This window comes from Panthera pardus, unplaced genomic scaffold, assembly GCF_024362965.1.
Source record: "Panthera pardus isolate Hobbes unplaced genomic scaffold, ASM2436296v1 HiC_scaffold_2, whole genome shotgun sequence".
In the NCBI taxonomy this organism is placed as follows: Eukaryota; Metazoa; Chordata; class Mammalia; order Carnivora; family Felidae; genus Panthera; species Panthera pardus.
The window spans coordinates 30,242,968-30,314,399 of record NW_026526765.1 but is presented as its reverse complement, the minus strand read 5'-3'; the positions used below and the strand labels follow the sequence as shown (position 1 = coordinate 30,314,399).

The 71,432-nt window shown below is 46.3% G+C and overlaps 1 protein-coding gene and 2 long non-coding RNA genes across 5 annotated transcripts; 1 reads left to right on the top strand and 2 right to left on the bottom strand.

The window, feature by feature from the left end:
• Nucleotides 1–1,009: 1,009 nt before the first annotated feature.
• Nucleotides 1,010–4,252, bottom strand: LOC128778249 (uncharacterized). 2 transcript variants are annotated; one of them, XR_008423686.1, is made up of 5 exons: nucleotides 4,107–4,252; nucleotides 3,125–3,332; nucleotides 2,686–2,758; nucleotides 1,632–1,840; nucleotides 1,010–1,272 (listed from the first exon to the last, which is right to left on the bottom strand). It is a non-coding gene; the product is annotated as an uncharacterized LOC128778249 (long non-coding RNA). The 2 variants fall into 2 exon arrangements; XR_008423685.1 differs by having other exon boundaries at nucleotides 3,125–4,252.
• Nucleotides 4,253–24,645: 20,393 nt separating this feature from the next.
• GDNF (glial cell derived neurotrophic factor) lies at nucleotides 24,646–49,686 on the top strand. Of its 2 annotated transcripts, none has more exons than XM_053906943.1 (3): nucleotides 24,646–25,112; nucleotides 29,736–29,834; nucleotides 49,076–49,686. In XM_053906943.1, the coding sequence occupies exons 2-3, from the start codon at nucleotides 29,762–29,764 to the stop codon at nucleotides 49,558–49,560; spliced, it is 558 nt and encodes a 185-aa protein (XP_053762918.1). In that variant the 5' UTR covers nucleotides 24,646–25,112; nucleotides 29,736–29,761; the 3' UTR covers nucleotides 49,561–49,686. The 2 variants fall into 2 exon arrangements, with proteins under 2 accessions (XP_053762918.1, XP_053762917.1); XM_053906942.1 differs by having other exon boundaries at nucleotides 29,736–29,912.
• A 3,480-nt stretch (nucleotides 49,687–53,166) lies between these two features.
• On the bottom strand, nucleotides 53,167–56,495 carry LOC109275821 (uncharacterized). Its single transcript, XR_002084384.2, has 3 exons — nucleotides 54,997–56,495; nucleotides 53,975–54,857; nucleotides 53,167–53,410 (listed from the first exon to the last, which is right to left on the bottom strand). It is a non-coding gene; the product is annotated as an uncharacterized LOC109275821 (long non-coding RNA).
• Between the last annotated feature and the right edge of the window lie 14,937 nt (nucleotides 56,496–71,432).

Here is a 71,432-nt window from a genome sequence, read left to right as displayed (position 1 = left end):
AAGGCCTAGAGTGGTTCAGTAAGTTGCCCAAGGTCACTTGGCTAGGGAACGGCGGAGCTAGTGAGCAACAGTCTGCAGCCTGGCTCCAGAATCTGTGCTTTGAACCCTCTATGCAACTGCCCCGGTGCGTAAGCCTCTGGTCACAGTTAAGGAAGGACAACAAAGCAGGAAGCTACAAGGATTTCACCAAATATAAGAAACCCTACTATTTTATGTATTGCCATGACAATGTGCCGATTATACTATGACATACCATCACAGTAAGGCAGATTCTGACTCAGAGATAGCAAATGTTCGAATGTGAAAAAGGTGCATCTTAGATATAAAATACAGTATTGAAGGGGGATTATACACATGTTTGCTGCAGAGTATGCAGTGACATCTCCTCCATCTCTCCTTGAAATCCCCAGTGAAGCCCACCTTTCTCATTAATGCTCTTGGGGATACAGATTCTTGGGGGGAGGCAGCGGCAGGCAAAACCCGTAAAGATCCCATGTGTGTAGGTGTGTGTGCATTCACGGGCATGACGCGCAGGTGCGCCCACGCCTGCCGACGTCAGGGAACACATGCAGGGCAAAGGCGAGTTCAAAAGTATCCTGCATTTAGCGACACAAAGAAAATATAGCTTCATTATTTTCTATAATTGATCTAATCTTTTTCCCCGAGCCCTTCACCTTACTATGTAGGGAGGGAAATTAAAACAGCAGCCAGTCCAATCATTTAAACAGTCTCCTAGATATTTCAATCTTGCAGTTTTCCTCCCCCACTTTCCCTTTTCTCTCCAAGGTGGCCCCTGGGGGAAGAGTTTACTTTACCTGGTGCTGGCATGAAAGGGGACGGAGGTCCTCGACCCACATGATTCATACACGCAGGTCCCTGTGCCATCCTCCGGGTCCTCCCTGGAAGGCCTGCATGCTGAAGTCGGTGGCTGGTGGGGTCTGCTATGGGCCGTCCTTGCAGGGCCCTGCTGCCTGAGCTCCACTCCAGTCCTCACAGAAGCCATACACCTCCTGAGGTCCAGCTACGTTTCCCATGTGATCTCCAGCCTGGGAGTCCCCACGGTGGCAACGCCTTGGTAAGTCCGTCAGTTGGGGCTCCTCACGGCACTCACATCACTCTTGTTCAATGAGCCTCGGTGTGACTGCGGAATCCTTCCCATCGCTGCCCAATATGTCAGCATATTAAATAAGCTCTCACCATCCTGGATCTACTGGTGATTCCCTAAGAGGCACACCTGTTGGCCATTACCTGCACCCAGGAGAGAGTAATCGCCTGAAGGGGGAACACAAACGTTAGACAGACATGTAATCAGTACTGGCTGAATTAATAAAGATCTTTATCACCTACTGAACATGTGAGCATGGGTCCTAGTCCTAATTCTAGTAAACATTAAACCATCTATATTCCCTGAGGGAGAGAGGGGAATGCATGCCGCATGCACATGTGCTGGTCGGGTCAGGTCTGCTTCTGACCTCACCACCCCCCCACCCCCCAAGGATAACCTGACCCAGTGGAAGCAAGCGTGGCATATGTGGGTATGTCCGGAGTTTTCCCAGAACTTTGGGCTGCCATGGCTGAGAGGCTGAAGATCTGATACTGAAATCTCATCCATTTCATCTGGGTGAACCCACCGAGATGTCAAGACGGAGCTCCAGGCAGCACGTGGTCCCCTCTGTAGACTAGAGCTGCCGGATGTGGAGAAGCCTGTCCGGGCCAGACAGCAGCCCCCGGCTCTTTCTCCACAGTCCGGCTCTTCCTCTTCCCAGAATATCTATCATCCGTCACCTCAACTGACCCTTTCCTCTGTCCAATGAGTGGAGTGTTTGAATTCCACATTTTCCTTTGAAAAAAAAAACCCTCAGAAGGCCAAATCAAAAAAAAGAGTGTGAAAGTGAGCTCTAAAAAAGAGGACACAGAGGAGTAGTATTGCCCCCGTCTCTCAGGAAACAGGGCTCCCTGGACCCTACACCTCCAGCCCTCCACGGGTCCCAAGCCCACTTCCAGAGCCTTCCTACACCCGTTCTCTCAAGAGCAGGCCACATCTCCGTTGCACACACCACTAAGCCCAAGAACCAAGAAGTGGCCAAAGGGTGGCTCTTTGCCACCATCCATCAAGGATGGAGCTTGGACGTGCAGGCTGGGATGTCTACACGTGTGTGCATGCCGCACCTCTCGTGAGGGGCTGCCAGGGAAGGGAGGGAGGCCACAGGCAGTGGGTACAGAGTCCACAAGCCCTGAGCCACCGCACTCCTGCATGGCACTCCCGGAGCCTCCAAATTCTTGATTCAAATCTGCCCTCTGTGCAGGTATATTTGTCAACGCAAAAGGATGGAACATAATTTTATTTGTTTGTCAGCTTGATTTATAACTTTTAAATATTTAGACATGGTATGTGAGCCTCCGTTTTTACACCTGCCAAAGCCCCACAAAAGTTAGGAGAGGACCCGGAGAAGGAAGGGATGGGCAAGTCTCTACATCAAAAAAGACCAAAATTGTTTCTCTGCTGTGTGGTGCTTAGAATAGCACATGGCATATACTCAAATATTTGCTGAAAGAGAAAAGAAGGAAGGAAAGAAGGAGGAGGCAGGGAGAGGGAAAGGAAGGGCTCGGGTTAAAACTTTCACACGTTTGGAGTTTGTTTTACGGAGTCAGGCTGGAAATCAACTCCTGTCTCTACCATCCCACCTGCATGTCCTTGGGTAGGTTATTCGACATCTCCAGTCCTCATTTCCTCTTCTGGAAAAAGGGGAAGCCATGCCTATCACAAAGTGCAAACAAATAAATATTAACTACTTACATTATTCTCACCATCGATGTTTATTATATACTCCATCCCCTTAATCCCATTTAATTTATAAGTCCTGTTCTAAGGAACAATTTGTTTCAAAGAATCTCAGGAAAGCTACTCCTACTGATTGATGTGCCCCAGATGGATAGAGAGCTATTTCATGATCCCCATTTCAGCCCCACCAACATCCTCAAATGCCCCTCAACCACCAGAGCAGACGTTGCTGGTGCCCCATCCATATCCCTGGGCACATATGCTCTCACTACTCGGCAGCCTGACTTCCAGCTGCCAGCCCCAGCATTGCTTTGTGTAAAGGCATCCTCTTCCAGACCCTACTTGGCCACTTGAATGGCAGGACAGAAGTGCCATAGAATTAATGTCCAAGATGCAGCCTTCAACCAACATCGGATGGGAACTTAAATGTCCCAGCTCTGTCACTCCTGCGGAAGATAACTCCAGGGTGCACAGTCTATACTGAATCCCAGCAGGGTCACAATATAGTTGCTCTTGGTGGTAACTTGCTAGATACTAATTCCTTTGGTTGCTACACAAAAACATGAGTACGCCCACGCCAGTTACTATGCCCAGTGAATGTGCCTTCTAATTGCCCAGTGCTCATGCCTTCGCACTTGTTAAACATTTTGAAAACCACACTTCACATTTAACCAATAAGCTGCCCCCACACGTGCTTCTTGAAAAACATCAACATTCTGTAAAACGAGATCCAGCAGCAATTTCACCTAAGAAACTAATAAATATTTACTCTTTCCTCCTTCCTACAATGTGGCATTAAAATGCAACAGTTAAGTGGAAGAGAACAGAAAATAAAAGATCATTCAATGCTTCCACCCACATACAAAAGCCAGCAAACACCACGGATTTTGTTGTTAGTTTTGGAAATTTCCCCATATGTCTAAGTGAGGACCATGACCCCACACAGTCTATCAAATAGGGCATCTGCTCAAATGTACTTTTGTACTTGGCAGTGACCTCAGGTCTTGACAAATATGTTGTCTCTGTGTTTTTATTTATTATCCACAATCCTTTGGATGGCAACACATTCTGAGGTTAAAACAAATGTATTAAGATCCCAATTTGAATGGCACATAACAAAAAAAATGACCTAGATCTAGATGGGTGAATGCCAATCCAAACAGTGGCTAAACTAGGCAGCTGTTTGCAGTTAGGTCCAATTAACACGTTTTAAACACGGCAGTGTTGGGAACCTCTTTGAAGTGTGTGGCTGGTAAAGGTTTTTCTTGAAAGGGGTTTCCTGGTGGGAACCAGTCAAAACCCACAGATGAACAACTCAACTTACCCTTTTGACTTCCGTGCCTTGTAGAGTTCACAGTTTTAGAGTTCATTTTCCCCAGGTATGTGTATAAATACTTCAAACATGTAATGAAACGTCTGGGAAGGTGTCTTTCCTGAAAGAACATTTTCAAGCCAGGAAGAGGAAAGCAAGGGCAGGGCTCCTGAATTCTAATTTGCAGTCTGTCGAACTGCCAATCTCTACTGGAAACATAAATTGCAAAATGTTTATGTAATAAGCATATGAGGGCATTGTCTGCCTTGAAATAAAAACTCCATGAGGGCAAGAACTTTGTCTCGTTCATCACCGTATCCGTAGCGCCTAGACTGACGCACAGCAGGCTTACGACAGACACTAGTTGAGTGAATGGACGGGTGGATGCATACTAAGCGAACAAACAAATGCATGAATGAAGTACTAAAGTGAATTAATTCTACACACATGTTTGGAAAACCATAAGCTAAAGTCCCTAACCCACATGTGTGTGACACAAAGGCACCACACACACACTCAGAGAAAGATAGAGGACTGTCTTAATTCTCCTAATTATTTTGCTGGTGCTGCCTATTTGGGAATAATTTGGGACTTAAACCTCAGCTTCATTTTTCATATCTGACAAAAAATTGAAGAATGGCGCCTGGTTTATTTATTAAGGAAGCACTCAGTAAGTTTTCGAGGACTAGTGAGTGACAAAACTAAATGGTGTTTGGTTCCGTAGTCCCGGACCAGAAGAGGCCCCGACATCGCAGTGCTCCATTCCTTGTGTGGTTCCTGAGCCTTGTTCACTGACCTTCCTGCATGACCTTCTCATCTGCAGACACAAGGCCCAGCCACACAAGAGAGCTTTGGAAGAAGAGGTAGGGAGACATCTTCTCTCCCTCCAGTCCTGTATCTGAGACAGAAGGGTCTGTGGCTTTGTTACAAGTGAGGCAGACAGGAGATGCTCTGTAATCAGTGGGAGATCTGCTAGGAGAATGGGTTCTAAAGCTGGTCTGCCCATTAAAAATGCAGATTCCTGGGGCACCTGGGAGGCTCAGCTGAGGCCACCGACTTCAGCTCAGTTCATGATCTCGTGTTTGGTGAGTTCGAGCCCCACATCTGTGCTGATGGCTCAGAGCCTGGAGCCTGCTTTGGATTCTGTCTCCCCCTCTCTCTGCCCCTCCCCTGCTCACACTCTGTCTCCCTCTCTCTCTCAAAAATAAATAAACATTTAAAAAAAAATTTTTTTAATGCAGGTACCCAGCTCACAGCCCGCAAGGCTCGGACTCAGTGGGTCTGGGATATAACTCAGGAATCTGCATAGAAACTACAACTCTGGTCATTGTCATGCAGATGATAAATTATTAAGGACACGGGTTAGAAGGAAAGTATTCTGGAAGGAGAAAAAGTTTCATCCCTGAGCGCCTCCAGAAAAGCAATTGGTCTGGTTGGGTGATGCCATCCTGGGACATCTCTTCAAGGACATTCTGAAACATCCTCTAAAAAGATCACAACTTGCTTTAATTTAAAAGAGAAAGGTGTAACACATATCCTTTCTTTCCTGTGGTGGTAGATCTCTCACACACGCACACATACACATATCATCAACCAAAGTGTTTTCGCTCCTGAAAAATCTACAAACTAAAGAAAACACCCTTGAGCGCAATCTGAGAAACCATCCACTTCTTCTAAAACTCCTTTTCCCTTCAAGGAAATTCAGAGGTTCTCTATATCATAGAAACAAACAAACAAACAAAATAAAACTAGAAAATAGAAGTTGGAAATACTGATGCTCAAGAAGAGCAAGGAGGAGGAGTGCAGGTGCCAGCATCTAGAAGCAGAAAAGAGCCGAATTCACCCCCGGGACAACCTCACAGGACAGAAGGGAGGGCCGGAACAGAGCTGGACTCCAGGACAGCACTGGAGTGACAAGTTCCTGCAGCTTGATAATTTAGAGACTTAGAATGTATCTTTCCACATAACAACTAATTTCAAAGTCAATGGTGTACTCCTTGAAGACAGCCTGGAAACCTGGAAACTTCGAGACAAACGGCCTGTTAGCTTAGAGGAGCTCAGTGGTTTAAATCCTCCATTTATCATGCCTGCATGAAAGGATTCCTCTGTAAACAGAGGAGCAAGACCACACTGCCTTGTATCAAGATCTGCTCAGCATTATTTTCCACTGGGCATGTGGTTTCTTCCCGATTTCACACACACACTGTGCACACAGCGGAAACCTTTTTTTTGACAGGCTCCTGGGTTTAGCCTTTTTGTCCTACCTTGGGAAGCTTAAAGCCACAGACTCTGCATCTACGGGACCAACGGGTCAGACCTCCATCTCTCCCCTTCCCACCCTGCCACCATCAGCGTCTTTGTTCTTGGACCCCTCTGCATAAACAAAGGTACTTGCTTTTTGCTTCCTTAACATAAATATGGTTTTAAAAAATTAAGTGGTAACTGTATTAAGCATCTTATGACAATTATATAACACGAGACTCAAATCATTTCTGGTGACTCCCAACCATTAGGCTCATGGCAAAGGCCTTGTGACTGTATGTTGGATACGGGTGACCTGTCACAAATGTCGGGAGGGAAGAGAAGATACCACATTCAGAACAGGCTAGTTTATGCTGTGGCAGCAAACACTACTCAAATCTCAAAGGCCAAGAAAAGGCCTCTTTCTCATTCCAGCACATCATCGTCACATGTAGCCACACACGTGGGAGAGGAGAGCACAATCTCGCACCAGCAATTACATGCTTGGTCTGGTGGGGACACACATCACGTCCGTTCACATCTTCCTGCCCAGAATAGGTCATGTGGCCCAACCCTAGTCACCCAAATAACAAGGGGGCCAGGAAGTAAAATCCTCCCCCATGCATGGAAGTCAAAGAGTCAGAAAGATCTGGATAATAGCACTGATGACCACCAAGAGAGGAGGAAGAAAGGGAGAAGAATCCAGCAACTGACTGCTAATGAGGAAGACACACTGAAAAATCTCACCTATCGTCACTGACTGCACCCTGGTCCTGATTCAGCAGCAGCTCCTGCTGCCTATAAAATCCTGCCAGTTTTGTAATTTCAAAACAATAACAAAGATTTTTATCTAATTATGTAAGTTTTTTTATGTTTTCATTGGCCGTGCATGAAATAGGCATTCTCAAACATTACTTTTGGTAGCAAAATTAATCAGGTCTTTCTGGAATATTGCTGGTTATGTGTAGAAAGAATAAAAGTTTCATTACCTTTGGCCCTGTAATTCTACATCTAGAAATGAATCCTAAGGAAAGAAGCAGAAATGCAGAGAAAGATACATGTAAGAGAATACTTTCTTAATAGCATTACTATTAATGTTCCAAACTGGAAGTAGCATAAATGTCCAATAAAAGAAGATTAGTCAAATAAATTCTGCTGCATCTATATGCTAGAATAGTCTATAGCTATTAGATGAAATGGCTCAGCAGACTGGTGTGTCAATACAATGGACTATCACATTGACATTAAGAATAACAATTATAGGGGGCACCCGGGTGGTTCAGTTGTTTAAGCGTCTGACTTCAGCTCAGGTCATGATCTCACGGTTCCTGGGTTCGAGCCTGCATCAGGCTCTGTGCTGACAGGTCAGAGCCTGGAGCCTGCTTCAGATGTGTCTCCCTCTCTCTCTGTCCCTCTCCTGCCTGTGCTCGCGCTCTCTCTCAAAAGTAAATAAACGTTAAAAAAAAAAAAGAACAATTATAGGGGCACCTGAATGGCTCAGTCAGTTCAGCATCTGACTCTTGGTTTCAGCTCAGGTCATGATCTCGTAGTTCATGAGTTTGAGCCCTGCATCAGGCCCTGCACACTGACAGCATGGAGCCTGCCTGGGATTCTCTCTCTCCCTTTCTCTCTGCCCCTCCCTACTTGTGCTCACCCTCCCTCTCTCTCTCTCTGTCTCTCAAAATAAATAAACTTAAAAAAAAGAATCACAATTATGAGCATGATCTATACATATGAAAATAACTACATGAAGTAATGATAACAGGACAAAATAGAACTCAATAATATACACGTTAAAATTATATATGAAATAAAGTCTATATTAAATTTAGAAGGGACTGGCGCATATAACATGATGTTTCAGGAGTTTGAGTTTTTCTGGTGATTTCAAATTTGTTCAATGCTTGTTTAGTTGATGAAGGAGAAAAACAAGCAGGGCAAGGAGAAAAGGGAGAGTGAGAAGGAAATAAAAAAAGGAGAAAGAAGGACGAAAGGGAGACGGAAGAAACAGTGGAAGTAGAAGGGGCACAGGGGGAGAGAGGATTGAGAAGGCTGGCTGCACTCAGCATCCTGTGCTCCATCCTTGGCAAAGTCCTGAGGCGGTTCCTTCTCTGCGAGCTACACAAGTACAGTGTGACGTTAGTCCATCTAAAGTATGCTTGCTATTCACTAAATACACGGAAAGTGTAAAAAAAAGACCCTCGATGCCTCTACATCACACTCACAGACAGTTGTCACATAGGAGAAGGAGCTTTGGCATCGAAGCAGTGTGGCCACCTCGAAGGTCCACCAACTACCCAGTGAGCTGGCTGGGTGTTTCTGGGGGTAAATGGTGCTTGATCTGGCCAATTCCCAGTTGGTGGTGTTGATGAGCAAGGCTGAGTGGCAAGTCTGGGTATGGGCTTGGTCTAATTCCTTGTGCCCCATCCTTAAAGACAAAACAGAGGACCCAGAAGTTAGTATTAGAAGTTCTCAAACAAGCAAGCAATGTTTTGCAACTCAGTAGGCTACAAACCATGAGATACCATCACACATCCAGCAGAATGGGTACGATTTAAGACTGACATTATCGGGGCACCTGGGTGGCTCAGTTGTTGAGCGTCTGACTCTTGATTTTGGCTCAGGTCATGATCCCAGGGGCTTGGGATCAAGCCCCACGTGGGCTCCGCACTGAGCGTGGAATCTGCTGGAGATTCTCTGTATCCCTCCACCCCTCACCCCTGCTTGCACTCTCTCTCTCTCTCTCTCTCTCTCTCTCTCTCTAAAATGTAGAAAAAAAAAAACAAAAAAACAAAAAAACTGACAGTATCAAGTATTGGTAATGGGATGATGAACGGGAACGCTCAAACACTGCTGGTAGAAAATGGTACAGCTACTCTTGAAGATGGTTTGGCTGCTTTTAGTGTAATTCCACTCCTACATTTGTACTTGAAAGAAATACTTGTGGGGGCACCTGGGTGGCTCTGTTGGTTGAGCGTCGGACTTCTGCTCAGGTCATGATCTCACGGTTCGTGAGCTCAAGCCCTGCATTGGGCTCTGTGCTGACAGCTCAGAGCCTGGAGCCTGCTTCAGATTCTGTGCCAACCTCTCTCTGCCCCTCCCCCACTCGTGTGCTGTCTCTCTCTCTCTCAAAAACTAAACAAACATTAAAAAAACTTTAAAAAGGGGCACCTGGGTGGCTCAGTTGGTTAAGCGGCCGACTTCGGCTCAGGTCATGATCTCACAGTCCGTGAGTTCGAGCCCCACGTCGAGCTCTGTGCTGACAGCTCAGAGCCTGGAGCCTGTTTCAGATTCTGTGTCTCCCTCTCTCTCTGACCCTCCCCCGTTCATGCTCTCTCTCTCTCTGTCTCAAAAATAAATAAATGTTTAAAAAAATTTAAAAAAAAAAGAAATAAATGCGTATATCCACAGAAAGACCTGCACAAGAATGTTCACGGTGACATCATTCATAATAACTCATATTTGTTCCATCCATCTCCTTTCTCTGGGATGATGGACTGCCCAAGGCAACGGTTTTCTCATGGTAGAGCCTCTCAGCACAAAAAAGCAGAGGACACTTGTCATGCCTGTTGAAGTCTCACCTAGATCTAACATAGGGCCACTTCTGTCCTTTTTCTTTGGCCACAGCAAGACCTGTGGCAAAGCATTCACGGAGCATTTACCGCAGGTCTGACTCTTCTCGTGCATTTTCATCTTTCCAACAATGCAATGAGGTGTGCACAAGTATTATCCCCCTTTATAGCTGAAGAAACCAAGACTTGGGAAATTAAACAATTTTTCCAAGTTACAAGACTAGTAAATGGCAAGGATTTGAGTGCAGAGAACCAGACCTAGAAGCTCCTCACCCTGAACCATTAGCAGATCCCAGATGCGGCTTGTTCTTGACTCGCCCAACCATCACCAAAGCCTGCGGAGTGAGCTGGGGCATACATTTTTAAGTGGCTTGAAAAAAAATCACTTAACCTGTCTGGCTTTCAATTCCTCCTCATGTAAAATGAGAATTATATTGGATCTCTAAGCTCATTCCAGGTATAAATTTAACGCCAAGATTCTGTGAGCCCGGTGGAACATTTACAACAGCTGTGAACGGATAATTTGCTAATCACTAAAAGCGGGCCTGCAAACTACCAGATTTCAGCATGAGCAACTGTATTGTGGGAGGACACAGTGAGATGGTGAAATCTCCTTATGTAGAATGGATACCAATTTAATTCCCATTTTTTTAAATATTGAATTTTGGGTTGTGGGTGATCCTAAAAGCACTAGAAAAAAGTAATTCGTTGTAAAATTAGATCAATTCCTCTGTTAATGCAGGATTTTGTCTCAGTTTCCATGGAAGTATATAGTTAGGCTTCTGGCAGTGGGTCTTATCCTCTACACCTTCTCCATGAGAGAAAAAAGCAGAGTGGGGTCGATACCCAGGAGGGGGGCCTTTGGGTGTTCATTCAGACAAATCCCATTCCAATAAGAGCAAGAATAAGTGCTAAAATTGCCTCACATCTATTGTTTCTTAAAATAACCTAACGTTTTCTGAGGATTTTTTTAAACATACTTCTCCGGTCTCCCTAAATGGACTTACAGACTCAGAAAACAGAGAGAGCTTCTTCTTGTTTGCATCTCCATGATCACTTGGTACTGTACTGTCATAAAACAGGATGGATGGATGGATGGATGGATGGACAGACAGATGGACAGATGGGTGGATGGACAGGTGAACACATACAGTATCTCTGTTAGGAATGCTCTTTCCATCCCACTCTACACCTTTCTCCTAATTAATTCCTAGTCACATGCTGGTTATCAGATCAAACATTGCTTCCTCAAAGAAACCTTCCCTGATCCCCCAGTCAAGGGGGGCAGGTTCCTTCATTTTCCTTTCACAGTGTGGTGTTCCCTTCTTCAGAGCACTGATGATCTGTGTGTAGTTATTCATTCATCATAGAATCAGATGTTTCATGTTGATCTCCTCATCAAGGCTTTAAGTTCCATGAGGGCAGGAACAATGTGTATATATACCCAAATACATACATACACACATATATGAACAAACAGATGAATGGAGAGGTGAATGTGTGGATAGTGGGCTATGATCTTGGAACTGGATTATGAAGACATTTCGCTTGACTCCGGAGACTCCCTTCTGCTAATCCTCTGGCGGTTTTCTGGGTTCTTTAGGCAGGTGTAGGTGGAATCTAAGTGATCGGCAGGACGCGCTGTGTGCCCCGCGTCCTCCTACGCCGCCATCTTCCGGAACCTCCAATAACTCTATGAAGACATTTCTACTGTAATCCTAGAATTGCAGTATTTAGGAAAAGGAAAAATCAAGGTTAAACGCTACTCAGTTTTGAGGGACCTTTTGTTCAACCTCCCACATAATGTAGGAATCTGCATTGTAATGAGATTTGACCTCTATGAACAGAGTGCATTACTTGGGTAAGGCTTTCTTTTTGGAGGAGCTATTTTTAATTCCTTGGAAAATGTCATTTGCTCTGGTACCCCAAAACCCTGAGATGTTTAATTTAGTTTACATTAGTGTACATTTTATTCTAAAGGGTTATTTTAGTCATGCTTTTTCAATTAACCAATTAATCAATTTATAGGTCTACCTAGCTTAATCAATGCAACAGGTATATGTGTGCATGTGTGTGTGTATAGAAATACACATATATAAATTATGTGGAAGTCATACTTTCTTCAGTGAAATCATTTGAAGTACACCAAAATATTTTCTTCCGGAGGATGAAAAATATTTTAAACTTGAAAATATTTAACCCCTAATTGTGTTTTGTGACCCCAGATTTTTTTTAACATTTGTTTGTTTGTTTGTTTGTTTGTTTTGAGGGGAGAGGGGCAGAGAGAGAGGGAGACAGAGAATCCCAGGCAGGGCTTGAACCCATGAACCGTGAGATCGTGACCTGAGCTGAAATCAGGAGTCAGACGATTAACCAACTGAGCCACCCGGGTGCCCCGTGGCCCAGATTTTTAATCTGAGCTTCCTGAAAATGAGATACACCTACAAAGGGGCCTCCAGTACCAGATTTTACATTAAAAAGATTCCTCAGAAACATGACTATGGAGCATTTTATCATAATATAGAATAATATACGGGCACTGAACAGGTCCTCCCTAGTATGTTCCAGAAGCCATATAGAGATGACCATCAGGTTCCTCCCCTTTCTGCAGGTTGATGTGGAGATTCTGCCCTCATGCAGTCTCAACTCATAGCCTGACCCTGCCAGCTAACTACAGTGGTCTTGGTGCCATTGTACCGGACAGCTGGCATGGCACCTGGGGGATTCATCTCAGATTGTTCTTAGGGAATTAGCTCATCAGCTATTCCCCAACCTGATGTCAGCCACACACTTGTAAGAGGAAAGGGAAATAATGTGGCAGGCTCCAGTAGTTGCTCTCTCATCTTCTTTGCTAGCAGAATCCTCACTGTTCAGGCGGCATCGTATCCAATAGCCAAAGCTGACTCGTGGTTTATACAACAGGAACATCAATCCTCTTCCCCTTTGCCAGTGATGTGGCTAGGATGGCCACGTGAACCAGTTCTGCTCAATGAGATGTGAAGAGAAGGCTGCTGAGGGAAGTGCTAGGAGAAACTTTCCCCCTCGATAAAATGAGAGAGGGCTATGAGGAAAATCCCTTGTCTCCCCATTCCTCCCTCTTGATTTTTATTTGGGACACTGCCATGTGAGGACAAGACTTTTGGGGTTGTGACATCCGTCTTGCACTGTGAAAGGAGGTATCACCAATACATGGATACCAGCAGAATGTAGACAGCAAACATCAGGTCTTGAATGATATCATGGAACCACAGCACAAATCCTGGGACCTTGTACATTCAGGTAAAGGAACATTAAATTTCTTTATGGTTTAAGCCATTGTTACTTCAGTTCTCAGCTACTTGCAACCAAATGCATTCTTGATACAGATAATAATGGAGTGAATGTCTTACATCAGCATGTCACTTCACATTCTTCAAAAGCTGTCACATCCATTACCTCATTTATTCCTGCCAACTGTCCTGAGATTGAGTTTAGGAAGTCAGACTCCAAAGCCCCTCACACTGAATGGGGGAGTCAGAAGATCCTAGATCCTTGTTCTCAATTTGAATGGCCATCACAAAAACCTGTGGAGTGAGTTGGGGAAGAGATAGGGGAACTACTATTACCTCTCATTTTAGAAATATAGAAATGAAGATTTAGAAAGAATTAGTCTTCTGCAAAGAAAGAAAGATGGAAAATAGTATGGAGGTTCCTTGAAAAATTAAAAATAGAATACCCTACGACCCAGCAATTGCACTACGAGGTATTTATCCAAGGGATACAGGTGTGCTGTTTCAAAGGGGCACACGCACCCCAATGTTTATAGCAGCACTATCTGCAATAGCCAAAGTATGGAAAGAGCCCAAATGTCCATCGATGGAGGAATGGATAAAGAAGATGTGGTATATATACAATGGAGTATTACTCGGCAATCAACAAGAGTGAAATCTTGCCATTTGCAACTACGTGGATAGAACTAGAGTGGATTCTAAGCGAAATTAGTCAGTCAGAGAAAGACAAATAACATATGACTTCATTCATATGAGGACTTTAAGACACAGAACAGATGAACACAAGGGAAGGGAAGCAAAAATAATATAAAAACAGGGAGGGGGACAAAACATAAGACTCTTAAGTATGGAGAACAAACAGAGAGTTACTGGAGGGGTTGTGGAAGGGGGGATGGGCTAAATGGGTAAGGGGCACTAAGGAATCTACCCCTGAAATCCTTGTTGCACTATATGCTAAAATTAAATTAAATTAACTTAAATTAAATTTAAAAAGAAAGAAAGGAAAAGAAAAGAAAAGAAAAGAAAAGAAAAAAAGGAATGTAAAGAAAACAAGAAAAAAGAAACAGGACTAAAACTGATTCTAGACTCTGCCTTAGTCCAAGGGATAGCAAACTATGGTCCATGGGCCAGATATATGGCCAGCAAATAAAGAGGGTTTTTTTGTTTTTGGTTTTTTTTTTTTTTTTTTTTTTTGCATTTTTAAATGGCCGGGGGAAAAACTGGGAGAACAGCAGTAATATTTCCTGACATGGGAAAATTATGTGAAATTCACATTTTCATGTCCCCAGTAAAGTTTTATTGAAACACAGCCCATTCGTTTCCATGCTGTCTATGACTGTTTTAATGCTACAATTGCAGAGCTGCACCATTGTGACGGGCTATATGGCCCACAAAGCCTAAAATATTTACTACCTGGCCCTTTTACAGAAAAAGTATGCCGACCTCCCATGCTAGCCCTATCAAGCCGACTCAAGAAAACTCATGTCCCAATAAAAACCACATAGGGTGGTCAGGACACCATATTTTACACACTAGCATAGTGATCTGAGGTTTTGTTTGCTGTTCGTCATTTTTTTCATCATCTGAGTATAACCTACTGACAGCCTCATAATCCCCAGACTACCCAGATAGGAGCAGGGCAACGTCTTGACTAACTGCTAATTAATCAGTCTGGCTTAAATTCTCCCCTCAGTAAACACCAGAACACATCTGTTTGAAACAATGTTTTGATGAAACAGCCCCTCCATCATAAAGAAAAAACTAACATCCCAGGCATGCCACGCTGCAGCAGTTTTTTCTCTCTGAGAGTGGCCATCACATGAATGTAAATGAATCATGCAAAATCTGGTGTAAAACATACAAAAGACTTCCTCTACAGAGAGATTATTGGCAACCATATTATGCAAACCAAGATTATAGGAGCCAGAAAAAGCAGATATAAAACAAATACATCATTTCACTTAATTTTTTTGTTTTGATCATTGTAACATAATATTTAATGAACATGCTATTTTACTGGATGAGAAAGTACACATACAAACGTAGAATATGGTACCTAGTATATGTTTTGTACTTGTTAAAATTAGTTCAACCTGAAATTCTATAAATCATGGGGAAGAATACTTGGGGAGGAGAGAATATTTTCAAACCACTTAATTGTTAAGATATTTCTTAAAAGTATGCATTTTTAGCACATAAATGCTAGGAATCGGCAGTCTACTGAAATTCATCTGAAAATAAATTTTTTTTTGATTTTTGCGGCTTTGGTTTAAACCACTTCATAGAACCCCAAAAACATGCCTTGAAAGACACGATGCCAGCTTTATTGCAGCCAACATGGTTATGCCAACATGGTTTTGCATTGTTCTAAAGCAGATGCAACATGCTAGTCTCTAAAGATTCCTTTAAGAATTTTTGTTAAAATTATACCCATCCCACTATCATATCAAATGGAGGCATGGGTTCTCTATGACAAAAGGTTCTTTATAGGGCTTTAGAACTCCTGGCTCCCTGTCACCCAGACAGAGAACTCCATGTTTTGAGTTTATCTGCTCCCCCTGCTGCCTGGTTCCGTGGTAATTACCAGGCTCCTGGAGCTGGGCTGACATGTGACAGAAGAAGTACACAAGCTAAGAAGTAAACACAAACAGCTGCGTTAATTCCAGCAGCGTTCAAACCTTAAGGCTGAAGGAAAGTTGCTGAATTAAAAAGGAACAAACCCAGGGGGAAATAGCTCTCCCAACATTCTGGAAAAGAACCTAAGGGCTGTAACAGTAGGCCCAACCAGTCAAAAGAAATGGGATTGTAAAATGTGCAGACTTTTAAAATATGATGGTTGAAAATTCTCTTTCTTTCCTAGACAAAAGCTGTATTTTAATAATTGCGCATTGCACGTTCTCTGGAAGAACTGATATGAATTCGGTAATTGTGTTACCAGGGGAATGGATGGCTTGAAGATGGCATGTGAGAATCGCTTATCACTGAAATTACCCTCGCACCTTTTGAAAGGTATAACGTGGGCATGTATAATCTAGTCAAGTAACTGCATTAATTAATTTTTAAGATTGCATATTACATACCAAACATATGTTGTAAATAGACCAAAGTTATTAAAAGCATACAATGCAAGTTATGACTTCTAATGAAATTCTCCACTTTCCATCATTTAATGTCATTTATGTGCTAGGTATTAAGGATGCAAAAACAAAAGATGTGATTCCTGCCCCTGCAGAACATTTGGTCTAACAAAGCACGCTATGCATACAAGCAATCGCATATAGTACCAGGTGCAGTGGGAACAGAGGAAGGATGCCCGGTAAACAAACACAGACATCCCCAAATGTATCTTACCACCTCCTAGCAGTCACCTGGAGATACCATTCACTTTTTTGAGAAATGCTGTTATGGAGTTCCTCTTTTGGAATCAGTTTACAAGCTGTATCAGTCATCGATGGCCATGACAATGCTGTGTAACAACCACAAAATCCCAGTAGCATAAAACAAGAAGCATTTATGGCTCATCTATCAGGGGTGGTCAGTGAGGCGGCTCTGCTGATCTGTACTAAGCTCACTTACACATCTAGGGGTGGAGGTGTGAGCAAACTCTCAACAGATCTGAGCTGACCTTGGCTGTGATGAATGGAGCGAAACTACCTGGACCACCAGTCTCTCACCCTTCCTCAGGCTAGCCCAAGCATGTTCTCATGGTAATGGCAGAGTCTAAAAGAGTCGGTCGTTGGGGAGGGCGCCTGGGTGGCTCAGTCAGTTACGCGTCTGACTCTTGATTTCAGCTCAGGTCGTGATCTCATGGTTTGTGAGTTCAAGCCCTGCATCGGGCTCTGTGCTGACAGTGTGGATGGAGCCTGCTTGGGATTCTCTCTCTCTCTCTCTCTCTCTCTCTCACTCATCCTCTCTCTCTGCCCCTCCCCACTCTCAAGAATAAATAAAGATAAAACTTAAAAATTAAAAAAAAAATAGTAAGTGGGAACATGTCAGCCTTTGGGGTCCTAAGCTCAAAAGTAGCAAAGGCTTACTACCATTGCATTTTGCCGGCCAAAACGAGTCACAATGCCAGTTCAGATTCAAGGGATGTGGAAGTGGATACCACCTTGTTACTAAGAGCATTTGCAAAGTCACATGACAAAGGGCTTGGGTACAGAAAATGAAGATGAAGAATTGAGGCCCTCCCTGCAATTTACTCCCAAGCCATACGAGAAGCAGCCTTCTCTTGGTTTTAACCCACCTCTTTCACTAGAATTTATTTCAGATGGCTTGGTCTTTGCCCAAAATTAAACCCATCTTCAAAATCCAGAAAACTACCACCACCAAATATGGGGGTGCCATCTCATGTCTTTTCACGTCCTTTGACAACTGCCAACACAAGTCCTTACGAAGCAAGGTGTCTTCACAACTATTTGTTGGATGAATGAAGAAATATATTTATGTGTCAGAAAGGTGTTTTTGAGCAACAGCTGCGTATTAGGATACATGGATAGTCTCCTCGGGTGGCCATTTTAAAACAGATGACACATTCTAATACACAAGTGCTCCTGTGTTTGTATAAAAAATTAACCCACTATATTTAGGTCATATTCCTAGTATTCAACATTGTAAAGCAGATATTTTATTACATTTACCTACCTTACTTTTCACCTTTTGTTTTTACTTTCTAAAATGCACTTCCCAAACTTTCACCCATTATTTTTCAAATAGTGAAGTCATTCTACAAATATGCTATTCCCTCACCTTGTGTTGGGCATATTATGGACTGATCTTTCATTGGCTAGAGAATAACTCTGGAAAGGATAACAATGGCCTACCTTACAGGATTGTTCTGGGAAGCTGCATGATGGGTCCCGTAAAGAATGGTCTGCAAATGTGCTTTTTTGTAATATTAATTCTTTACATTTCTAGAGCTGACTTTCTCTCAAAGAACTCCAAGCGCCTCAGCCCCACATACAGCAGGCAGGCCAGATCCTCTTGGAGTGTAAATTATGCCCCAGGAGTAAGTGAATTACTTGGAGGGAGGCATTAACTCTTTCAGGTCACTTAGAGCACTGCAGGAGGGCAGTAATTTACCAAATAGCACCCCAGTGGCCAGAAAGTATACATGCAACATAAATTATTCCCAGGGAGTAATTTATGAACTCAGAATATCTGGTTTATTATCTCATCTCTTCACACACTGTCCAGTGAGAGAGGAGTAAGAAGAGAAAATTAGGCAAAGCTAAGGATGCTAGAAGTTTCCCACAGCTTGTCTGGGGCAGAGGTCCAACTTGAATTGCCTAATCATTGGCATAACTTCCTCCTTATTCCTGGCTTCAGGATTTGGGGCCCTCACCTGGACATTTCTGCTGATCAGGGGTGGGGACTAGCGTGGCACCTGCCCCGCAAAATGAGAAGGCCCAGCTGCTTTATCCTGGTCTCGGCTCTGCTACTGACTCATGAGGGATATTTGGGTGGTCGCCTGAAACGTCTAAAGACCACAAAATTCACGCTTACAGTTACTACTTGCGTCTCATAAACCCATACTGATAAGGATTCATTAGTTAGTTCATTCATTTTCTCACACTGCGAAAATATGGGAGCCAATAATGGTAGAGAAGAGAGGCTGTCATATTGCTTTGTTGCCAGAGTCGGAAGTGGTCAAACAGCTCATCTATTTTAGGTAAGAGGAAGGACTGAATTCAATCTACATTGAAGTCTGTATTATGCAATTCATACATGGCAAATATGCCCTTGGAATATTTTGGCTTGAAGGTCCAAATATGGAGTTTTTGTCCCAAAGTCAACTATCTTCTATGGCAGTATCTTTAACTATCACCCGTGTTTTTCATTCTTTAGGAGGACAGCAGGGACTAGGTGGCTTACAAAAGAATTCGGATACAGGTATCTCGATTCCCCACTCAAATCTCTCTCTCTCTTACGCACAAGCACACACAATATATCTCTGTGCCTCTGTGATGAGATCCTGGGTAGCCGCTGTCTGAAAGCTAATCAGGAATAAAATGGTTTTTTAAGGAGGGGGGAAAAAACCTAGTTAGGGTTCTGCTCTGCCCGGGAGCTCTGCTGTGCTCTAAAAGGCAACAATCGACCTCTTTTCAAAGTCTGGTTCTATTCAGCCTGACATCAACCTCTGCCACCAATAAAGATTCCAACTGATTTCTCCATATGTTGACTCATTTCTCGCCTCAGTGAAATATACTAAATCATAATTTGAAAGAACAGTGACACAACATACTCCCATGTGCCCTCCTGTGCTGCCACCATGCATGCCCATGACCACACACACATACCAGTGAAATAACTTTATCCCACGTTTTCTCAGAGGGTAGGGGTATGTCACTCACTCAAAGAGTGGTCTTGGATGAGTCACTGAACTACTCTCTGCCTCAATTTTCTGGTAAAATGAGGAGACTGGACTAGAAGCCTCAGGTCCCTTTTCATCTTTGGTATTTCATACCTCTAGAGCTGATATATCTCCCAAGTTACAACTTCAGCCAAAGCTGGAGCCAGCAAACTATAGCCCTCAGGTGAAATCCTGCCCACTGCCTGCTTCTGGATGATCTATGAGCTAAGAATGACTTTTACATTCTTAAATGGTTGAGGGAAAAATCAAAAGAATAGTATTTCGTGACAGGTGAAAATTATATAAAATTCAAATTTCAGTGTCTATAAAAAGTTTTATGGGAACACAGCTCTGCACGTTCATTTACATATTATCAGTGGCTGCTTTTGTAATATAAGGGTGGAGTTGAGTGATGGCAACAGAAACAGTATTTTGGCCTACAAAGCCAAAACTAGTTACTATCTTTACAGAAAATGCTTGCCCTTTACAGAAAAAGTTTGCCCATCCCAGATCTAAGCCATGAGACCCTCTGCATAGCAGCAAAGTCTGCCATAACCCTCTTACCTGAGTGAAGTTTTATTTCTGGAAAAGAGGAGTCTCGTCAAGTAATCTCAAGAACCACAAACAAAATTAGTGGATAATTAGACAATCTGATCCTTATAAAAGAAACTCTTGGAAATCATTGATAAATGTACCATGTCAATGTCAGAACTGATTTCTTATGAGAAACAATTTACCCCCCAAAATTTGTCTTTCCTACTACTTTGCAAAGGGGCCATTATAGCCCATTTTTCCCCTTTTTCTTTTCTTTCTTTTCTCGTTTTATAAGTGGTCTGAAGGATAGCAAATTTATCTTTTCTGTATGAGTAATAGTATCATCGGTGAAAGTGACTGCTAAAGAGCAAGCAAGCATGAAACAAATCCCTCCCCAATAAAGTGGTGACTTTGAAAAGGAAATTGCCCTGCTCAAGTGATGGATTCTGTTTCAGCCGTCATGACCCATGTTATGAGGGAGTCCTGGGACCCGGGTCCTGGCCCTTATAGGCAAAGCAGCTGCAAAGCCCCACTGGGAGCTCCCTGAGGAGGATCTGTGAATGGCCAAAGGCTGACCCGCTGCTCCTACCGCCCCTGTGGGCTGAGTGTTAAGCGCTGAGTCTCCAGAGACCCCTTCCACCTAGCCTGGAATGCTCCCCTCACCCCCCCCCCCACCCCCACCGCACTTACTTTCCCCAAGAAAGGCCTAGTTTGAGTTCCAAATATGGTAATAGTCGTGGCCCACAGCCTCATGATATCCTATATTACTTTTTGTCATCTTATGTTTGTGCTTTCTCTTCCCTGGGACTAGAAGATCCTCGAGCACAGAGAGCACCCATCATTTAAACATCTTCCAGTTAAAGACCTACAATAAATTCCAACGAACATGTTCAGGATGAAATGGGAAATGAGTAGCGTTTTGAACCTTTCTTTTCAAACAGAAGATGAGATGCTTGAACAAATCTTGCTTCTCTCTTTCTGATTCTTGGACAGGGTTTTCCAGATGAAATGCTGAGATCTAGGGCCAATGGAAGGATTTTTAACAGTGTGTTGTTACTTTATGAGGGAACAATCTACCTGCTCAGAGCAAAAATGGGGCTGCAGATTGTTCTTTTCTGGGTTTTGTTAAGGAACAGTTTCAAATCAAACTTTTGTTGGTTCCTCAGAAAAGGAGAAGATGGAGCCATGAGCCAGGGAGGGGTCCCTACTTTCAGCATTTGGTGGCTTTGAGATTGTGACATCAGGCCATCTTCTTGTCCCTGAGACATCAAATGCTTGCTTCATGGAAGAACTTTGTTTTTCATTGTAAAGATCGGAGTCTGAGGAGATTTTTGTCAATACCAATTATGGTACATTTAAATATTGAGCTTAGTAAGAAGATTTTGACAATTTTCGACCTTCTCCTCTTTTCTGCAGTCATCTGAATGTTGTGATCATGCAAATAAATGTTTCTTCAAAACTAGAAGTATTTACTTTAACTCTGGATTCAATTTTATATTTTCCTTTATACTACAGTTGCCAGATAATTAGTAGTATTCCAAAAGGAATTTAATATTTTAGAAGTGTCTTAGTCCTGGAAGTTTCTAGGGCTATCAAACTAGGTAAGTCTCCCAGTTTTGTTCTGAGAAAGAATCATAAAATGATTATAATCGTTGAAAAAAAAAATAAAGCTAATTGATACTTCAACCCCAGCTGTGCTTAGAACAACTAGGGTACATGTTACAAATTACTGACCTCTGGGCTCCACTGCCCCCAAGAAAGTCTCATTTAATTGCCCGAGAATAGGCCCAAGGCACAGGCATGTTTTCATAATCTCCCCAGGGTTTGACTGGCAGTGAGAAGATCAGACACAAGCACCTCATACACCTCTATTTGAGCATTTAGCACTCTATGCTGCGACTGCTTGTGTACTGGTGTGCTTCCTCTCCTTACAGATGCTAAGCGGAAGGAGACCCAGGAGTTGTATCTTACTCATTTTGAGTCTCGTAGTAGACAGAGGTTTGTTAAATTCCAAGAGCCTACTGTTAACACAATTCCTTCTGCAGGCACAGGTCCAGTGGAAAGAAGGCAAGGAGGAACCCCAGGAAGTTTCTAAAGCAAAGGTGGCCAGGCTCAGTACCATGTGACCCCAACAACTTGGACATAGGTAACTAGCCCGGGAATAAGCACCTGACCGAGGTCTGCTGATCTACAGGGTGTCCAGCAACCCAAAGGAGGCCTGATACAAATGCTGAGTCCAACTCTAGCACGTGGTTAGTGCCCGGTGAGGCCAATTAGATTCTTTCACTAAAGGAGTTAAAACGTGAGATCAACAGAAAGCTGAGCAGTTGGTCGCAGGATCAGAAGCCAAGAGACAACTAAAGAAAAACAGAGAGAGAGAGGAACTGAATCACCTTGGCGGCTAAGCCTGCTGGTAGGGATCGCAGATGCCTGCTGCTCAGGGGGCAGCGAGATAACCCAGTCACAGAGCCGTATCCTGAATGACCTTCCAGTTCCTGAACTTCAATCCAGTTTTCGTGAGGCCTGGCTGGGTGGCCTTTCCGGAAGGCTTTTCGGAGACACGTGGCTGAGTGGTGGAGATTCCGGTCAGCCTTCCTTCCACAGCAAACTCCCATTACTTAGGGTAAACTCAGTGCTATCTGTTCTCTGTAACCCCAAAAAGCCCAGCCAGCACATTCCCAGGGTCTAGCACATAACAAATGCTAAATCATTGCAGGTGCCTGGACAGCATGATCATCCCCAGTGAAAAACCTTCTGAAAATGAAGAAATCGTTCATGGTAGGAACACTGACTAGGGTCGCCTTCAAATTCCAAAAACAATGCTAAGCTACGACACATCTTATTAAGCTTATTCTGACCTCCCATTCCCAAGCCCATGCACATTTCTACCATAAACCTATCAAAGAAGGAAATGTCACATTCTGCAGAACTACGGTGAGCATCCAAACTTCAGCTAAGGTATGTTTGGATGACTTGATTTTCACTCCACTTCATCTTAAATCACAGTAACATTAGTAAGAACAATTTTCCTCCCACACCAGCTTCACTGACAAACCTCCAAAGCAGCTGATCTTTGACTTTTAAGAAGTTTAATAATACATGATCTTCTCCCCACATTGCCACACATTCCCCTTGTCTATTGTCTGTATTCGCTACTTGAAGAACACATACTCCCCAACAACCGGATGAGTCACACAATTAGAGATACATGGATGTAAACTGAGCCTGTTTACCCTTTCCCTGGCCCCAGCTAATAAAATAAAAGAGGTCCCACTGAATTCGGGTCCAATGGCTTCCGGAAAGCAGGCTCTGCATAGCAAAGACGTACCTTATTTAGTACATTATTTTAAAGGCAGAGCTAATTTCATGCACTGTGTGAATTTATGGGGAGAGTCATGGGCAGGGTGTGTGTAAGGACTTGCCCTCTTCATGTCCTCTACAAAAGAAGGCTCCGGCTGCTTCTGGTGGTAAGCTAACCAACAAAAGGAATGCCTCAAAGGTGTCACAGAAATCGGGAATGGGAGCTGGGTCCCTGCTCTCACTGGAAACCCAGCACCCAAGGGAGTGCTCGCTTTGGTTACCCATCTGCATTTTCGAAAATCTGGATAAAAGCAGGTTTAGCCCAACCTCCCTTGACCTGTTCCTGATAAAATGATCTTACCCCTGTGGAATTGGGATTTTGAATGTATGTGCCTACCCCACGTCTGGTATTCTATTACAACAGCATGAAAATGGAGCCTAGGACTGAGGAGCCGGCCAGCCTCAGAAGCCTTCTTCGTTGCCTGCCATGTAATACATGATATGCAAAGCCTCTGACTTCAGCCAGCAGGTATTTGGAGACCGTGTTGGCCCTAGCATGGGGACTAAACTAATGTGTGTTTAGGTCAGAAAGCGAATCAGAAAAGCCACTGGAGGGCACGTCACAGAGTGAGAGCCTTATAAATTCATCCCCACTCTCAGCGTCCCCTGGCAAACACTCTGCCTGCCTCACTGGGCCGCTCCACATCTCTCCACACTCCTTCGTAGTGCTAGGAGGACTCCAGCAAGCAGCTCCTCTCGTCCCCGCTGCCTTCTGCCTCGCAGAAAAGCGAGAGGGCTAGATCCCCGGGAAGAAAGGAAAGCCTTCGACAGGCGCGAGGAAAGCCCAGTGTAGCCCTCCACCCGACGGAGCGCTCTCCCTCACAGCGCGGGGCGCGGGGGCATAGCCCGGCGCGGGCGCCGCGGTCAAGTTCAGATTGCCCCCTTCGGTTGGACTGCTCGGAGCTCCGCATTCCTCCGGATCTACCCGGCAAGGAGGAGACGCGAGCCCGGCAGCGTCTCCACGCGCTGAGCGCGCTCTCCCTGCACCCCGGGGAGGAGCGCCTCGCGTCACCCACTCGCACCCCGAGCCCTCTCCTCGGGAGCTCGGGCGCCGCCTCGCTGCTCTCCTTTCGCTCCCTCACAACCGCCTCCCCACCCCTCCCCTCCCGGGGCCCCGCGCCTCCCCTCCCCCACCCGGCCCCCCGGCCCGGGGTTCTCAAGGACCAGCCTGCGCTCCTGGCGCCCTCATGTCTTCACGGGACTCCCCGCGCCGGTTGACGTGGTGTCTCGTTCGGATTTCCAGGCCAGACCTCAGCTCCGGCGGCAGCATCAGCCCGGCCCATCTCGTGCTACCAAGCGCTGCGCCCCGAGAAGGCGCAGAGCGCTGCCGCCGCCGCTGAGCCGCCCGCCGCGCCCCGGGCCCGCGCAGCCCCGGCCAAGAGCGCGGCGCGCGCAGCCGTGTCACCCCCCCCCCACCCAAGGCAGCGGCGGCTGCTCGGACCTCGGTTTCTGGGGGTGCAGGGCATCGGCGGAGGAGCTGTCGGCATCCCTCGCCCTTCTCGAGGCGGCGGCGGCGGGAGCCTTGGCTGCCGCCTCCAGCGCGCCCTCGCTGCCCCAGGATTTCGAACTCGTGCCCCTGACCTGTTGGGCGGGGCTCTGCGCTCCTGCCCTTGGCCCGGATGGGGCTCCTGGCTGGGACTCGGGGCTCCTGGAGTTAATGTCCAACTGGGGGTCTGCGGAGACCGGATCCGAGGTGAGTGGGGGAGCGGGCCGGGGGTGCAAGGGGCGGGTGGCGCCTGAGTCGCCGGAGGGCGCGGCGGCCTGCAGGGCGCGGAAGACAGAGGGGGCGCGGCCGGACCCCAGAGCAGGCGGTAACATCGGAAAGAGGAAAGACTATATGGAACCGAGGCGCCGGGAGGATAGAGGAGAGAGAGAAGTTGAACAGGAGAGGGGCTGGCCTTGCAGAGATGCCGTTGCCTTTCCACGTGGGCAAAGAGCGCTGGTGCCCGATGCCTGTGGACCCCCGGAATGCCCGAGAGGGTCAGTTTCCCTCCCCGACTCGGTGGGGCGCTCTTCTGTCAAGTCCCAGGACGGTGCGGGTTTGGGGTCATCTTTGAACCCACCGCGACCACAAAGTGTCCTCTCTGGACGTGCAGCTGCAGAGATACCATAGTCTGGAGTATAACTTACTATTGAGCTTATTTGGGTCTGTTCCGAGGGAAGGCGCACACCGTGGAAGGGACTGCTGCAAAGGTGCTGAGAACGTAAAAATAGCGGGCTAGCCTCTTCCAGGGCGCTGTCTTGCAAAGCTACATTCCTCGCCCTTTTCTGAACCCGATTGCTTGCACTTTGATAATCCCCGCAACCCCAACTAACCATGCCCGTCGACGTTAGGAGAGGGGTTGCCTGGACAGTCCAGGACTTGAGTCTCCGCCTCCAACAGTTTCTTGAAACTCTTCAATGTCTCCGCCAGGCCATCGAAGTTATTTTAGTGACCTTTTTTTCCTGTACTGTGCCACCTCCCCAATAACACCCTCCACCATTACCTTGCACCTCTGGGCTGATTGAGCCGTGGCTTGGTTTACCAGACCCACCCGGTGAAAACGAACCCTCATCGGGGAGTGGTGTGGCCTTTTACCGGAACCCCCAGCCTCCTGGCGCCTCCCTAGTTTTGGCTGTGGCAAACCCGCCCGCAGAGCCGACGCGCGCGCCCGGGTGGGGAGGGGGGTGCTGCCCAACCCATTGCTCCCAACATTTTTGCTCATTGGCGGGGACAAACACAACTCTTTCGGCCCCTGCCGCCGGTGTACTCGAGCGTACTCCACAGTACTTTGTACATTTAAAGTATTCCGAGAAAGAAATGCAGCTTCCAACTTCACGCACGCACCTCTTCCTTCCTCCACCTCAAAGTAGGAGCCGCTGGGCTTCCGCCCGGCCCGGACCAACTCTAGCGCCCTGTTTAGCCACACCTTCGGTTTGGCGGGGTTTGGGACAGGGTCGCCTTTTCAACAAGTGTCAGATGCCCAGGGAGCCCGCAGCGTCCCAGCCCACTGCCGAAAGGGTTTCTGCCGTCCCCCCTACCCCCGGAATATGGCCTCGGGCCCCTTACAGAGAGACCTCTCCCCAGACTGCACGCAGAAAACGTCCCTCCTTTTTCTTTCCCCTGGTCTTGGGCCCAACAGTTAGGGGGAAATAAGTTCTCCGTCAGGCTAGGACACGAGGCACACTTAAGAAAAGCAATACATCTTTCAGCAACTTGTGTCCCTACCCCAAAAAGAAAACTCGGAGTTACAGCACGCCCCCCACCACCCCGCCTCCCTTTTCTCTCCCGGAGCCCTGGATCTTGAAGGCAATGCCCAAACAAACCTCCCAGCCTGCCAGACAGAGGAAGGCCCGGGGGCACGGGCGGCGGAGGCACTCGCCCCCGGGGAAGCTATCACGAGGATGCGGGGAATTGGGGGAGGGGGAATTCTAAAAGGTTACTGAGACACCAGCTCAGGTGAGGTGGGAAGGGGAAAACTGGGGAGAGGATGAAGGGTCGGAGCCTGAAGAGCAGGCACACTGGTGAACACATCCGGAATTTTCGGGAGTAATTTGGTATTAGGGGGAATGAGGGAGGGAGGTGCTTGTTCACCGGTTTTATACTTAAAAAGACGACGCAGCCTCTTTCGCGTCGGCACTACAGGACTCGGACGGTTTCTGGTGCCCCCTGGTGCTGGGAACCCAGAAGCGCCCCACCGTGAGCCGCGGCTTTTGCCGGCACTGCGGCTCTCCAGGGCGCCCTTTCCGCCGCGGGCCTGGGGACCACCGGTGCGGGCGCCCGCGACGCGCCCTTTCCCTGCGGGCCGCGATGTTCCGGGGCGCGGAGGGGAGGCGTCCTGTGGGGTACAAAAATGGGTGCGGGGGCACCTGGTGGAGCCGACTTCGGGAGGAAAGCGTGGTTACCGCACGTGGCAGGCAGCGCGTTAAGCAATTCGCGCGCATAGCAAAGGCGGCTGGTTGCAGGCGGAAACACGTCCCGCAGCTGTGCTTTGAGAAAGCGGTTAGGGGACAAACAGGGAAGGGGCGGGGGGGGGGGGGGAGGGGTGAGTTGGGGGGCCCAGATGGGCTCTGAGAAAAGCGTCCCAGTAGATCGCTGTGTGTGCTGAGGCCCCAACCCCCCCGCCTCTTCCTTCGCCCAGCAGATACCGGGAACTAAAGAGCCGCTCCGAGTAGAGCCGGCCCCGGCGATGCTCCGAGGGAAGAATGCGCCTCCCTGTCGCGGGGGAGGTAGGAGCGTGCTTTCCGGGCCTGCGCCGCACCCGGCCGCGGGCGGGAATGGGAGCCGGGAGCCTCCTCTGGCCAAGCGGGGGACTTTTCCACTGTTTCCTCTTTTGCCAACTTCTCCACACTTATAATTGAGGATCTCCACGTCCAATTTAAAAAGCTCTCCGTCGGCCAAGCAGGAAAAAAAGGAAAAACCCTCTTAATGCGGAAGGGAAATCTGGTGCCTCTGTCGCTTCCTGCTGGCGGGCACCTCGATTTGGAATGGCGCATTAACCCCGCGGCTCCCTGCTCCTCAGGGCCGCCAGCCATTTCGCACGCATCCTGGAGCTGGCACCGGGGCGAGGGGGCGGGAAGCCTCGCGTCCCCCCATTCCTCTCTGTGCGCTCATTTTGCACGGCGTGGGTGCAGTGTTGCCTGGGCCGCTGCGCCAGAACCCAGACCTTTCCCCCCGGGTTTGTAAACCAGCCAGTGCGGCATGAGATGCCCGGAGCTACAGGTTGCCTGGAGTTCCCAGCCTCTACAAACGCCCCGAGCCCCACAGTTGCTTAGCGAACAGACTCCCGAGGGATGGAAAATGCATTCGTCTCCGCAGCGGTGGGAGGTGGAGACCGAATTAAACGCTTCCCCGGGTGGCCTGCAAGGGAATCTGGGCGGGAGTTCTGGGTGGAGATGGGGGTAGGGCTGCTGGAAGGGAGGCGGGTAAGCCTGGGAACGTATAGAAAGATGTCAGGCCGAAGTTTCTGCTTTTACCTGGAAACCGTCTTGCTCTCTCCCATGGGAGAAGTTCAAGGAGATTTTCCTTAGAATCGTATTTGGAGGAGAGGGGATAATCAGTTGCATGAATCTCGTAGTTCCCACTTGAGAATTCCCTTGGAAACTGGAACCCTGGCATTGGGAAGACACTGGGTAACATCACACCCCGAGGTGCCTGGGTCCCCTCCACCTCCTGATTGGGTGGGGCAAGCCCCGAGTTGACAGTGCCTTTTTCTCGCCCGCCCCCAACTGCGATTGCGCAGTCCGCCTTTCTAGGGCTGTTGAGGCCTGGTAGGCCAAACGCAACCCCGGTCCCTGAGAACTGAGCCCCAACTCCGCACCCTTTCGTGGTCTAGGCCTTCGGATGCCCGTGCGCCTCCGCAGCGTCAGAGGCGGCGTACAATTGTCTCGGAGTGACCGTGATAGGGGCACGAGGATCTCGAGACTCCTCTGGGAGGTGAAGGGATTTGGGGCCAGAATCTCGCAAAACTGCAAAAATAAAATAGAGCGTGTTAGGGTATACCACGAAGGATTAAAATTCTCAAGACAAATGCAACCTAACAGCAATGCTGGGGCATTTATTGAGCGCTTACTTTATGCTCCTCTAGGTCTTTCATACGTTGTTTAATGTTCATAACTTAAAAGGTGGAAGAAATAATTTAAACTGAGTTGATGCTTTGGGAAATAACATAACGCAGGTATTCCCGTTCAGGCCAAAATTCTCCAAGTCCCTACTAACTTCTTGTCCAGCAACAAGATACTTCCATAAATAAGTGTGAGTAATGAAGCGCTGGGGTGGAGTGAGTGGGGCCACCAGGCCTGCCCCTGTCAGCAGGATCAGGACCCCGGGCAGAGGGACCTTGATTTTATTCCTAAAATGAAAAGCTGGCCGATTGCTTGGGTGGAAGGCTGGTTCCCTGGACCTACGGGAGCTGCCGGGAAGGTGGGGCGGTCTCTAACTGGGGCTGAGGATGCAGGGTGGCCGCTGCCTCGTCGTTCCCAGGGAGTGGGGAGGTGGGGACGCCAGTACTGGTTTCGTCGTGTTGGCCAGGTATCGTGCTGTCGTCGTGTTGGTACGAGCAGGGGCGGCGGCCCCGCTGGGAAATCTGACCCCCGGATCCAGTAGCAGAAGAGAAGGGCAGTTGTAGATAGATTGGATGTGGAGAGCTAGCCGCGCCTGGGACGCAGACGGGACTTGGAAGGAGGGCGCGGGATGCCCAAGGAACCGCTGGGCTGCAGCCGTCCGGGAGGAGGGCGGTGACGAGTTTGAAGGGGGGCACCAGGACCCGCCGGGATGCCGCGTCCCGGGCGTCCCGGCCTAACGCGCACTCGCCGGTCCTCTTCCCCGCCCGTGCAGGTGCCGCCGCCGGACGGGACTCTAAGATGAAGTTATGGGATGTCGTGGCTGTCTGCCTGGTGCTGCTCCACACCGCGTCCGCCTTCCCGCTGCCCGCCGGTAAGAGGCCTCCCGAGGCGCCCGCCGAAGACCGCTCCCTCGGCCGCCGCCGCGCGCCCTTCGCGCTGAGCAGTGACTGTAAGAACCGTTCCCTCCCCGCGGGGGGGCCGCCGGCGGTCCCCCACGCACCCCCACCCGCCGCCCGCACGCACCCCAAGCTGGCAGGGACTGCTGTACGGCCTCCCACGCCCGCGCGGAAGCCCCCTCCCAGGGTGTGGTTGCCGGTTGCCGCCCAAAGGCCCCGACGCCTGGTCGTTATATGACGCGTGCTGGTTCGTCCAGCACAGGGGGTATCAAATGTTTATGCTGTCCGTTTAGCGTTGCGATGAACAGATATTTTTGCTACCACTACCACCACCATAGGAAACCAACACAGCCTTCCCCTTTTCTCAGCGTCCCCATCCTGTAGACACACTCCCTTTTTTTTTTTTTTTCTTTCTTTCTTCCAAAGCCCTTTATCTGTTTGGGTGTGCCTGGCTGTGTCGAATTCTGAAAACAATTGCATTTCCATCCTAAACTGCCCTTGCAAGGGAAGAGGCTGAGGTTTTTCCAAAGCCAAGCCAGAGTCAGAGAAAACACAGAAGGGCCTCGATTTCCAGAACAAGCATCTGGGTAGTGTCAAATCTGTTCAGAAAAGTTCCGGTTCTAGAAAGACTGAACGGTGAAGAGTGCTAGCTAGGACTAGGGGGGAAAAAAAGCTGTAGTTCACTGCACACGCGACAATATTAACTCTTAAGAAAAGACTAGATAGATAGATAAATAAATAAATAACTGTGATTTCCCCCTCAAAAATGTTTTAGATAGCACTCTATTAGGGCATGTCAACTATGATTTGATATAATTTACCCTCTGCTCTTCAGAAGTTTATCTGTTGCTTAAAGCAAGGTATGTGCATACATTACAAGTTAGAGGTTATTGGGGAAGTATGTAGGTAACAGAGGTAGCAGTAGAAAATTTGACACAACCCCGATATAAAGCAATGGTGAGCTGTAGCCTGGATGTCACCCTGGCTACTCCCTCTAGCTATTTTGCACTTAAACTGAAGTCAAGTGCACAACGGAAGCAGCCCCCCGGGGCAAGTCAGTCCTATGCTAAAGAGTCCCCCATACCTAGTGGCCTTGACCTAAAAACAGTGCAGGAAATGTGATGTGCTCGTTTTATGCTTAATTACAACAATAAAAGCATCTTCTTCCAGAAGTCCCAAGGAAAGGGGGGAAAAGTGCATTTTTTAAGGCAAATTAAGACTTCAGGAGTGACTTGGGGTTAGGAAAAGAACATCGTTGATCCCTTGAAATTAAAGTAACTGTTCCAAGAGTTTCTGTCAGTTAGTTGTATAAACCTATTTTTTTTCTAAAATTTATTTATTTTTGTTTTTTTTTTTTTATTTTTTTTAACGTTTATTTATTTTTGAGACAGAGAGAGACAGAGCATGAACGGGGAAGGGTCAGAGAGAGGGAGACACAGAATCTGAAACAGGCTTCAGGCTCTGAGCTGTCAGCACAGAGCCCGACGCGGGGCTCGAACTCACGGACCGCGAGATCATGACCTGAGCCGAAGTCGGCCGCTTAACCGACTGAGCCACCCAGGCGCCCCAAACTTATTTATTTTTGAAAGAGAGAGAGCACAAGTGAGGGAGAGGCAGAGAGAGGGAGAGAAAATCCGAAGCAGGCTCTGCATTGTCAGCCCAGAGCCCCACTCTGGGCTCAGTCCCACCAACTGTGAGACCATGACCTGAGCTGAAACCAAGAGTCGGATAATTAACCAACCGAACCACTCAGGCGCCCGTGTATAAACCTATTTTTAAAGGCTTCGGTTTCAACCATGAATTTCTACTTTAGTGTATATAAATGTTTCTCCAACAGAAACTTAAATTTAAAATGCCCCTTAGTGCCATTGTCTTCAGAATAGTACCCATGAGAGCTGAGTAAGCGGCTTTTCATTCACTCAAACAGCCTAGGCCAGAGGAACAGGAACACAGTGTTAGATAATAGTTCTCTAGCCAGGATGTTCAGGAGAAATATGACTGGGCCTGATTATGAAGCTGATTAATTCATGGAAATTTAATTAGCATATTAGTATCATGTCTACCTCAGCTTATTTAATGCTGGCTCTGCTTTCAACTAATTCTGACTTTGGACAAGTTACTTACTTACTTTAGACCTCAGTGAAGTTTACAACCATGCCATAAAGGGAGGCCTTTCCACTCCCAAACGCCAATGGCTATGAGATTTTGTCCCTTTAGCCTTCATGTTCCTGCCCTGTCCTCTGGGTAAAGACTCAGGAGGAGAGACACCCCACCCCACCCCCACCTCACTGGAATCCCCTGGGGATCTTTAATGGCATACTGATGCTGGACCTCACCGTGAGAGATTCTGACTTAATTGGATTGGGGTGTGGCTTGGGCATTTGGAGATTTAGATGTCTCCCAGGTAACTCTATTGTGCAGTCAGGGTTGAATCCCTATGATTTGATAATACTCTAAGAAAACCTGTGCCCCATGTAAGATACAACCAGTAACAAAGCAAGCAAGGTAGCATAATCCCACTGATTAGGGCAGGGTGCGGTGTGCAAAGGACTGGTGGGAGAAGGGACGTTACTTCCCTTTTCCAAAACTGATGCTGAGTCATCACTGGACAAGATTCCTACTACTGTATTTACATTTGAACCAGCAGAACACACCCGATTCTGTTTTATCTATGGCAAGACCCAGTAGATCCTAGAGGACATTTGAAACGGAAACATTCCAAAGAGAAACTGAGCTGCATTGTAAGCCAAGTTGACTTCTTTCCAGGTATGTTCAATTCGGTAGCAAGCTGTCAGTGCAGGGAAGGCAGAATAATGACAATGTGCAGACTTCGAACACTCAACCAGAGTCAGCATGCCCCTGTCACTGTGCTGACATTTATATCTTGCACTCTACACCGTGCAACTGGTTAAGGCTTATGTAGAAAACATTAAGTCACTCATTTCATTCGAAAATCGCCCCTCTTATTTTCAAATGCTTGTGACTCAGTGATTGAGCAAAGGCACTTTCGTGCCACCTTAACAGCCACTCTGTTCAAAGGGGGCTGGACTGCATGCACTCACTCCTGAGGTTCTATGTGTTCTGCTCCCAATGTAAACGAAATGGCCAGAATTCTGTTTCTAACATCATCACAAGGTGAACCACCAAATAGAATGCATAGCTGGCTCACTTGCTTGCCTATAGGTTGGCTATCAAGTAAACGGGCTGTGGCTACCTCCTGTAGCAACTACGAACTTGTCTAAACTCAAGGACTTGTGGTTTTCCCTTTGGGGCATCCAAGACTTTTCCCTTCAGCTATCTTTTTCTTTTGTTTTCTGTCAGTATCTTCTTCAAAGGGTGATTAGAGCAGGCTCTAGGAACCTAGGAGGTGAAAAAGAAGGTGAAATTAGCAGATGTCAGCATTGTAGGGCTGAAAGTTAACCCCTTGTGGTCCTCAGGGTAAAGCAGCGTGTCCAGAGTGCCAGAGTTCCACCACGGTGGGTGGCAGTCTGCAGACACTGGGACCAGAGTTTCCCCAAACCACTGAGATGCAGAGCTTTTGGTTTTGCTACCTAGGGAGGAAGATCTTCAACTAGTGACTAAAACCCCGTTGCACAAGGTTGTCTGAATTTATTAAAGGTTCGTTAATCGTCATGTATGCTGGATCTCGGCTGTATATGACAGCTCTGTGTTTCACATGCAAAAGCAGAAAGTGCATGTGATTTTAAAATTTGCAATCTAGGGGCGCCTGGGTGGCTCAGTTGCTTGAGCGTCTGACTTCGGCTCAGGTCATGATCTCGCAGTTCCTGGGTTTGAGCACCATGTCAGGCTCTGTGCTGACAGCTCAGAGCCTAGAGCCTGCTTCAGATTCTCTCTCTCTCTCTCTCTCTCTCTCTGCCCCTCCCTGCTCATGCTGTATCTCTCTCTCTGTCTCTCTCAAAAATAAACATTAAAAAAATAAAAAATAAAATAAAATTTGTGATCTAAAAACATTTATTTGTTCAACAAATAATGTCTGCCTACAGGTGCCAGGCACTGTCCTAGGTGCTAGGAAATCCCTGGTACATATAATAGACAAAAGTCTCTGCCTTCACGGCACATACTATCCTAGTAGATGTATAGTGTGGTACGCTTAAGCAGTATTGTAAACCAAAACTAAACATGAACTGCCTTGGGCTAGGACAGTGGACTTTTTGTGTGCCTAGAAGCCAAGTAGAAGAAACAGTGAGCATTTGTTAAATTATAATTATAGGTAGTGCACAATTTACGGTAATATGATGGGATTATATTCCACCAGTTTGGTAGCAAGTGACAAAATTTTCTATGAAAACAATCTTATAAATCAAGCCTGGGCTGGACCACACAAATGTAGGTATAAACCATAATATAGCTAAAATATAATTCACAATATTAGGCTAGAGCCTCTTCCTGGGGTGTCAGTCCCATAATCTGCAGAAAGAGGGCACAGAGCAAGAAATCAGGGAATTTCAACAGGCAAGAGTTGCACTTCACACAGTCAGATCAGACTAGGGTTTGGATCCCAGCCTGGGCACATAACCAGCTATTTCTTTTCTCTTAAACCTCAGTTTCCTCATCTGGAAAACGGGGACAGTATTAAAACCGTCTCAGGGGCTGTGATGGGGGTTAAACAAGATAATGCACTGTAAAACCATGCCCCATAAGTATTGCCGTTGTTAGTCGCCATCTTCCTCCTTCCAACAGCCCAGTGAATGCCTTTTTCTGGCCTCCCCCTTCCTTTTCAGCCTCTGCCAAGACATTGCTCTAAATGGTGGAATTTCAAGTAGCACAACATAGTAAGGACAGTGAAAGAAATGCAAGCCTTACAGGCAGGCTCTTTCGGGCCCTGAAGTCATCATTTGGTCAGCACTAGTCAGGGTAGCCTTGCCTGGAATTCCACCACCACACCCGCCCCCCCCACCCCCCACCCCGGGTCAGGCTCCCTGGCTCCTCCTGGACTTCACACCTCCTTCTCTTCCTCATTTTCTGAGCCCATGTAGTTTCTGCGAAATTTTTCCCACCAGCTTCCCATGGGCATGTTAGGGTGACCCTCCTGCCCCACTGCAAGAAGGCAGACAGACCCTTGTGTAAATGATGGGGGCCGAGGGGGAGGGACTGTGATTTGGAGGCTACCTATATTGAGTATTTCTGTTTTAAGTGATCCCTGTTGGATATTTAATTTAAAAATGCTTATTTTAATTTGGTTCAGAAACCCAGCAAAAAACTTTCAGTGAAATTTAGTAAATGTTCAGCCCATTGTTATCCAGCAAAGGAAGCTTCTAGAAGCTGGTTAATGTTAAGTTTCAAATCTAATGTTATGGGATATAGAATTTGGAATAAATAAGCAGCATCTACCTATTGCTTTTTCTTGCTTTACTGGCTGTATGAATGAGCCGTACTATAATAAATTAACTTCCCAAGCTGGAAAGGGGCCCTGCCCCTTGGGATGAGGCTCCTGAAATCAATAAATTGCATGTCAGACCCTTTTAGGAAGCACAGATTCCTCACTTGAGATCTGAGACCAGTATCTCACTCTGGCCCCAGTCTGGAGACCTATATCAAACTGTCGCCATTTAGTGAAACCTATTTCAGGCTTAATTTGGGTTGGCCAATCTTAGGACCTTCAGCTGACCCAACAGCCTAAGAATTATGCTTAAAAGATTCTGCTTTCACTGATACAAAAATAAAAGGGCTTTTCTCCCCCTAACATCCCTTTCATCTTTATTTATTTAGCCCTTAATGGTCCATAGCACCTTCATTCAATTAAAACACTTATTTAATCAATCACTTGAGCTCAATCAAGAAGTAAGTCTTAAATATCTTTAATGTGCTAGGTGTTGTGTGGCTTCAAAAAGACAAAATTGTGAATTTAAACAGCTCATGATCTAGTTACACACAATGGATAGGCAGATGGGTGGGTGGGCGGATTATCAGACAGATAGATATGTCTACCAAGGGCTTTACATTAGCTGAGGTCATGGTAAGAATTCCTAGCAATGAGGTCACTGGGATTTAGAGATCATAGCAGGAAAGGATTCAGGGAAGAGTGAGGATTTGAGCTCATACTTGAAAGATGGGTATTAGGAAGGGAAGGGAAAGGGAAAAAAGGCACATTCCAGACTCGGGAGAAGCATAGGCAAATTTATGACTATGATATGGGGAAGGGGCAGGTGGTGAATACAAGGAGGAGGCCAGACCAGTCGCCAAGTGCTGCGAACAGGTGGCAGGAAGTGGTGTGAAATTTAGGATATCTCCGTAGGTGATACCCAGATTATGAGATGCTGTAAAATCCTGGAGAAGAAGGGGTTTGCTTTTTTTTTTTAAGTTTATTTATTTGGCGGGGGGAGGGAGACAATACGAGTGGGGGAGGGACACAGAGAGAGGGAGAGAGAGAGAATCCCAAGCAGGCTTCACGCTGACGGTGACAGCGTGGAACCTGATGTGGGCCTCAGACCCACAAACCACGAGATCCTGACCTAAGCCTAAACCAAGAATCTTACGCTTCACCAACTGAGCCACCCAGGTGCCCCAGGGGTTCTCTGTTTTTGATGGCAGCAGGGCACCCCTGGAGCCTTTCAAGTAGGCAGGTGGCTGGGAGTGGGATTGTGCTGAACTTCTTGCTGCAGAAGTGACTCAGGTACACAGGCCGCTCACGAGTGGAGTTGGTGGCATAGGTGTAGTTTTCATTTTGCAGTATCGTGCCCTCATTTGTAAAAAGTTTCTAGGCATAGACACAGTTTGCTAATCCTCCAGTAAGTGAATAACTACAACTACAAGCTGAATAATAAAGCTAGTGCCATAGTGCTTCTTAGCTATCCACGTGGTCAACTCCGTTTTTAGCGAGTAAGTTTTATAGCTTATGCTAAAATTAAGGAAGTTTGAGCTCTACTGGAAAGGAGGAGATACTTTTATCCCCATTTTACAGAATAAGAAATGAGACCCAGAGACCTGCTCAAGGTCACAAATCTAGTAAGTGATGACACCAAAATTTAGACCTCAGACTTCTGGTCTCAAAGCCAGTATTTCTTGGCTTAACACAGACTGTGTTCCCGTATTAGTAGACTGAGAAAACACAAACACTGGCTTGCTAAAAATACATTCACTAACCCTGAAACACAGATTTTTCAAGAAAATCAAAAGAGCAAGCTAACAGAAGCAGGGAATATTAAATTACCTTTATCTTTAAGCCTTTTTTTTGTTTGTTTAATTTCCATTTAGGTAGCAGCCGGCCTAGGCTCATATTATTAATAGCTACTTTGAAATCCAGACCAGAAGCTTTTAAGGAGGGATACGTGAATTTCTGTACGTACTTCTATATCCCTGATGTTTGTTGCAGTGAGAGCAGGCTCCTGAACATTTTGGGACAGTGAGGTCTGCTCGAATGTTTGATAGGCTGGCAGCATTTGGGAGGCCTTCTGGGAGGCACTCATTCTCAGATCACTCCCATTTTGCCCAGGGAAAGGGGACATTCACATGGGAAGCCACAGGTGACTGCACAAGCACCAGAGTGATCGCCACAGCGGGAATAAATGGATCTGCACAGGCCGAGCTTGGGTCACCACTGGGAATTGACCAGTTAGCTCAGTAGAGACAAAACCCACTTAGGCATGACCTTAATAAGGTAATGGAGGTAGAAAGGTGTTTTGTTTTTTTTTTTAATGTTTATGTATTTATCTTAAGAAAGAGAAAGAGAGGCAGAGAATCCCAGGCAGGCTCCACCCTGTCAGCGTGGAGCCCGACGTGGGGCTCGAACTCCCCAACTTCGAGATCATGACCTGAGCTAAAGTCAAGAATTGGATGTTTAACCGACTGAGCCACCCAGGTGCCCCTGGAAAGGCATGGTTTTAAAAGTCTTCAAACTTTTTTGTTTGTAAACCTGCAGAAAGAATGTTGAAAAACTATTGTGCAGTTCTGAGATGATATCTATAATTTTTTAATCACAAGCTTAATAGTTGTACCAGATATAATTTCCAGAGGATTGGCAAAATCTTGGAGCTGCAAATTTAGTTGATTCAGTGCGTGGAAAACCATCAAACTACAGCCCAGATTAATTGACTTTTGGGTCAGAAAAGATATGACTTCATTTTCAGTTTAAAGACACATGTTAATGTATATCCCTGACAACCATTACACTTCTGGATCCTAATTAGGTGATGAATAGACAGATGGGTGGATGGACAGACAGATAAAGCCCAGAGCCTTGCTGTGAGTGCCTGGCCAGAAGGAAATATGGAACCACCCACTTCAGAATATCTTGGTTTGTTCATATGGGACTAAAGAGTACATAGTTCACAATACAATTAACACCCATGTATCCTTTACCAAGACTGACCTCTTAGCATTTTGCTTTTTTTTTTTTTTTTTGAGAAACATTTCTTTTTCCTTGAGAATTAGTTGCAAACATAACATCAAATATTCGGCACGTACCTTCTAAGCACGAGGACTTGACCTTATATAACCACAGTTCAGTTATCAGTCTCAGGAAGTTTAATAATACTGCTACCCAATAGATAACCCATATTCAGATTTCCCCAGTTGTGACAATAATGTCCTTTATGGTTTGTTCTCCTTAATCAAGGATCACAAATTGCGTTTATCATATTTCTTTATTCTCCACTAGAATAGCTCTGAAGCTTTTTTTTTTTTTTTACCATGACATTGACAGTTTTGAAAAGATCTGATGTCTTGCCTGCTATTTTGCAGACTGCCCTTCAGTGTGGATTTCTGTGATTGTTTCCACGTTATGAGATCCGGGTAAACGTCCTGGGACTAAGTTTGTGATGGTGTGTCCTCATGTCGGGAGCCACCCGATCCCAGTGTGCCCCAAAGAGCCACGTGTGCCTGAACTGTCCTCACATGGCACCTGCAGCTTTCATCCCCTGGACGGGGCTTCCCAGTGAAATGAGTGAGATGGGCAGGAAGTGCACCTCTCTCACTGAGGTGGAAGGCTGATCGTAGGAGGGGACGTGGGAAAAGAGAACCAGCCACAGGAGCGTTCGTAGGCTGATTTCAGGATGCAGCACCCCGGAAACTGATTCCTTTAACCTGTAGAAAGTTTTCGTGTGCCCTCAGCAGGACACCTGCCTGCTCAGTGTGAAAACGCGGACCCATACCCATAGTGGACACAAAAATACCATTCGTGGGCTGTGAACTCAGTGGGTGTTTGTGTGGTTAGTTTTCGGGCATTTCTGGGGAGCACAGAAGCAGCAGCACAAACAGCACCTGCTCCTTCCACACCCAGACCTCAGACCGCTCTGCTGGGGCTCCAGGCCCTCTGCCCTGGGGAACACACTAGACCAGACTAACAAGGGACAGTGTCTGCACCTCCTTCGGGCTAATCTGGCTTTGTGCAGACAGGCAGAGTTGATCTTCACACTGCTGCCCCCGTGTAGGTGTCACTGAAGAATTGTCACGGGCAACCATATGGACTTCAGACCCCATTGGTTAAATGCTTTCAGGCACTGAGCAGAAAACTCTGTTCCGTTGTGGTAAAGATGGGACTATCCCCATTTTAAGGGGAAATTGGGACTCCACAGGGTTAAGCAACTCAGCCAGACTCTGGACCAAGGGCAGCCCGAGTCCGGAACTCACTCTTGTGACCACACACCCCCAGGTCCCCTCCTGCCAGCCCAAGACACTCCTATCTGACCCCTCTGGCTATGTCAGGAAGAGAAAAGTCAGGTGTTGGGATTTTGTAAATGCCAATCATTGTTGAATGATAGGTATAGCTGATTTCATGAGGAGTCTTTGAGATGCCAGTAAATTCATTCACTGGGGGGTAGAAAGTCTCTCCTCATATCTGACTACAGGAATCTGTGGAACTGGCCCAGATGATTGAGAACACTTTTCTTTCACCCCCTTTATTTTCCTTTCATCTTCTCTTTATCCCTCCTCTTCATGCCCAAGTCCCTCAGACCCTCAGCATATTCCTCTTACCCACGGCCCCTGGGGAGGGCTGAGGGAAGTAGGATGCAGAACCCTGGAACATTCTGCTGCGTCTGGCTTCCGGCAGGGCTTTGTGGGAAGGAAGAAGCCAAGGGTCCTTTGCTTCCAGGTTCCTTTCGAGTTTCCCCTCAAAAACCACCCTGCCTCTGATAACACCATAAGGGATTATGTTTTCAATTGACTTTTTGCGCACTTGATTTTATTGGGTCACTTTCTCACCCTTCCCATAAATTTTTTATAAAGGCAATAGCCGAGCTCATGGTGTGTGCTTGTTAGCATGGGGCGTTTACTGCTGACTATGGAGTGCTTTTAGCTCACACCAGGCGTTCATGGATTAGTTAACAAATGGACACCCTATGGGGTGTGTTTGTGACTTAAAAGCAGGAGAATGGACATTTTCACCCCAGGGGAGCCATGCTGTATTACTGTAAAATTATTAACATAACTGTAATAAAAGCATGGACCACATAGGTGGAAATCAGAACAGGGCAATCAGAATCTGGATAGCAAAATGATATACTGTCCGTCTCCTCCTGAGTGAGGTTTTTTGGCTATTTGTATTCACGGAATAATTTCCATTACACTCATGACAAATTTTCTTAGTTAAGCTGTAAGGTAAAAATTCAAGATAGTATAACTAATACTCGTGTGCAATGCTGGTCAGAGTAGGTGGAGATAGTGAATAAAATGGCATTTTGAAAAGCAAAGTGGCTTTTAAAAGTGTACCCGAGGCTCCTTTTCCTAGTCTCTGAAATGGTTTGCATTCTAGTTGGTCTTTTTCTTCTGCCTTGAGAGGATCCAGAAATGCTTTTTTGAACAACAAAACACTGGTGTTTTTATAACGCAAATACTTTTCAAATAAACCCGTGTCATGCCTTCTTGTCAACAAAACCACGGGTCACGGAGAGAATGCACTGGTAGCTCAGGCAGTGGTCACAATGACTTAGTAAATTGCCACAACTGCTGATTATTCTTTGGGAAAGAGCTGCCATAGACTCTTGAAGGTAACCCAAGAGTACCCAATAGCTAGGACAGCCCGTCTCACACTGGGTGAATACTCTGCCCGGTACAGGAAAGCAAGGACGGTCATCAGCATTCTGGGGCTTAGTGACCTGTAGACTTTTTATTTTTAATGAATTCAAATAAGTGAATAAAATCAACGCTTATAAATAGCAGATGACAAAACGCTGTAGAACTCTCCAGAGAACTGGAACATTCTCGTGGACTAACACCACACATTTCAGAGGTCACTGAGGGGCAAATAAGAACAACAGGCAACAGCTTCCAAGACAAGCTGGATCTATGATGCATTTGGTAGCAGTTACCGTGGGCGATTCTAGCCTTGGAATCATCAGCCGGGTATGACCCAAACGTGCTTGAAGCAGCGAAAGCAGAAATGGATAAAAATGAGATTTTAAGAAAATGGCAAGTGTAGCGTTTGACTATCAGCTGATGGGGACAGAAGGATGACAGCATACTGGTGTACTATGTCCCCTCAGAAGTCATCGGCTCCATCCCTACCTTTACAGATACATACTGAGGTGTAAGGATGCCTCCCACGAGAGGAGACAGTTCACCTCTTTAGGCAAGAGGTAAACCGAAAAGGTTGAGAACGCTAGAACCTAAAATACCTCCCATGGAAGGAGAAGGCCCCACAGCTCAGGAGTCAGAGCGCTGGTCTTATAAAATACCTCCCTCGAGGTTTTGTGGGGCCCTGAGCAGAATGGTCCTGAGGCATCAGACAGAGGCAGGCCTCTCCCTAACAGGGTTAACCCAAAATGAATTCCCCACCAAGACCTAGACTGCCTGCATGTTAGGGTTTTAGCACTTGGGGAGAGAGTGGACAGAGAAGATCTCATTAACCTCAGAAGGGCTAAACAACTAGTCCAAGGTCATGAGTCCAAGGTCAGGGACTGACCCCAGACTGTAATTCCAGGCTCTACAGCGAGAGCCTCATCATTTGGTGCCAGAGTGAGTTTGAGAAGTTTCCGGAGATGGGGCCTCTCTGTCTGAAGCTGCCATGCCACCACCCTTGGCTGCTGGTTTTCCGGTTTTAACTGGGAAATTGCCAGATCTGCCTTAGAGTGATATGCAAGAACCAGGGCATGGGAGATGCCCCTGAAAGGCATGGCTTTTCCGTTTTCGGAGACAGTTTACTGTATCCTGTGGCTCAGGGCAGCCTAACTTTAGAATCTCCTTCATGTAACTCAGTTCGTACTGGATTTTCCAACAAAAGTCGGTATCTCACTTCTTGTTCTGAATTTGGTAAATGTGTACAGGTGAAATCAGCATAATTTTGCACTTGCTCCAGAGTAAATTGCCACATGCCTCAAGACTTGAAAAGCTGCATGGTAGTAGAATTTTTACTTAAAAACAAATAGGTGGCCTGGGACCCTAGAACAGGTTGAGCTTTAAAAACTAAACCAACTGAGTTCACATTTACGAGGAATGTGGGTTTTTTGTTTTTTGTTTTTTTTTTTAACCTTCTCTAAGCTTCAGTTTCCTGATCTGTAAGATTAGATAATATGCAATCTCTACTTTAGCCTTGCAGGGATGTTGTTGGCCTTAAAGTTAACATTGTGTGAAAGTAAGCATCCTTCCTACCTTTATATTGGTAATATTTTTAAGTGCATCAAGGAAGTTATTTTAAATATAGAATGATGAACTTTTGTTCTGTGAGGAATTTTAAAGCTAAGACTCCACCATGTGGTTCTTATAACATTTCAGTGTTAGTGACGAAAATCATGTTTGTATCTTATTGAAAAGTAAAAACAGGGATGCCTGGGCGACTTAGTTGGTTAAGCGTCCGACTTTGGCTCAGGTCATCATCTCACAGTTCATGAGTTCGAGCCCCACATCGTGCTCTGTGCTGACAGTGCAGAGCCTGCTTGGATCCTCTGTCTTCCCTCTCTGTCTCTCTGCCCCTTCTCTGCTTGCACTCAATCTCTCTTCCTCTCTCCCTCAAAAATGAATAAATATTTTTTAAAAAATTTTTTAAAGAAAAGTAAAAAAATGTATTCTAAGGAATGACATTAGTTGGGAATTTTCTTGAGAAGTTAATCAACCAGGCTGATTCTTTTCATGTAAACACACATGTGCGCATGTGCATACACACAGATATGTATGTATACATGTGTGCGGATAGATGGAACTTCTGTTTTTCATATACATATGAAACTGCGGGGCAGTTTGTACTTTACCAGGTGCACAGGTGGGTAAAGAATATCAGATTAAATATTCCCACCCGCAGGGGTTTTTCCCCTTGTGTCCCATCTGTGGACAGCCTTTCAGGAGAGGCTCTGCATGGGAGGACAGACTGCCCAGCACTCAGCAGCCCCAGGCTTGGCCTTCCGTGGCCTCATACCGGAACAGGGCACCACCTGGAGCAAAGCCATTCGGGCACTGGTTCCAGATGCGCCCCCCCACCTGTGTGGCGCCCCCGCCTTGGCTGAAGCGGCAGCTCACCTCAGTGTATTAACCCTTGCCCTTCTAGTCCATAGAAGCTGGGTGCTTTACAGTTATGTACAGAAGCTGGTCCTCCCCAGAGCAAGAAATAGTTGGGCCTTCTTGCTGGGCCCCTGCATCCCTGAGGCTTACTTGGCCCGGAAGACAGCTCCTCTAAGAGGAGGTACTGTGGGTTCTAAGAGCCAGCCCCCTTTATTCTGGAACCCTCAGAGCCTCAGAGACCTTCCCTCCATTCTCAGAGCCCATTCCTACTCCGGGTGAGGCGTTATCTCCTCACTGCTTCATAGATAACTTTGTGCTGCCTTCCTTTGGGGCCCATGGGTTCAAGACAGGCTGAATGAAGGCTGGCTTAGACCCCCTGGGCTGAGGACACAACTTGATAGGAATATAAAATGACCTCTTTGATTAAAATATAGTTAATAACCTGTAGTGTTTTTAAGAGAAATCTAACGTTTAGGAGACTGCTTTGTCTATTCAATGCCTACTCAACTCAGATAATGTTTTGAATTATGTACTTTTTAGGTAGCCTATTACAAGGACTACTCTGAGGCCTTACCGTTGTTTCTATAAAAACTCAACTGCCTTTACAAAACAGGCAACATCCCAGTCCTTTGTTCCTGAGGTGACTTTACTATATTTTCCCCATAATCGAGGGAGGCAAAGTCTCACTCTGAATGGTTTATTCCCAGAATTATGCCCCAGTACAGGGTCTCATTTGTTTAAATAACACTGTTTATACAAAGGACACATCAAAGTTAAAGTATTTTAAAGAGAATAATGCCAGAATATGTGGTTGCATACTGAAGGATCACTTAAATGCATTTGAACATCTTGATTTTTTAAAAACGTTAGCTTTTAGATGGACCTGTTTTTCCCAGATACATCCTCCAACTGTGTCTGGGAAATGAGCAAGTGTTTGACCTAGTTTTTTTTTAAAAAATGATGCTCCTCTTTTGTGGTTTGCAAATACTTTACTATCAAAGTTAATACTAATGAAGGCTATTTGTGTAGCAGACGTTCTGCCAAGCCCTTTATAGGAGGAAGGAGAAACTGATATGCTATTAAGTTTTAATCTAGGGAACTAATCCAAATCCCAGCCCCTCTGTTTCTCCTCAGTGACATGAATTCTTGGAAGATACAGGCAGCTGTGGGTCTGCCGGGGCTGCGTTCGAGGCTCTGCAGAATTTCTAAGGACAGGCGCGGTGAGGCGTATGGCTCCTTATGCCCCCAAAATGCCTAGTGTTGATAAATTAAGGCACCTCTCTATAAGTGAACTCAGCATCAACACGCCTGGAGTTAGTAATTTAGTTGGAAGAGACAGGCCTAGTTGTTCTCTGGCTTTTTCTGGTTTCTAAAATTCATATCCATGTAAGACTTGCAAGATGAATATTTATTTTTTGCTCTATTTTTCAAGAAGGAAAAGAAAGGAAAAAGAGAAGGGGAAAATAAGAACCCTTCGACTCGATAAGAATCGCCTCCGCCCTGAACCTGGGGCTTCAATAAATATTTCCACATTAACAATAAGGTATGAGGGAGATTTTCCCATCAAACGAGAAATTCTTATTAGCTATACCCTTTGGTGTAACATTGAACATTTATTGACTGCTTTCCAGGTTCCTGGAAGCCTTTTAATTCAGGATCAATGATCTGTTCACCACCTCGTCCAAAAGCATGGGTGATTGGTACATTCACACTGCTACACTCATCACCCTGAAAAAGCCAGGTCGAATAGCAAATCAAGGGACTAAATGTTCTCATCACAAAGTATAAGTATGTCACAAACATTATTTAGGACTGCTTATACTAAAAATTTATCTGCTGTTAACCTGAAATTCAAATTTAACTAAGGTGTTCTGCATTTTATCTGGCGGACAAAACCAATGGACAAAGCCATGCAGTCAAGATGTCATAAAAAGGAAGGAAAAGGTTTTGGGGGAACTTTGAAAGTATCAGGCAATAAATAAGAACATTATATATACTGATTCAAATTGTTATTATATATAACTCCAGTGGTATAAAATTATGTAATTTATTGTTACATAAATTAATAAGTCTCTGAACCAGTATAAGTTGAACTTTTGCAACTCAAATGTTTTCCCATGAGTTTAGGTTAAAATTTTAGTAATGTTTCGTCCTCATTTCTGATTAACCTTCAGTTGATTCCTAAGCGATTTTAACTTTCTGTGTCCCCAGGTTCTTAAGTTACTGATCCATTCAGGAATTCTTGAATGGAGCGCAGGATTGGGAAGGGGGACCCTCATGTGGGTCCTTTTGTAAAACAAAGAGTCTTTGGGGGGAACATGAAGACTTTTTTTGTACTTTGATTAATCACCCCTAATATATCAATTTTAGAAGTTCAGATTCCTGTACAAGCATGGTTTTTTGAAACTGAGCACAACTAAACCTAATTTCCTCTTCAAAACTTCTTCTTGAAAAAAAATCGCAAACAGTGTCAGCAGCTCCTTTTTCAAAATAAGAAACTCTGGTTTCTTTAAACCAGAGTGATTTCAAGGTTTTTGTGTTTTAAGGAGAAGAGAAAACTTCCTAAGGAAGTCAGCTAGAAAGTGGTTCAGAGGAAATGACAAACTCAGAGTACCCTTCCACGCCAGACCCTGGGAAGGTATCCGTCCCACGGAGCACGAGCCATTTCCCAGGCTCAGAATGAGGTGGATATTGAGAGACAGCACTTGAGTGCTTCAGGAAGCTGGAAAGGAAAGTCAGCTCGCAGCTGGATGTTTACCTCTCAGGTGGAAAATGATGGTGCCACTCAGGGCATCATCGCGGCTTCCTGTTTACTTTGGAGCCTGTTATTTCATAATGGTGTTGTTCTCAACTGAAGCCCAAGTGTCCCCTTGAAAAATTAAGGACTCCTTCTTCTGTGCTTTTTTCAAGTGCCCTAGTTCATTCAAAAAGTACGGAGGGCCTCCAGGGGGCAGACCTATTTTAAGCACTTGGGATTCATTGGTGCGCAAGCCAAGCAAAGGTCCCTGCCTCCTGGAGTTGACTTTCTATCAGAGGAGACAGACAATGAATAAAAAAACATAAGAAATAAGTCCTACAATGTGTTGGAAGATTGTATGGTTGGGGGCGGGGAAGCAAGGGAGGAGGGTCTGAATTCGGGTTTGGGGACAGATTGCATTTTAAACAGGGAAGTCAGGGTAGGACTTGGTAGTGATGACATTTGGGCAGAGATGTGAAGGGGATGCGGGAATTAGCCTGTGTGTCTGATCTGTGGTTCTCAACTCACGATGATTTTGCCCCCAGGGACATTAAGCAATGTCTAGAGGAGGGTGGGGGGATACTACTGGCACCTCCTGGGCAGAGGCCAGGAATACGGCTCAATATCCTACAACATGGGAGGACAGCCTCCCATAGCAAAGAATGATCCTGCCCAAAATGTCAGTGGGGCTAAAGTTGAGAAACCCTGTATGTGAGGAACGGTAAGGAGGCCAGGGAGGCTAGAGGAGTGGCAGAAAGGAAAAGAGAAGTAGAAGATGAGGTCAGACGTAACAAAGGCTGGAGGAGAAGGGGTGGCCAGGTCAGGTAGGGCCTTAGGCCAGTGTGGACTTTGGTTTTTACTCCAAGAGAAATGGGGAGCCTTTGGAGGGTTTGGAACAAAGAGGGACATGACCTGCATTAACGGTTTTAGGACTATTGCTCTGGCTGCTGAATGGAAAATAGACTGAAGGCTAAGGCTGGCATGAAGGAGTTCAGGGGCTGTGGTGAGAATCCAGGCAGAGATGTTGGGGCTCAGACCAGGAAGCAGCTTCGTGATTTCCATGCAGCAAAGACATCCACAGCCAAATTTTAGATATCAGACAATGAGGTGTTCTGGGGATTCCACACAATCTCCACTCTTTTCATTACAATGCATCCTATAATATAATATATATATTCTATATAACCTAGATTGAGCAGTGTCGATCAATATAGGTCTCTCAGTTGACCAAATGATCAGTAGACATGGTTGAGTTGCCTTAGCTGGATTTTGTTCACACAATAGGATACTGATATTTGTTTTAACAATCAGTGCATGAAAAAACAGTGTGCCATGGGTTAGGCACAGCGTAACCCTTCTCTACTTTACCATGGTCTTGGCAAAACATGTTCACTCTTGTGAACAACTATTTTGAGGTGTATTTTTCGAAGCCGCGTACAACCCTAAACATGCTCAATTACCTACAATTGGGATGGAGGGAGCATAAAAGGTCTAGGACCTAATAACCAGGGGTTTGAATAGCTTTCTTCTTTTAGAAATGTATTTAATTGAGGCGCCTGGGTGGCCCAGTTGCTTGAGCGTCCGTCTTCGCCTCAGGTCATGATCTCATGGTTCGTGAGTTTGAGCCCCACGTCGGGCTCTGTGCTGTCAGCTCGGAGCCTGGAGCCTGCTTAGGATTCTGTGTCTCCTTCTCTCTCTCTGCCCCTCCCCTGCTTGTGCTCTGTGTCTCTCTGTCTCTCAAAAATAAATAAATGTAAAAAAAATTTTTTTTAATAAAAAAAAAGAAATGTATTTAATTGTTCAAATAGCTCCTCTTCTCTTGCTCAGCCAAAGCAAATGCTGCAACAGAGCAGAAAACACTAAGGGATTGGGAATTCACGCTCTTACCCAGAGGTCTCAGGCATCTGAGAAGCATCGCCTCCCCATTCCTCTGTGTGATCTCCGTAAAGACTACATCTCTTGTCCTGTGTCCTCCGCGGGAATCCCGGGGCTGCAGAGGCTGGGCCCCACCCCGGGGTCAAGCCGCCTCTCCCACAAACAGCATCCCATTGATTGCTGATACATTTAAGTGTCTTCTTACAGTATGACTATATATTTTTAATTTTTTAATGTTTATTTTTGAGAGAGAGACAGAGTGTGACCAGGGGAGGGGCAGAGAGAGAGAGGGAGACACAGAATCCGAAGCAGGCTCCAGGCTCTGAGCTGTCAGCACAGAGTCCAGCGTGGGGCTTGAACTCACCAACCATGAGATCATGACCTGAGGCGAAGTCGGACGCTTAACCGACTGAGCCACCCAGGCTCCCCTGCTGTATTTTTTTTTTTTAAGTCATGCTGGTCCAAGGAAGCGGTAGTCTCTGGGTCAGTGAAAAGTAGGTTTTTTGCCAGGAAGTTTTTAAGGAAGTTTTAACATACAGCTGGATCCATGAGCTTTTCACTGGTTCTATCAAGATGGGTCTGGTCCCACTCAGCCGCCCAGAGGTGTCGAGTCGGGGAGGGGCTCTGGGGAAGAGTGCTCCGTATTGCAGATGCGAGTGGCAGTGGTGGAGGACAGGGCTTCTCCAAGTACGGTCTGCGGGTCACCTACATCAGAATTCACTAAAAGTGGAGATTCTTTGGCCCCCTCCCCGCACCTTCCACCAAGGGCAGGGCCGGGAATCTGCATTTCAGGGAGCATCCCGCACTTTCTCATCCACACGCACATCTGAGAGCCACTCCTCTAGCTTCCATTAGCAGCCGTGAAAAATGGCCTTCGAGGATCAGCCTGCTCACAGCAACCTCAATACAGACTCGTTCAGCACGGCAGCTGTCATGCAAATGAAAGGTGCACTTCTAAGGATTTGCTTTCTGCAAGGAAATGTGTCACCCACCACGCTAGTCTCCCCTTTTAACTGGATACGCTTCCTTCTGTGGAGACGTGGGTGCGTTCTAGCGTCTGTTGTCGGGGGAAGACAGTGGTTACGGAGCCTGACTGGCTGGTGGCTCCGCTGTGGGTCCCATCCTGGCTGACTGTCGGAGGCACTTTGATGTAGCAGACTGCTTGAAAGGATCGCTGTCATCTCACGTGACCTTTTCTGTTTCCTTGTTGAACAGCAAATATGCCAGAGGATTATCCTGATCAGTTTGACGACGTCATGGATTTTATTCAAGCTACCATCAGAAGACTGAAAAGGTCACCCGAGAAACAAATGGCCTTGCCGCCTAGAAGAGAGCGGAATCGGCAGGCGGCGGCCGCCAACCCGGAGAATTCCAGAGGGAAAGGTCGGCGAGGCCAGAGGGGCAGAAATCGGGGTTGTGTCTTAACTGCGATACATTTAAACGTCACCGACCTGGGTTTGGGCTACGAAACCAAGGAGGAACTGATTTTTAGGTACTGCAGCGGCTCCTGTGATGCAGCTGAGACAATGTACGACAAAATATTAAAAAACTTATCCAAAAACAGAAGGCTGGTGAGTGACAAAGTCGGGCAGGCATGCTGCAGACCCATCGCCTATGACGACGACCTGTCGTTTTTAGATGACAACCTGGTTTACCATATTCTAAGAAAGCATTCCGCTAAAAGGTGTGGATGTATCTGACTCGGGCTCCAGAGACCGCTGTGTATTGCATTCCTGCTACAGTGCAAAGAAAGGGACCAAGGTTCCCAGGAAATGTTTGCCCAGAACGGAAGATGAGGACCAAGGAGGCAGAGGAGGAGGAGGAGGAGGAGAAAGGAGGAGGAGGAGGAGGAGGAGGAGGAGGAGGAGGAGGAGGAAGGCAGCCATTGGGGGAGCCTGGTAGAGGGAGATCCAGCTACAGAGAACTGGAAGGGAGAGAAAACAGCCATCCAGATTCTCCTGGCCGGCAGCCGACGTCACCAGAAGCTCAGGGCTGGTGTCCCTGGTTGGGCCTTTCCTTTCATCTGATACAGCCCACCGTCACCGGTCATGGGCACAGTTGCGGATGCACTTGAAGCCAAACCAGTGTATCTCCTGTGGTTTATTTTCACATGTCTGGAGACACCCGGGGAAATGGTAATCCTGGTGTCATTCCTTGTCGTTACGTTTTACTGCTGAAAGCAAGAGAGGTTTCTTTTTCTGTCACTCAGCGGAGACATACCCCAGGAAAGGAGGAAGGAGAAACAACAACAGCAACGACACAAGAGATAGTTGCCTTTGAATTTGAAAGTTGAGGCCTGAGGTTTACTACAGCCAGCGTTTTTGTGAACGGTCGGTGATTGATTTTGAACACGGTGTGTGGGGTGGGAAGAAGTTGGCTAGGAACCAAAAAGGCTGTCCTCGTGACTAAAAACAAACCTGAAGGTATTTCCTTTATGTCCTTGGAAACAGGAAGCCAGTTGTGGTTTTCGGCAGCATTCTTGCAGGAGAGCAGAGTGGGGACGGCCCCCAGCTGCACCGGGGCAGGGACACCCACTGGGCCTGTCGGTTTACAGAGAGACAGATGTTACATACACCCCAGCTCCGTTTATGCGTGGTCACCAGTGACCAGAGAAGCTACTCGATGCAATGCATCTGTTTCAGATACAGAAATATAGAGAAGATATTTATTGAGATTTAAGTTATTGTTATTTATTACCGTTCACTAATGAGTTTCTCTTTTTTTCCCCCCTTATTTATTAAAGTTTCTTTTTGAAGGTGCCAAAGTATATGTGCTCGCAAAATGCAAAGAAAGGTGACAAAGGAAATTTTACATTGGGAACAAGGGTCCATGCTTTTCAAAGTATTAAAAAGTTTTCGCTAGGCAAAAATCACTTACTTTACCTTTTTCAGAAAAGCCCTCGTTAATCTCCCCGATGTCAGCATCTTCCCTGTTTTTATTTTTGAAAAAAAGGCATGTGTCAGAAGGAGCGCTTCTGACAGGCCCCCTTTCCGGGAGCAGCGTGCACAGACCGTCAGCCCTGGCTTTATTTCCTCACTGCCCCGTCACTGAGTAGATATGCCACATGCTCCCCTTTCTGTTGTATGTAAGCTCTCACTCCCTTCCACATATATCTATCTGTGATATGCATAACCATATATATGAAAGGTTAAATTCCTTTTAGTAGGTAGTCCTGGATTCAGTGTTGACCTAAAAGTAAAACAAAAATCCTGTCGGGTAACCAGGGTCCCGCCCTGACTCGTGGGGACCCTTCTTCCATCCTTCCGTCCACCCACCGTCTTCTAGAGAAACGTGCTCACACCCAGTGCGTGCCGGCCTTCCAGAAATGGGATCGACCTGCTTGCCCCAAAAGCCCCCTGGCTGTGACCTTGTGGGGCAACAGTTGCTGTCCCTGTCAGAAGAAGGTGGCTCAGAAGGCAGGACGAGGAACACGTGTCTGGCCCAGCCACATACGCACACCGAGTCTCGTGCCCACAAAATGTACTACCTGTGTGCTGAAAGCCTTCGGAGAGGCGGGGGCTGGATGGGAACCAGCACCTTGCACGAGTCCCGGAGGTGGGTTTGTCTGGCAGCTGACCCACGCACAATGTACTGGGCCTTATATTCGAGTTTGTTGCACGTTTCGCAAAAGGGATTTTTATCAAGGAAATCATCTATCACTACCTGCGTGGCTATTAGCCCCAAAGTATGACAGAGTTAGCAATCAAATGACCTACTGACCTCCCTCAAATAATCACGTTAATTTAAAAAGTAACCAAGAGACGGCATTTACCAGATACCCCTTCTCCCAAGCCCCCGAAAACCCGGGTTCTCCCTCATTCTGTCCCTCTCTGTCCTTTCTGCTCCCCTTGCACGACTTGGAAATAAAGGGAAAGGACCTCCTAGGGCCAGAGTGGAGACTTTGCTGAAGAGCAGCCTGCTCAAAAATCGTGACAGACCCGGCCATCTGGCCATTCATGAAGCACGATTTGATGCAGCCCCAGGATCATCTGTCTGATTCAGAGAATCCTGGCAGATTGGGTGGCTGGTGTCCCCAGATGTCAGGCTCAGTTATCCGCACCCCCGGCAACCCTGATTCCCACGGAGAGCCCCTGCCCACAGGCGCCCTAGGATATGGTGGATGTTGACAACTCGTTCCCAGCATCACCTACACACCACAAGCAAGTTTTAACTGAAGCAAATCACTCCAAATCCACAAAAGGGTAAAGTTTGTGATTTTTCTATATCGTTGCGATTACCATCTGATCCAGTAAGGAGTGCACTTCTTTGGAAGTTCCAACTTCTCTGATCTGTCCCAATCGTTTGTGTTATACAACCAAAGTTCTCTACAGACTTTATTTTTGTACAATATCATTTTGTAACTTTTTACAAATAAAAACTCATTTCTATTGCTCCCTGTCCTGTACTCGCTCGTGCCTGTGGACCACAGCTAAGTCCCGCAGTCTTACCAGCCAAGCCCTGGGCTAGAGGGCTGTCCTCTTCACCACCACACAGCCCACTGGTTGGTCAGTGGCCTTGCCCATCAGCTCTCCATAACCAGTCACCACCCAAGTGAGAAAAAACTTGCCAAGTTGTTCTTCGCTTATTCAACCGATATTTATGCTTTGCCTCCACTCTGCCAGGCACTATTCAAGACACCGGCCATCCCAAAGCGGCCAAAACCGAAAATCTTTGCCCTTGTGTAGTTGATATTTTATCCTAGTGGAGACTGACAGTATTCAAAACAGTAAAAGTAGGTGGTGATCCAGTCAATGATAAATGCTATAGAGAATACAAACAGCCTATTATAATAGAAAAAGAAATGGGACCTGCTTTAATTAGAGGTGACATTGAGGCAGGACTTAAGAAACAGGCAGTGCCTGCAAATAAGGAACGTCTTGGCAAAATCCTGAACGAGGCAAACAGGAGGGAGCCACCACGTTGCACAACTTTGGGTGACACCATCCGCCTCTGTTCTGTATGACAGTGTAGCAGACAATGATGCCGCAGCAACTCCCTGGAGTTGGTGCAAATGGTGGCCCTTAGCTTTGTGTATTCTGGTGGCAAGAAAAACGCACCAAAGAGGGGAAATGCCACTGCCCTGGGTTGGGGATGAGAGCATGCTTCCTCCTCAGATGACACACACCCCATGTTATGTCATAGGTGGCCTTGTGACTGTTGAAAGGCAGCCTTGTGTGGTGTTTTAAACCCCAAACAAAACTGACACTCTTAACACTCATGCTAAGTGTCTGCCAGCTTAAGTTTTCCAACAGACAGCATTCCGAGCAGTGCCAGGCTTTGCCCGAAATGCCCTTTCCTTCCTGACACTCACCGATCCCCTGCGCTGAGATTCCACGGTGTCTCCGGGCCCCACTGTGGGCTCCAGTGTTTAGAGTCCTTTTGCCAGGGCAGTGCTGAGGCCAGCCTCGCTTTCTGTGAGCCACATTCTGGTACGAAGTTAGTGACTTGCAAAGGGAATGCAAAGATTGTAAATTCTTGCTTGCTTCTGCTCCCTTTTCAGAGTCATTTCTCCAAAGTGCGCTCCCAGGATGGCTAATTGGATGAGATGCTCTTCAAAAAAAAAGGAGGATGGGGCGGTTCTCTGATCAAATAAGTTTGGAAAACACTGAGATACTAACATCAAACAGTTTGTAAAGTTAAAAAGAGAAGTGTAAAACTTATCAGAGCCTTGATTACAACAACAAACACTGTGACAGTCCAGGAGGGGCATGGTGTGTGGAACTTTCCAGGTGGGTGCGGCCATGGAACTGACTGCTCCCTTGTTTGCTTTCTCATCGCACCTGCTGACCATCCCTTGAAACTACCTTGGGCTGTGTTGCCTACTCCTATCAGCATCAGGACGAGCAGAGAGGGGGCTAGAAATCAGTAGAGAGACAAACTGCTGGGAAGCTCCCACAGGAAGGACACCTACACACACCCACACACACACACACACACACACACACATACATTTGGGTACTGTGGCTTCTTGCTCAACATGATTAACCAGTGGTCAGCCTTGGAAATTTCCTTTCCAAAGGGAGAATGTGAAATGAGTTTCTCTCACGTCAGAGAGAATGTGTTGAAAGCTGGGAAATTCCTAGCCATAAAAAAGAGAACTTTCACCGTGCTTACTGAAAATCCTCACCGGGCTCGAGTTGTTTTGAACCACAAGTGCTTTGGCCGCTCTGTGGTCTGGAGGGATTGCTTCCCCCTTGCAGTGGTCTTCAGAGGACATACTGCTTTTGTGGGGCTCCAGGTCCTGAATTCTTGGCGGCCAGGAACCGTGTGGGCGCACTGGATTAGGAGTCCCGTCACCAGGCTCCAAGAGTCTCGTGTCGCTTGTGCTCGTGAGATCAGCCCACACTGATTTTCTCCTGTGTGGCCAGAGCTGAGTGAAGCAAAGGTTTAAGAGAACTTTTTGAAGAGTCAATCCACTCTCAAGGTAAAGGTGGAAAATCAGAATTTCCTGAACCTATTTAGGTCTCAAAAACAGAAATCACCACCCCACCCCCCCTTCACATGGGAAGTCCTACTTGGGTGGAGGCTGATTTGCTATCTGACCCCAGAATCACAGGGAGGAGGGAGCCCAAGACATCACACTGTCCACCTCAGAGCACAATGGTGGGGGGGGAGGGGTGTCAGCCACAGGCTCTGGGGCTTTTTTCCATCAGGTAATGAAATGTCTGAACCCGGAGTGTCTTCTTGGGACACATCTTTCTTAACAGAACTGTTACTGCGATCCCATGCAACAGTTAACTCAACTTTAGTCTCATCACATCCTGAATGAAATTAACACCAAATACCGCCAAGTCATCCCTGAAAACAAACAGGCAGTTGGGGAAATAAAGGGAAAGTGCCCACTGACTCATGTATGACAACCCGTGCACCTTCACGTCCTGGCCCCGTGGCAGGTGAGGGTAACAGTGATAAGAACGCAGATGGGGTGGAGGATGTGTGGGGACAGGTGCACAGAGAGTGCTGGAATGTCCTGGCCAGCAGCAGGTGAGGAGAAAACCTGAAAGGAAAAGGAATCAGGGAGAGTTAGAGAATAGGGCAGCCAGGTCATTTGAATTTCTGATAAACATGTGCAATTTCTCAGTATAACTCTGTCTTTATGCAAGATTTGGGACTTGCGATATTTGGGACATACTTACATGAAAATGGTTACTCGTTGTTTATCTGCAATTGAGCTGGGCACCCTCTATTTTAGCTTGCTACCCCTGGCAAGAGAAAGCGACATTTGAGCTGAGCTTTGAGGATGAGCATTAATCTGTCAGGTGGACAAGGGCAAGGGCTGGGGGTGGGATGAGGGACAGACGTCCCAGGCTGAAGGAACAGTGTGACCCAAAAGGACAGAAGGGCACCGTACATTCAAGGAGCCGTGAGCAGGGTGGTGGGCTCAGGGCTGACTTAGCCGTTAGGCACAGCAGATGCCGTGGCTAGGGGCCACAAGACTTTTAGAGGGCCTTTTACTTAAATAACAATGTTAATTTTTTTAAATCAGAAGAAAAATTGAATAGAACAGTATTGAATATATAATAACAAATCCGGTCTGGATTATCATCCTCTTTATGAAACAATGTGGTCATATAATTTTTAATATTTTTGGTGGAGAAGGGGCCCACAAAGGCAAAAGCGCCTGGGATTCACAAAAGTACCATAGCCCTGGGTGCACTGCTAATAACGGACTTGCCGTGGCCTCTGCCTACAGTTTCTCACCCTCTCGTCCACCCTGGTCGTGAACATCATAACTAGCACCTGGTAAGAACTTTTTATGTATATTATCTCATTCAGTCTTCACAACCACAAGGACAAAAACCCTCTTCCCACCCTTTGAGTTACATTGGCTTCTCAAGATATTTGCATTTGCATCCCACTCAGGGAAACAAATCTAAGGGCAGGCCAGCAACATTCCAAGAACCATTGACCCCCTTGGAGAAGACAATGTTGAGTCAGGCGACCCTGAGCATACTGGCAGCAAGGAGACAACAATGGAGGGAAGAACTGGTCAGACAGAAGGCGAGAAAGCTAGAGAGAAGATATAAGGCTCCACGAAATGAGAGAGCCAGCAGAGTTGAGCCATGACAAATAAGGATGAGGTTTTTAAACACGTGGAATAGATTACTTTAAGTAGGGAAATTCTTTAAAGTGGTACATGTAAGGGATTTTAACCCACTTCTGGCTATGTGCCTGGGTTTCATTCATTCAATGAATTATTAAGCATCTATCTCCTATCAGGGGAGGATATAAAGATAAAAACATATTAAGATAAAGCCCTCAAGTGGCCCCCAGACCAGAGGGACAGAAACAGATTTTACAAATACATGATGAGGACAATGATAAGGACAACACAGTGCTATGGGAGCTTCAAGGACAGACCATAAATCCAGATGAGTTTGGCGGGTGGGGAAAGGTATCAGGGATAGTAGCTTCCTAGAGATGGATGCCTCAATGTACTATTAAAGAATAAGTAAGAATGTTCCAGACTGGAATTGGGGGAAGAGAAGGCATTCCACACAGAAGAGACTTGAGAGCTGGTAGCAAAGCCAACAAGAATAGAAACAGCCTGGTGTACTTTTGGCTTGGAAGGTGGAGAAGGGTCAAGGCCAGAGCTTTGGAAAGCAGAACTAATGAGCCTTCCTGGGCAAGAGAGGGAAGGAAGCAGTGAGGCTAGGGGTGGTGAGGGGTGGGGGGACAGAGAGCTCTCCCTCTGTTGGGCTCCAGCTCTGCCTCCACTCTCGGGAAAGGATACTTTGACCTCCATGCCTGACTTCACCCTTTCAGACCCTCTGCCTCCCCAAACCCTGGTCTGAGCCCCATTCTCTCAAAGCCTTGTCTATACTGCTTTCATTCTCCCATAAAAAGCCTTCCAGAGACAGCTACTTTCCACAGGGGACTCAATGGGACCAAAAAGACTTCCAGACCAACACTTCGCAAACTGGCCAGTTGAACTCTAAGAAAGTATTCATGCATATAAGGGTTTCTTGATTTTAAAAATATGAGGAAATGCTGCATATTTTGGTTCCACCTCAGAAAGAGATAGTACATATTATTAGCATATTAAACAAGGCCCTGAGGAGGCCTGCAGAGGAAAACCTGCATAATTTTGTTTAACCCAGCATTTCACAATCTTATTAGACCAAGGAGCATTTGGTGACACCTCTAATAGAAGTGTTCTGCTGGACACAACTTGGGAAATAGTCCTAGAAACAAAGGGATGATTCTTTAATGGAAGAATTGCAGATGTCAGATGGTAAGTTATTTCTGTGCAGGGGGATCTTCCCAGCCCACCATCAGTATAAGGCACTTTTGGCCTAAAGGACCTAACAAATGGCCACCACGTTTTCCTACATGCATCAATTGGACTGACTCAGTAAGCAGCCCAACTCAACCACGTTCTCCTTTCTTCCTGAGCTTGAGCTGAGGTGACCAGCATCCTCCCTTGTCCTTACTCTCCACCCACCTTCTATCCTAACCCCATCTGGCCAACCCTGACATAGCTCACAATTGCTGGGCTCTAAGATACTCCAAGGGGTTCTAATTCATGCTACACACACCAAATAATTACAAATTCACCAAATAGTTACAAACCCCTTCCACTCCTGGTTACTTGTTAAGATTACATATTTGGGTTCCCTTGTGGTTGACTGAGGCCAGTGACTGACCAAAGAGCATGAGCAGAAGTGGCATGTGTTTCTTTTTCTGAGCCTGACATTTAAATGCTGTTATGAGAGGCACCTGGGTGGCTCAGTCGGTTAAGCATCTGACTTGGGATCAGGTCATGATCTCATAGTTCGTGAGTTTGAGCCTCGCATCGGGGTCTGTGCTGACAGTTCAGAGCCTGCAGCCTGCCTTGGATTCTGTGTCTCCTCCTCTCTCTACCTCTCCCCTACTCACATTCTGTCTCTCTCTTAAAAATAAATAAACATTAAAAATTTTTTAATTAAAAAAAACAATAAATCCTGTTATGAGACCCTCAAGAGTCTCTTTCTTTTCCTGTAGGATGGCAACCAGAAGCATTCAAGATGGTGGTTGTTCTGTCAATGTGGGGTAAGTATGATGGACAGAGCCACTCTGCCAACCCACAACAGACATGCGTGGTAAACGAGGAATATCCCATTGTTTTTTGAGCCACTGAGATGTGGAAGTTGTTTGTTACCACAGCATATCTTAGCCTATCCTGACAGAGCAAGCTTTTATCATGATGAGACATATTGTGGGCCATGAAGAGAAAGAGAGCAGTCAGCAGAGGCAGGAAGAGTAGCCAGTGTAAAAGCTCAAAGGGATAGGGGAGTGGTAGGAAATAAAGTTGAGGAGGTAATCAAGGGCCAGATCATGTAGAATCTTTGAGGCATTGTAGGGATTTAGGATTTTATCCTGAATCAGGCAGGAAGCCATCAGGAGGTTTTAAGAAGATGGATGACAGACGGGATCCGGTTTGTGATGTTAAAGGATTGTTCTAGATGCTTTGTGGAGTACAGACCATGGAGGAACAAAAGTAAGATGCAGGGAGACTGGAGAGGTCACTGCAATAATGTACATGGGTTATGGTGGTGACTTGGACCAGGGTCAGCAATGGTGGTGCTGGGAGGACTTGCTTAGGGTCTGGGAGTGAGGGGCCGAGAGAACAGGACTGAAGATGTAATCAGAATGACACTGAGCCTGAAGCCAATGCAGTGGCACCTCTAAGAAGACCAAGCTGTACATGCCTCATGAGGGGGAGGGTTGGAGTGTCATTCTGGACCTTTTCTGCCAGGAAAGTCACCAAGTAAGAAGAGAGATGCTCCCTCCTGACATCCTAACTTTGTGTAAGGCAAGAGCTAGTGCAGGGGCAGGGCTCTGAGAGAGTCTGCCAGTCCCTGAGGTCTGGAATGCCATTAAAAGTGTGTATGCCAGGCCAGTTGGCTCATGGTCAGGATGAATCTGCCACTGCTCCCTCTGACAATGTTTAGCATAAAATAAAAAATATGGCTTTCAAATGATACCACAAGGAAGATTCTTGAGCAAATATGGCCAAAGCTGCCCTGCAGAATGTTCTCAGAGGCAGGGATTCCATCCACCTCTAGCCTTCTTTTTCCATCTGGTCCTTCCCAGCCTTGCACTGAGGTCCAGCTGGACAATTGCTTTGGCCTCCTCACCTTCCAAACCTTCCCTTTCAACTCCATTCACGGCTTCCAAATTCATCTTCTACACCGCACCCTCCTATTCAAAATTCCTCTCTAACTTCCTGCTGCCAGTCAAATCCCTCAAACTGCCAATCAGAGACCCCACAATTTCTTCCAAACAAATATTTTCTGTAGTTGTTGTCTTTATGTCCCCCAAATCTTCCTTTTTAACTTAACCTCTACCCTTCAGTCACTATGGATGACCTACAGAACTTCAACATACACACTGAGCTTCCTACACTTTCCACAGCTGGCCCCTTGCCCAGGTCTTTCTCTCTGCCGGGAATATGCTGCCTTCTCTTCAGTGCACCAGATTCACTCCAGGTGGTGTTCATCACCCACTTCACTATGGTCCTGCAGCCAAGCTTCTCATGCGTGGATCACGCTGATGGCATGGGCCCCCTTTCTTGTGTGTATGTGTGCACTAATCTCATGTTCTCTGCTACGTTGAGGGCTCCTTGAGTGCTTGGGCCATATCTGGATCATCTTTGAATCCTGAAGAGCCCTGAGCATATGCTCTCACATGGAACAGAAGCTCAACTCAAGCTGCCTTAAACAATGAAAGGGAATTGATTATCTCATGCACCTGTGGAAAGTCCTGAGGTGGATCTGGTGCAGAACAAGCTAGATCCAGGCTATCAATTAACACCGTGTGGAAGATCCCCCCTCAACCACTTCACTGTTTTCCATTGTGTTGGCCTCATTCTCAGACTGTCCTTCCCCCACGTGGTGGCAAAGATGTCCAGTGGAAGTTACAGGCTTAGGTCCCACTCTCTTAGATACCCAGTAGAAAGAGTAGCAAGAGTGAGGTAGGGTTTTTTTGGGGGGAGGGGGCACTTGAGCAGGGGAAGGGGCAGAGGGAGAGGGAGAGAGAGAATCTTAAGCAGGCTCCACACCCAGCACAGAACCCCACTTGGGGCTTGTTCTCACAACCATGAGATCATGACCTGAGTCAAAATCAAGAGTTGGATGCTTATTGGACTGAGCCACCCAGGTGCCCCATGTAGTGAGTTTCTTATTTGATAATTCCATCAAGGATCTTGGAGGAGATTCTGACTGGCCAACTAGAGCCAGAGCCAGATGCCAATGTGTCAACTGATCACTATAGCCAGAGGGATGGATAACTCTGTCCTGGCCTAGGACATGTGTTTATGTTTGGTGCCAGCTGGTAGGCTGACTTCACTAAACTGTATGGGCTAAGAACATGGGAGGTCAGATGCTGTGAAGGAAATATAGGTGCTGTGACCTGAAGGAGGAATGAGGGATGCTGAGAAGGCAAAAACGACAGATGTCCATGACAGTCATTTTCTGTGATAGCACATTCCAGCAAACAATTTGGCACCTCTTTTTTCAGATTGATTTTGACAACCATCTGCTCAAAGAAATTAAGGTTTCCATCTTGGCTTATGTGCTTGGCCATAACAGCAAGTTCATATGACAATTCAAACAGAACAACAGGGAGTAGGGGGAATTAGTTAGGAAATAACTGGAAGAAATATGAGTATTGGTACTTCAATCTTTTTTACAAAAAAATGGAATATTGGATGGGTGTATGGATGGATGGATGCACAGAGGAAGGAAGGAAGGAAGGAAGGAAGGAAGGAAGGAAGGAAGGAAGGAAGGAAAGAAGGAAGGAAGGAACTGTTATATTTATTTGATTGTGCCATTTGTCAGATTAAAACCCTGTTATAATGGGCCCCATTAGAAAGTTCAAAGAAGGTTCAGTTAATAGAAAACCCTATCGCAATGGTTTAAATAGGGGCTTATTTATCTCGCACAACTGAGTGTTTATGGATACGTACATGGTGTGTGCCACAGGAGTAATTTTTGCAGGCAGATCTACCAATGGATATTAAAATTAGTGGGCATATGGTTGAGAAAAGGATACTTATATTATCTCAAAGTATCTATTCCAAGATATTTATTAATTACAAAGGGACAAATAGTAAATTTACATTGGAGAAACTCAGCAGACCCCACCTTAACCAAGTGATCAGGGCTAAGATTACCAGTAATAAGACATACTGATATCATGCTCCCTGATATAAATGAGAAGAATACATCACTTCTTTTATTTTTGCCAAAAATGCAAAGCCTCAATCTAGCCTTGAGAAAACATCAAAATCAAATTGAAGAACGTTCTACAAAATAACTGACCAGAAATGTTCAAAAGTGTCACGTACAAGAGAGACAAGTAAAGACAGAAGAATTGTTCCCAGCCTGGGGGAGACTAAGGACATATGACAACTAAATTCAGGTGGGATCTTGGGTTGGATCCTGGAACAGAAAAAAAAAACATTCATAGAAAAACTGGGGAAATCTCTCTTAATAAGACCTGTAGTTTCATTAATAGTATTGTACCAAAGTTAATTCCACAGGTTTCATTATTGCACGCAGTTATGGAAGATGTTAGCATTAGGGGCAGCTGGGTGAAGGATACAAGGGAACTCTCCTCTTATTATTTTGACAACTTTTCTGTCAGTCTAGAATTATTTCAAACTTTAAAGTTAAAAAAGAAAACTGTGTGTTGGTTCTTACTAAACTTACAGACCAGTGGTCACCACAATGCAAAGATTTATAGGATTAGGGCTGAAGTCATACAGATAAGTGATCTTATAGTATGGAGGAAGGAGCACACACTATGGCCTTGATACTTGTGATGTCTCTAGGTTTAGGCAAATTGTGGCACTTGTGCTAGACCTTGAAAGCATGGGCCAAGGGGTGAGAGGACTTCCATAAGGGACCCCAACTGAGCAAAGATACAGAAGTGTGAATTAATGCACATGGCATGTTCTGAAGGCTGCCCAAACTTCTTCCCAGGCGAAGAAATGGACTTTGGGCTCTCACTTGGAATTAGCATTCTGGAATTTCAGGACATGGGATTGGCTGTGGGACACAGAAAAATTGGGGGGGAAAGACAGCATCTTTGGAGAAAGTGTTTTGGAAAAATACATACTGGATATATTTCTGTGTTCAAACACACATTAAAAATAAGAATGAAGTCTGAGACTAAAAGCCAGAGTACACATGTTAGGAGAGAGCTTTTAAGGGCACCACGCTGATTTAGACCAGGATATTGCAGGGCGAATATTCCTTTAGAGGACCAATGAATGATGTGGAGTCAGCTGAGGAGTTGTACTTATCTCAGTCTCATGTCAACCAGACTTCCAAACTTCCTCCAACGTCAGTGTGCACACAGAACACCCAGGGATCTTGTTAAAATGCAGATTCTGATTCAGTAGTCTGGGGTGGAGCCTAAGATTCTGTATTTCTAACAAGCTCCCAGGTGATGCCAGTGCGGCCAGTCCTCAAACCTTGCTTTGGATAGCAACGATACCGACCACTGGAGATGTCTGAGCTGCAGAAAGACAGCGAAGACAATAGAGAGCTGAAATATGTCCAACACATCTGTGCAGGTTCTGAATACCTTCCTGGCTTTCATGTACAGATAAATAGTCATAAGCAGAGTTAACATGGAAAGCTGAAGAATTTGTCTGAAAAGCCCTATCAGGCAAGTAGCATCAGTTTGAAGAGCAGGGGGTATCTGCCCTCTGGGAACACAGAATCCAGAGGTGAAGCCACGATGCATCTATAACACTGACTGTTTTAACCAGTCCATTGAGCCCAGCCCTGAACTACAGACGGATGGCACAGGGCCTCTCAGGGGCAGCAGAGAACCAGCCAGGTGAAGACTCCCTTACGACAACCTCACTGCCACCAATGCCTCTGGCCTGGTATGGCCTGGCTGTGCAGTACGTCCAGCAAGCTGAGCTCTTTCTCATCCCTTCTTCTGTCATCGCATATCAAGTCTCCTTACATACCCTTAACCCTTTTCAGCTCAAACATCCCATTACCCAAGAAAAGACCTTCCAGCCTTCCCACCAAAATGCACCACCATATGCAAAAATTCAGGAGTTGGGAGGTAAGGAAAATACCCTTTGACCTCTCCGAGGGACTTATACACTGCTCTTCTACAGGATAGAAGTGATTTCTACCTCCTCTACTTATCAGGCAAGTCAGGAACACCATGGGCTTCTTGCCTAAACAATCAGATTCTGTTCTACCAAATGAGCAGAGTAATGAGTGCTTCCTGCCCATATTGTGGTGACCAAAACACAACCTTTGCCCTCAAGATGTTCCTGGTCAATGGGGAAAGAAGGTCAAGATAACACTGAATCCGGTGCCAAAGGCTGCAGGAACCCAAAGGAGGAATGCCCTATGGACAGTAGGGGCTGGAAAACTGAGAGATACACCCTGAATAAGGGAGTCTGGTGGCTTCCTCCTGAAGCCCCACCTTCTCCATAAAAGACACCTTAGTGTCTACGTCTCCATGTGGACTGTCAAGACCTTTGGCTCATGGAACTTCCCTGCTATTAGGTGCAGACTCTGTAGCAAATCCTGAAAACCAATTCAGTTCAGCCTCACATGGCACACTGTCTCTGCATTCCCCGTAATTGGAGTCTTCCTTACAACTGCCTTGTTTCTCCCCAGGTCTCTAAATCATGGCCCCCAGATCTTCCTAAGCCCCTTTGCTCTGAGTCTTGTTATTCACTCACTGCCCTGGCTTCAGGGCCCCTACCCAGAGCATGAATCCTGCACACTGTCAGCCTCAGCACTGCCCTACCCCTTCCTCACCACGCTCCCCACTTTCTGAGCAGCTAGGACAAGAATGCCCCCACCCTGTCCCCACCCACCCACCATCGTCCCCAGCATTTGTTTGATCCTCTTCTCATACTGGCTGGTTTGGGGGAACACTTTCCCCCTTCTGCACCCAGATCCTAGTATTTTAAGTCTGTGTCCACTGACATCAGCTGGGGATCAACTATTAGATGGTTGTTTTCTATAAACCCAAACTCAACCCTCGGGTATCTGATGGATAATGTTTTTGAGGTTCATCCACATTGTAGCAGATTTCAGAACTTCATCCCTTCTTATGGCTGACTGATATTCCTCTGTATGTATATGCCATAATCTGTCTATTCATCTGTTGATGGACATTTGGGTTGTTGCTGCTTTGGGCTGTTACAAATAATACCGCTGTGAACATGTGGGTACAGGTTTCTTTGTGGATGCTTTCATTTCTCTTGCGTATACATGTAGGTATGGAATTGCTGGGTCATGGAGTAAAAGTTGAACTTTGTGAGAAACCACCACCGCAGCTGCACCATTTTACTCTCCCTTCCTACCATTGTCATTATCAATATTATAGCAGCTAATATTTATTGGGTGCACAATGGACCAGACACCATGTTCTAAGACAATAGTATGAAGTTGATACTGAAGGAAACCAGAATATGTCACCCCCAAATGGCCCTCTTTGATATAAAAATTATTTTGAGCTAAAGGCAATTAAGAAGAAACAAACTCAGACAAAACTCCTCTTTTTCTGCCTCAAGGCAATATATAAATTCTCCTTTTACTGGAGACAGGTTCTTATCAGCCCAGAGGTGGCCCCAGAGGAACCTGCAAATAAATCTTACTCCATCAGTTCCCTCCCATATACTTACCTCCCACAGGCTGCCGCGATGCCTAACACTGCCGTCCTTTGTCCTGTCATTTCTCCAAAGATTTCCAGTTCTTTGCTGAAGATGCCAGATAAGCCAAATTTCTGAGCCACTGCTTTGAGTTACTTTTTGTTCCATTTTCTCCTGCGTGGTATGTGTTGCACATGTTAATAAACTGTTTGTTTATCTCTTGTTAATCTTTTTTTCCCCTTGTTAATCTTTTTGTTTAAGAATCACAGCTGAGGGGCTCCAAGGTAGCTCAGTCGGTTGAGCACCCAACTCTTGGTTTCAGTTCAGTTCATGATCCCAGGGTCATGGGATGGCGCCCTGAGTCAGGCTCCGTGCTGAGCATGGAGTCTGCTTAAGATATTTCCCTCTCTCTCTCTCTCTCTCTCTCTCTCTCAAATATATAAATAAATAAGAATCACAGCTGAAACCTAAGATGGGTAGAGGTTAAGTTCAGCCTTCCCTACAGTATCATCATTGTCTTCATTTTATGGATGGGAAATTGTAACACAGTGACTTTCCCAAGATCACACAGGTAGGATGTGGTGCAGCCTGCCTTGGAATACTTAGAATGCACGAATCAAGTCCAGAGTAGAGGTAGCACTTGGGGCACAGAGGGAGGGGAGTTACGGGATGGGCCCATAAAGGAAGGGACCCTAAGCTACATCTTGGAAGATGAGTGGGCATCTGCCAGTAGATGTGGGGGAAGAACGTGAGGTCTCAGGGCAGCAGAGAGAACTGAGTGAGCAAAGGCACTGTGCTTTGTGTGCATGAATGTGAGGTGCTGTATCTCCAGCACCTACCTGGTGCCTGGCACAGAGCAGGTACATGGTAACATGTGCTGAGTGAAGATGTTAGAAGGGTAAAGTAAGAGAGAAAACTGGAGAGCTGGACAGTGTCCAGATCAAAGGGAGCTTTGCCCACCTTAGTGAAGAGTATGTACCTTATTGTGTGGGTAACGTGAAGACTTTTGAGGGCAGCATATAATTATACGTGTGCCACAGAAAGACCACGGCAGCAACAGTGTGGAGTATGGCTCAGAGTAGATCTGTGTAGAGGCAGGGAGCCCAGTTAGGAGGCACCAGCAATAGCCCAGGAGAAGGATGCGGGTGAAGGTCTGAACCAAGGCAATAATGCACAGGATGGGAAGGAGAGAAGACTAGCACGATGAATGGAAAGAAAAAAATAATCTGCCAGCTGGGTAACAGATTGGATTTCAGGGCAGAGGGGGAAGGGAGAAGGTGGGATTGTGACTCATTTCTAGGTTGATGTTTGGATGATGGGACCGATGGAGGGCGGGCACTGGTGGGCACAGTAGATGCCAATGCTTGGTGATGCGTTCTCCACATTGGCTGTGGTGTATGCAGTCTGCATAGGGAATAGGAAGGTGATTGGTAGATGGCTGAGTCCCAAGTTCAGGAGAGAAGAAAGGGGATAGAGAATTAAGGGTTGTCAGTACCCAGGTCATCACTGACACCCCTGGCTGGATGAAATGCCAGGGATATGGGCAGAAGCAGGGAAGGAGGGGCATGGAGACACAGAGCCCTGCAATTGGGCTGGACCTACCACTACCACTGTACCTTCCCCAATCCACTTAGACACTTACAGCTTGGTTCCTTTTTCTCAATAATGAACTAACCTAAGCTAGTCAGAATTCAATTTTCCAGTCCAGATCCCACCTTCCTTTCTACCCCCTGCCCTCACACATGTAGTCACATCATCACTTGCTTTCTTTTCCTTTACACATAGAAGATATTTCAAGGAGGGGCGCCTGGGTGGCACAGTCGGTTAAGCATCCACCTCTTGATTTTTGGCTCAGTTCAAGATCACACAGATCAAGCCCCGCATTGGGTTCTGTGCCGATGGCTTGGAGCCTGTTTGTGACTCTGTATCTCCTTCTCTCTGCCCCTCCCCTGCTTGTGCTCTCTCTCTCTCTCTCTCTCTCAAAATAAATAAAAACTTAAAAATAAATTAAAAATAAAAGAAGATATTTCAAGGAATATGTGGGTGCAATTTCTTTGCCATCCTGGGCATCTCATTCATTAACTTGAATTCATCATTTTCAGGCATTGGGGAATATCTGACTACAAGATTCTGTGGAGAGAAACCTTTCTTTTGCTTAGAAGAAAGGATGTGCCCCTCAAAACGGAATTTGGTGGTAGTGGGAAGAGAGCAGATGCAGGTATGGGCAGCGCCCTCGCAAGGAACAGAAGCCCTGGCCTGGGGACTCAGTGCCCCTTGGGCCCTGGTGGCAGGGCTGACTCAGATTCTCTTCCCCAGACAACTAACTGTCTCTCTCTTCCCAGTCAGACATTCGATGCCTCTGACTCTGCTCGGTTCCATCTGCCTGCTGCAAGGAGGGACCAAGCTGGCTCTGCCAGTGAGGGATTCCAAACCTTGCCATGGTGATTTCGCGCTGGAAATGAACTAATCCACCTTCTGCTTTCATCTCCGTCTTGGGAGCTTGGGGAGGGTGGGTCTGCCCCTGGACTTGCCCTTGATCTGTGGACAAAATGCAGTGACACAGCCTGTGGGCTAAGTCTCAGCCCTTGGACCTGGGAAAGGGCCTTGACTTCTGCCTGCCTGAGAAGCCGCTGGGAGCAGACAGCCCTCCCCGGAATGACCTGGGCCCAACCCTTTTTTTTTTTTAACTTGGTCTCTCTACTTTGATCACCTGTCACCTCTTTCTGCAAACACTCCTCCTTGTTCCTGAGTCTGCCATGAAATTTTAATTTAAATGTTAATAATGAAAAACCATTCTCACTTTGTATTTCCCAGTTTAACTTTTTAAAGGATGGTGTTTTTAGACTTTGACTTTCAGCCTGGGAGAAAGGGTACTCATAAAATAACAGTGTTCACAGCTCAGTTAAGTTCCTTAAAGCACCATTTCTGGATATATTTTGTGAAGTTACAGTTTATAAAAACAAAACCTCCAAACGGCTTTAAGAATGAAACCATTTTCAGATTAGCAATCAGATTAACTTATAAACATTTTCCCCTATTTATTTAATGTTCCCCATCCAAATGGAGAACGTAGTTTGTGCAGAAATGTGTTGATGCTGCTGTGGGAAGGGGAGCTTCCGGGGCCCTGCTGGCCCTTGTTTTTCCCCCCATTTCAGCTCCCCTGACTCTCGCCATGAGCAAGCAGACACATGCACGATGGGCATGTCACATGGGGACTCACATAAAACTAGGAGGCAGCCAAGACTGTAGCTAAAATATAATCCACATCGGGGCGCCTGGGTGGCGCAGTCGGTTAAGCGTCCGACTTCAGCCAGGTCACGATCTTGCGGTCCGTGAGTTCGAGCCCCGCGTCAGGCTCTGGGCTGATGGCTCGGAGCCTGGAGCCTGTTTCCAATTCTGTGTCTCCCTCTCTCTCTGCCCTTCCCCCGTTCATGCTCTGTCTCTCTCTGTCCCAAAAAATAAATAAAAAACGTTGAAAAATAAAATTAAAAAAAATATATATATAATCCACATCAGCTGTAAAAGTGATTTCCCCCTACCTTTTTTTTTTTTTTTTTTTAAGTAGGGTTCATGTACAGCATGGAGCCCAGTGTAGGGCTTGAACTCACAAGCCTGAGATCAAGACCTGAGCTGAGATCAAGAGTCGGACCCTTAACTGACTGAGCCACCCAGGTGTTCCCCAAAACTGCAACCCCTTTTAACCACAACCCCAGGGCTCATTTTGCCCTTCTGACAACTCCCTATGCCTTTTCCACCCAAAGGTTGGCCTTTTCTGACGGTGTTCTTCTCAACCTTGTTGCTCCAGCATACCTTCGCTATTAGGTCAAATAGTATTAATGGAGTGCCTTCTGTTTCCTCTGTACCCTAAAGGCACTACCTCATTCAATCCTGAACAAAGTTAGGAAGAGGCCAGGAGCAACCACATTTTACAGCGAAAATCCTAAAGCTCAGATGGGCGCCTGTGTGGCTCAGTTGGTTAAGTGACTCTTGACTTCGGCTCAGGTCATGATCTCCTGGTCAGTCGTCTGACACGGCGCCACGCTAGACGTGAAGCCTGCTTAAGATTCTCTTTCCCTCTGCTCCTTTCCCGCTCCCAACCCCCTCTCTCTCAAAACAAAACACCTAAGGCTCAGGGACTTTCCTATTAACCTGGTTAGGGGCACCCAGTTGCTAAGCAGCAGAGCCAGGGTCTAGCCCATGAGAGGCTGACTCCACAGCACAAGCACACTCTTCCCATCTTGCCCTCTGACACTAGGCAGCTTCACCTGAAAGATGGAAAGGTGGGTTACAGATGTCACATCCCCCAAATGAGCAAGGAAGAGAACAAAGAAAACTTTTTCTTCACTTACAGCCGTGGCTCTCTGGCCAATATATATCTTACCAGAAATGGAAGTGCCCAAGTATTTATTTGTAAGAAGTGCAGAGTAGTACAGTAGGAAAAACATTCACCCAAGAACCAGGAGCTCTGGGACTCAGGCTTTTGCACTCGTAAGTTGGGTTGACCTTGAGTATAGGTGTAAATCAATCACATCCTCTGTTCTTGTTTCTTCCTCTGTCAACGGAGGGTAAACAATGCTTACCCTACCGTCTTCTCAAGGTGGCTCTGAGGATCAATGAGGTGATCAAAGCAAAAATTATAAAATGTCCTACAAATCATGTATAAATACACGTTTTTGTATGGATGTATTTACGCCTGACAAAAGAACATTTTGGGATCACTGAATGCATTTCTTAGCTCTGTTCTTGGGCACAACGTTCGATTTCTCTCGGCCTCAGTTTCCCCATCTGTAAAATACGGCCATGAGGTTCATTGAACCCTAAACTTCTTTCTAGCTCTGACCTGCAGCAGATCGATGGCTCTTGCTGATTCCTACCGTGCCTTCCAACCAGCCCTTGGTGACTAAGAGAACCCAGAGATGGAGTTCCCTTGCCCAGAACCATCTGCTCTCTCAGACAAGAGGAGGCTGGATATTACACAGCAAAGGTGTCTCCAAGGAAGTTGAACTGCAAAAAAACAGCAGAATTAAGTTCAGAGAGGAATCATAAAGTTTGTCCCCTCCACAGTGTTTATCAATGGACATTATGCACCACATGGTATGCTGGGAATAAGACAGGGTTGAAGGAACAGTCCAGATCAGGAGACAGACTTTAAATTTTTTCCCAGGCAATTATTTAATTGGAGTTGTGACATAGAATAAGACTGTTGATCAGGAGATTATATAATGGAGCAGAGGGGTCTCAGAAGGATTTCCCAAGGAAGTGGGAGGAGGGTCTCAAAGGAGGGTCTGGATTTGGGAGAGGGTTAAGAAAAGGTTAGAGGATGTTCCACACAGAAGGAACATCTGGTGCAAAGGTCTTTCGAGGAGGAAAGTTCTTGATATATTTGAGTTGCTGAAAATAAGTTGATTTGGCTGTAATGCTGGTAATGGTGGGGAGAGTGGCATGGTTCCAGATACGGACAGGCACAGATCATTCAAGGTCTTAGAGCTCAAGATGAGAAATTTGGGCTTTATCCTAAGATCACAGAGATGCCACTGGAAGGTTTTAAGCTAGAGGATACTTTCCAAGCAATTGTCCAGAAGGGAAGCAGCAAGTCTACTAGAGGGGTGTAGGAGCGGGTACACCCAAACCAGTCAAGAGGTTGGTGAAGTGGTCAAAGCCAAGAGTGGACAGTGGCTGGGACAGGATGGTGGCCACAGAGGTAGAGAACTGTAGAAGGAGCTGAGAGATACTTAAGAGGTGGAATGCTTGGGATGTGATCACTGATTGAGGGTAGTGGGGGAGATACAGGGGGGTAATTTATATATACTATACATTCTAATCCACTGGGGCTGCTGGGACCATGAACTCCAATTTCCAGATAAAGAAGGTCTCTGAGAGGCCGAGGGACTTGCCCAGATTGAAGAGCTGAAAAATTAGGTTCCCAGAACTCTCAGCTCTTGTGTCATAATTATTTCAGGTATGTAAAGGCTCTTGTCCCAAGTGACTCATTCTAGGTGCTATCATTACTTCACAGAAAACTCAATGAAGGTCTGATGTCATGTGTACTGAATTCCAACCACACCACGGCAAAGGCCATATGATGAGAAGGGACCAGAGTGAGCAAGTGACATCATGGGCCAAATAGAGCCACTACTCAAACGTGCACTGCAGGCTCCCTACACAATCCCTAATTATAGTTCCTGAGGAAGTGCTGTACAATAACACACTGTACAGAAGCCAATGGATCATTGTCAGTGGGCCAGACGGTCTTTTTAATCTGGGTTGATATTTGGAAGATAATGTTCAACAAGCTCAATGAGGTTTTTGTGGTGGGCTTTTGGCTGAACAGGTCATAAATCTTTCACGTTCCAGAGAAAGGCCTGTCCAGCTTGTGAGTGAACAGGCTCTTCTAAACTTTGGAATTACAAGTATGCCTGACCTTAAAGCCTTCTCTCCTCATGTCCCAAAGAAAGGGAACACAAAGAGGTCATAAAGTTCACGTAAATATGTGTGTATCCTACACGCAACGCGACGTTCACCTACCGCTGCTCCTCCAGCTGCATTGACCCAACGTGGTCTGGCCAAGACAAACAGGGATTTCGTTCCAACTCTTCTGGGTTTAATGACGATAGTTGAGTAACTTCCCTGAAGTCCCCAAACCATAAGAGGCAGGGTCTGGAAACTGCGTGTCTCCAAGCTGAGGGTCATACTGTCTCATAACCACTCTGAGCCTCTGGTTCCTCGTGCACATTGAGATGGTCTCTGCCTTGCAGCTCAGCTGTGACTGTCAATACCTGGAAAGTGTCTCACACAGGGCGTGGATCGTGGCAAAAGTTCAGCAAATGATCTCTACTAATTCCAGGACGGTGGCAAGAGAGTACATGAAACGTTCAAAATGAAATTAAAATGAATGTAAATTATACAAATAGTACACTCTGATTTACCCAGAATGACGGAGACTGACATTTG

What these genes read in the sequence shown, in the direction of transcription:
- GDNF (XM_053906942.1), top strand. Translation starts at nt 29,762, where the DNA reads ATGAAGTTATGGGATGTCGTGGCTGTCTGCCTGGTGCTGCTCCACACC. An exon ending in CTTCGCGCTGAGCAGTGACT is followed by an intron (nt 29,913 to 49,075) that starts GTAAGAACCGTT and finishes CTTGTTGAACAG; the next exon opens with CAAATATGCCAGAGGATTAT.